The sequence below is a fragment of the Toxotes jaculatrix genome, chromosome 10 (assembly GCF_017976425.1).
Source record: "Toxotes jaculatrix isolate fToxJac2 chromosome 10, fToxJac2.pri, whole genome shotgun sequence".
NCBI lineage: Eukaryota > Metazoa > Chordata > Actinopteri > Toxotidae > Toxotes > Toxotes jaculatrix.
This window is the reverse complement of record NC_054403.1, coordinates 24471702-24543790: the sequence shown is the minus strand read 5'-3', so window position 1 is coordinate 24543790 and position 72089 is coordinate 24471702. Positions and strand designations below refer to the sequence as shown.

Below are 72089 nucleotides of genomic sequence, written 5' to 3'. Positions count from 1 at the left end.
ATCTGTAAGTGCAAGTAAATGTATAAGTAAGGCCTAGATGTACAGACCATCTCTGACAGTGCAACTGTCATTAAAGTAATAAAAATAAATGTGCTGAAAGCTAACCTAAAATCATCAAAGAGTATTTTAAATGGGTTTATTTATGAGGAAGATTCAGGTCAATATTTGCATTAGTTCCACCACAGGGATAATATTTCTGTTTTGCACCTGTGCACCTGAAAGAATGAAAGTATGTCACACTTGTCTTTACAAATAGACATGAGCTGTAGTTGAAGAATGATTTGTCCTTTCAAGCCATGCCAATATATGCGCTATTAAATACATGTCCTTTTGATCTGTGTCAAACTATGACATGAATTACAACCATGTACATTAGAACTACACAATGAGCTTAGCAGAAAGCTCAGCCACATTTCACCATGCACCACTACTATGTTGTACTGCATGGTGGAATCAATTACACAGTCATAATATGAATATTTCTTTCTGTTTTGTTACTTGAACTGTAAAATATCTAAAATGAAATATTTACCTCAACAGACCAATAAATACTTTAATAAATAAATTAGTTGACAATCTCAACTATAGATTTATCGTAAATGACTCTTAAATTGATTCGACCAGCCTGAAATCTTTGAGCAGCAGCAACAAAAGCCCATTTAGGTGAAACGTTCATCCGTTTCATCTTTTGATTTTTTTTTTTTTTTTTAATAATCGCACACTTGTGATCTCAGCTCTCAAGAACACCTGTTGATTTCTGTTACAAAGTCACACTTGTGCGTTCTGTTTCTGCACAGATCTTCTCATCATATTTGTGAAAATACTAACAACTTGTCAAAACACAGCTTTCAAGCTGCTGATGTACATGGGGCAGAAGTGTTAAGGCTAATTTTGAAACTGTGTTGCTCAGTTATGGTTTGATCCCATGCCATCTGGCGACAGCTTTGAGCAGAGGTTGGCACAGGTCCACAACTGTACTTCCATCGCACCGGTAATGCTCAATGGCTATTTATACAGTGCGAGCAAATGGCCGTAGCAGGTTTTGTAGCATGGCATTAACAAGCAGAGATTTCTGAACAAAGGAACCGATGGATATGCAGTGTTATGTGTCGAGGGCAATGGCAGCTCAGGGGGATGTTTGAGATGATTTCCCCATTGTTGAAAAGCATCCACTTCCTCACATTGGAGCAGGGGATGGTTTTCAAAGGTGGGGTTGCTCATGTTCCTCATTCCCCCCAGGGACTGGGCACAACTGGGACAGTCTGGGAGAGTCTGCACATCCCATCCCCCCTTGGCAGACTTCACCCCATTGTTGGCCCTCCTGGGGTTTGAACACAAGCCGGACCACCTTCGGTCCTCGTCACGCATTGTTCACCGCTGTACTGCAACAGACCCCGTTTTGCCATGGCTGCACTGGGACATCTGGTCTTACAGCGGCTGCCACCTGTTTCTGAGGAGGGATCGTTCACAAAACTGGGATCCATGATATGCCCATTTGTCGGCGGCATTAGTTGCAGCGCGTCATGTGATGTGACAGACTAAGCTCTGTACTCAGTACTATCTCAAATTTCCCATTAAAGATGAACAGAAAGGGTGAGCAAGGGGGAGAGGGGTGATTAGGTTTTTTCCATTTCATACAATATGGCCACACTGTACCAAGGTAGTGTCTGATACATGTGGAACAGTATCAGTGTTAGCTCAGTCCAGTTTTTTAATTATAATGCTGCAAATACCAAACTGATTCACTATAAACTGAATGAAAAACTGTGGTTTTCTCTGAGAGAAGGATAAATGAAAGGTGATTACCCCGTCTCCAGCAGAGTCAGAGGTCAGGATCAGGCAGAACAGCTATAATAGAGCTGAGATCCACTGTCTTGCTCAAGGACACCTGCTGTCAAGGAGACTTGACAGTAACTCTGTATATTTGAAAGACTGTTTCATTGTACCACAGTGGATAAACTCTTTGGTAATACCTATATTTTTTTGCTTTAACTGTGAAAGCAAAACAATAGTTCACTGATTTTACAATGAATTGAACAAATAACTTAGTCAAGATGAAACAATAAATCTAGATAATGTAATCGAGCTGAGAGTTCAACATTTCTGAGATAAGGAAATGAAGTCAAGAGCCTATTTTATCCATCTGGCAGGAAAAAGGTATAAAATCATAGACCACTTCTCTAAGATGCATATTTCAAACAGTCAGAGACTGTTCAAGAGCGCTGAAGACAATTTATAGATCAAACCTCCTGTGTGTTATTAATAGACTTAAAAATACAAGGACTATATATATAGAGAGAGCACTTAGCGAAAGTCATGGCCATTTGCTTTGAGAATTTGCTTCAAGAAACTGTGTCCAGATGTTCTCTTTAAGAACAGTTGTGGTGCTAATAAGATGCCAAGAGAAACAGGAGGATAGCACATGAAAAAAATAAGTAAGAAGGGAGATAAAGATGGAGATGGAGGAGAGCTGAGAATTGGGCCACATTCACATCATCTCATTAGAAACAAAACAACGAGATGATGCCTCAGTGTTACAACCTGGAGCCTGGAAGCCCAGAGTACACTTCTGCATCACTACAGCAAGGCAAGAAACTAAACCACTGCAAACACAAGATTTTCAGTGTTATTTAAGTTGATCAAATGCATGAAAAACAGGTTTTCTCTGAGAGAAGGATGGATGAATGCACAGTACTTACTGACACTTTCAGTGCTACAATGTGCAATTTATTTCTCTTCCTTTTCTTTGTTTTGACCCAAAATGTTAAAATTATGAAGTTAAAATTAAAAAATGTCATGTCAAAGATCAGAATATTATTTTAGACTCTCTTTTGACCAAGTTTGTCTCCAATGTCTGTTTATTTTTATATCATAAATCTGGCAGTAAAGTTAAAAGTGTAGTTTTTGTATATATATATTTTTTTTATTTCTATAAGTGTGTAGAGTAAATGGGATTTGTGGTAATGTAATATCTATTTTTGCATGTTTGTGTGAGCCTCATGAGCAACAGCAAAGTCAGTACACAAAAGGAAACGTGTGTGTTTATGTATTAGAACATGTGCACGTGTATGTCTCAGAGTAGCCAGGCAGTAGTAAGCTGGATGGGAATGGGGGGGGGGGGGGGGGGGGGCAGTAAAAGAAAACACATCCAACTTCCTCTCTGTAAGTAAAAGGCACACTCTGAGGTAGAACGACTGACTGAGTGGGTGTCTCCCGTCAGGGGGTAAAAACAACCAAGAGCAAGAGTTTCTTCACACTCGCCTTGTTAATTAGCCTCCCAATGGTGCTCGAAAAGTTTTCGCCTCACCTCGCTCAGCAGGGAGGGGGGGGGGGGGGAAATGTCTTTCAACTTCACAGCAAGGACTGAAACACAAAAGTTATTGCAGATCAGTCTCGTGCCAAGTCTTACACTATATGCTGTGTGTATACATATATTTGTGTGTGTGTGTGTGTGTGTGTGTATATACAGTATATATATCTAAGAAGCTATTGTGTTTCAGAAAGTAATGTTGTGTAATCAATTCTTAGCTGAAGTAGACATCACAAATTTAAGTCAAAATATTTTAATTTCCCACCTACTAAATTAAATTCCACTCAGGCAAAGGTACAGTTTGCATTCTAACCTTGATCCAGTTTTCCTCACTGTTCCCCCTTTGCGTACTGGGCCTTGTGAAAGTGCCCCAATATGTCTCCGACTTCTCCTGATCCCCTTCCCCTTGACTCTCCTCATTCTTTTTGGCAGAGCAGCTGCCTTGAGATTTAGATATCATCATTCAGGCAGGCAGATAGGACATCAAGACATTTCCTCTGGGGAGTCTGGAGAGCACGGAGAAGCAGAACGTGAGATGTGTTTGTTGGACACAATTTGATAAAGAGTCAGTGTGTCAGTGACAGCAAAATGCCTCCCAAGTGAATGCTCGTGCTGCACTCACTGGCTCCCCAGACTCTGGAATACAGTTTGGGAGTCTGACTCGCCCTCTGTGTTTTCTTAAAATCACTGGAGGACTTGGCCTGACATGGTCTGACGTAACAGAAAACTACAGAAAAGTGAAATCAAGCATTATCTTGTATAAATATAAAAACGTGGGAGGCTTGGAAGTTTCAATTTGAGCAAGTCTCCACTTTTTATTTTTATGATTATTTATTATGTTAAATGCATTTATCTTTGTTTGCTACTAAGCACGTTTGTAACTTTAGAATAATATATAACAATGCAAACAGAATAAGAAAGATAATATGTCCAAAAGCAAGGTCGTGTAATTTTTTTTTGTAGTGCTGTGTTTATACAGCATGTGTGTAAGAGAACATGTGTGTTTGATGACTGTGTTTGCACATGCATAAGGCTGCAATTACAGATGCATGTGTATGAATATTAGTTTGAATCAATTAAGGCAACAGCTATTGTGTGTTTGTGTTTCGTGCTCCTGTGAAGTCACTCAATACTAGTTTTAGTATGTTTTGTTTTTTTCATTTCTATTGGATCATCTCTCCCTTTAAATCAGACAGTTCACATTCATTTTTTCTGTACGTTCTCTATTGATCAAAGGCTTCTCTGGAACTTTATTGCATCTCTGCTTATTGCATTTCTTCATTTCATTGCTTTCCGTGACAACTTTTGGCCCAGCGTACAGTGGGACTGTTTCATGGAAGGGCTCATCAGATGAGAATCCAAATCAATTTGTCAGGTCGTGTTTGACCGACTCATTACTGGCGGTTTGATTAAAAAGCGGAGTGGGCTCAGGTGACTGACAAGGCAGCTGAAGCCATTATGCAGAGATTTGGGATCACATCCCAGCACTGGATGGCCAGTCCTGTCCAGAGGCCTCCTGAAGTCATCCATCATGAGGAATTTCATTTTGCTCCTTAATGTGGGCTACGTGTTGTTTTGGAAGCCGCAGAAATGATCAGAATTTGGCCGGACTGGACCGTGGACTGAGCGTGCTCAGTCATTGTTATCATCAACTATTATTGTCTTTCATTGATTTGGCAGGAAGAGAGTGACTGGCCATGTTTAAAATGGAGGCGTGTTCCCCAGAACAGTGCCAACACTGGGCAAGATCAAATACTCAAGCCTGTTTCCTTTGCCAAGGACGGCAATTAAAGCACATTCCACTCCAGACTCGATCCGGGTTTAAAATGTCTCCAATATTTCCTTTTAAACAATTGTGGAAACAGTTTGGATTATTAACATGTGTGTCCACTCAGTCCAGCCCACAGAAGAAATGGATTGTTCAGCTTTGATGAGTGCTCTAATAAATTATCATATTTGTCAAGAAACACATTCCTTTGAAAACTAGCATTATGTTTCATTTTTGTTCAAACTTCCACATGAAAAAAACTCTGTAGCACAGCCCAGTCTTTATACAGACTAAATTATATATTATGCTGATTTTAGTTTAGCTTTCCAATATTTCATTTGTGCTCATCGTGTCCTTAAAAGCTTTATAAAATTTACATTTACAGTTTATTCTTGATCCTGATGTTACCGAAACTAATCCACAACTGGACAATTGTTAAACTTTATTCACAAGCAAAATTTCATACTACACAGCGGTGCTGTAAACTCATTGTTGTAAAGGAGCCAACAGAGTCCCCTGCCCAAGATTATCCTCACTGTGAAACATTACCGAGAGACCCCCAGGATTAATATTTGCCCAAATGATTAATTACACTTACTGATGGTGACTTAGAAAAACAGATCTGTTCATTTCCAATGGGCCATCTCAATGAGCTTGACTGTAATGGTTACCATGCATGGAGACCGCCTCTGTCAACACCTTCTAAAAAACCCTCAGTATGAGTGTGTAAGATATCTGCAAGTCAGAGTAATCACAGGCACTGAATGAGTTAGAAACTGAGAGCTGAATAATCATTAACAGTAAAAGGGAACTTGAACACACTTCAGACCTGAATTTATTGTGAAACTGCAAAAAGAAATGTATTTTCCCTTTGTGACTTACAGTAGAAGGTTTTATTTGTTGCTGCTTTTGTGTTGTGGCCTAATTTCCTGATGAGGATCATTTACTATGTTTACTATTATTACTTTAAATTTTTTTTCCAGTAACATTTAACACACATTTGTAAAACTTTGTGTGGCCTCCTCTAGCATTGCATCGGTTCGGGACGCCCCCGTTGGCATAATGGTTAATGCGTGTGCCACACAACTGAAATGTCCATTGCTGGTGGAATTTTGCTGCATGTCATAACCTTCTCTCTCTCTCTCTCTCTCTCTGTCTCTCTCTCTCTCTCTCTCTCTCTCTCTCTCTCACTTTCTCTGTCTCTCTCTCTTTCCCCCCGTGTTGCCTGTCTTTATGCTGACAGTCAGAGAAGGGAAAAATCTGACAAAACATAATCTGAAAAAGAAAGAAAACACTGCATTCCACAGCTGCATTTCCATGATGTTCATGTTCACTGCAGCATTAAAATGTGGTCGTTATGACTTTATAGCCTTCCTCGCACTTCAGCTTTACTTTATGGCTTTAAGAGGCGTTTATTAAGATGACAAATGGATCATGGCCACAACCAGCTGTAATTATCACCATTACCATGTTTACATTTCTACCAGCATTCTGGGCTTTTCCTCAGATCTTCGTCATGGGCCCTTGACTATTTGATACCCAACATCATGCTGTGTTTATGATACCGCCAAAGCCTTTATTACTGTCTCGGCTATCGTAACAGTTGGGGGACTTGCTGGGGGCAGAAAATGGCAGGCAGGCCTTTTAGATGGGAGCACATATGCATGGTGATAGATGTAATCCTTCTCTCCCCCTCTTGCCCTCTGCTTGCTACCCTCACCCCCACCCCCACAGCCCTTAATAGCGACGGATCCCCCTTCAAGGCTGTGAACCCACACAGCGCTCCAGTCTGCCTTCATGCTTGTTGACTTCAGAAGGTTCTGATGTCATAATGAAGGGGGCTGGCACTTTGATATGGCTCCTCGGGAATTTCATGCTCCCTGTGTTTCGAACGGACTAAGACTCTCAGCTGGCAGGTACAGTAGAAATTGGAGTTTTATTGCCTTAGCCTGGGGGGATTACCAGCCACCCCTGAGGCAGGCATAGGGCAGCCAAGGCGGCGGCAGCATCAGGCCCCCTTCGCTCCCTTGAACCTTCAAGCCGCATTTCTCACGCCATCTAATCTGAAACCATGGCTCAAATCCTGCTAATCTCTTCCAAATACAAAGGGATCCAGGGTGGTATACCATTTACTCCTCTAGCGGCCTCTTCAAATAGTTAATTGATTCATTGGGCCATAGGGCTTTGACATATTATAGAACTGAGAAACAGTTCACTTTTTGTTCCACTTATATATGTGCTTCTTCTCTAGGCAACAATTTATTATTTTCTGATTATGAAATGTATCCTTCTGATGATAAAACAACATCCTTTGTATAACAGACAAACAATCAAACACAAGCAAAGGAGGAAATGAAACGAAAAGGATGTATGTTATTAAATGCAATAGCAGGCCAAAGCACAGTGGCAGATATGGTATCTGCACTTGCCAGAAACCATTTGCAAGATGTTGAGGCTTTGGAGGAAAACAGAGAGAAGCAGGGAGAGGATGAATATGTATTTGTTTTTAGTACGGAGACACATGTTCAGTGTCTGTCTCTCAGCATAGATCTTTATTACATCAAACGGGCTGTTCGCTGTCAGAACAATAGCAGGAACAAAGCCTAAGTTATTTCCTCCGATACCTTTAATGATGTAATGTATTTTGCCATCAGCTAGCGGGGAGTAGCAATCAGTCGGGATATATGGCATTCCTACATGATTCCTGGAGCAAATCGTCAGCGCACAGCCGCACTTGACAGGGGTACAAATTTATCATTTGCTTTACGATATCCCCCAAATCAGTTCAGAATGCCTTTAAAGGAGGCCGCAGGGAAGCAGTGCAAAGACACATGTGAGTCGTCTGTTCACTAGCGTGCTCCCCATGGAACATAAATTCTGGGCTTCCACAGCGGGACGGGGCTGAAGTGGGAGCGGACATACTTTACTAATAAAGAGTAGTTTTCCAGCTTTGCTAATGGCTTGAAGAGCAAAAGCTGGCTTTAGTTACAGTAAAATCTACAATGAATTATCAGGCATTTTCATAAAAATGAAACAACCTTTGTGTTTTCTTTTGATTTAACACAATGGTGGTTACAGCTTTCACTGTTCATGAAAACCTTTTTGTTTGCTGTTCTAAATATTTAGTGTCTGGTGAGTTAATCCAGGGAAAAATCCTCTGGTGCACAGGAAGTAAAACAATGATACTCACACTGCTGGAGAAAAGGGTTCACTGCGGGACACATACACTTGTATAACACCCATTGTACTTCAATACTTGTTTGTGAACAATCACGATAATAAGATCGACAACACAGACACCCACTTGGGAATCTGATCCAAATTTGTTTTTAATCCCTCTTTTATCAAACAGCTAATCAGTGCTGTGTAATGCTTATTTACCTCCTGCACAAAGCCTCAACCGCAGCTGACAAGGGACATTTGCATGCTTGCAGAGACAATTTTTGGAGGCAAAATGACAATATAGCTAAATGCATTTCTCATCTTCCAGGCAATAACCAGATTATCTGATGGATAGGCCTCCTGGGAAACCATTTCGATGCAGGCAATTACAAATTGTCTCTTCCCCGCACGCTGCTCAAACAACACACTGTCAGATGACAATTTCATTAGCTAAGATTAGAAGCGGATTGTAGAAATTACAGGGTATTATTACACTTTTCTGCCTGAAAGATCCAACGTGTAGTGTTTGATGAGCTTTGGCACATGTATCAAAAAACTGGGAGACTGGGAGAGAATCCTAAAAGAAAACGTTTTTGCCCAGAGACAGTTTTCTTTTGCACAATGAATGACATTTTGCAGCCATTACAATGTCCAGGAAAAAATTTAAGTCAACAACATACATAAAATAATAAGATACAAAGTAAGGAATTCAGTCAAGCATGACGACAATCCTTTCTGTGTCTTTCAATGGCTCTCTAAGCACCACTGAACCTCTGCTCTGTAATGTTAAAAAAAAGAATGGGTTTTGCAATCGGATTTTAAAGAATGCAATCAAAACATAATGTAGCTCATGCACAGAAATTTAACTCTACCATGCATATTTTGCTTTTTTGTGAGCTTGTGTAAGGATGTTTTTTTGTGCAGTAACACATCATGACGAAGACATTTCACATGTGATTACAATTTATGACTGCATTTTTGAATGGTTCCTATTAATCTGCTGCATCCATTTCTTTCTATCTTCCTCTCCAGTCTCTTATTCCTGTCACAGATAGAATGGTCGAGAATGAAATGTGACCAGAGGACTGCTGCAGTGTTTGATCTGCATGGCAAGGAAGAGCTAAGTAATTGATGAAAGCTTGATTGGAGTGATAACTAGCTTTGGCAGCCATCTGAGGAATCAACGTATCCTGCAGCGTTCTGCAGCAGTGATGAGCTTCTAAGAGAAGACTATGCTGATCTTAAAAGTGCAGAAGGATCTAACGAGCAAAAATAAAAACAGATCCCAAACAGATGCTCTGGTAGGAAGGCACACAACCACAGCTATTTTGAATTCATTATGTGCCCCCCCCCACCCCTTACTCAGAAATGTGTATTTCGCTTAGCTGTCATCAAGCACGGAGCTGCTGATAGGGGATTTGCAGTTCATTTAAGCAGCATGTTTACTCATCTCAAGCAACTCTGGAAAGGGTTTGTTGTCTCATGGCAACCCCTTCAGTGGGTCAACGTATTTGAAAAGCAATCATATTTTGATGTGGCCAGCTGCTTAGGATCTGAAACACTGACGTCTAAAATGAGGGGTTTTGGTTGAGGCGTAATTCATGGGTCCTTTTTGCGGGGAGTGGACAGAAAATGTCTTGAGCCTGAACCCAATAGCCTCTAATCAGTGAAAGAGCAATGCATCAAAAGTGCAAAAGAGCACATAAGACCTGCAGCGTGGTGAGGAGGGAAGGATGGAAAAAGAGTTACCTAGGCTTTGAATATCATACAAAGGGTTCGATTAGAAAGTTGATGAAACAGATTTCTTTAAATATACCGTAGATGTACATATGTTGCACAGAGGAAAAGTGGCGAAAATTATTTTGGGTTTGTTATTAAGACAGTAGCACATTTCAGACAGATGCTCGTACTTCAGTGCTTCTACAGTGGAATTCGAAATGAATGCACGAAAAACTGTTTCCTTCTGCAGGACACATTAGGCATGGCTGAACTGAGCTTAACATCCTCAATCAGGTTACCAATTTCACCTGTGTGTGAACAGACACACAATCCGTCTGTCAGGCAGTGCATATGTAAACCCTTATCTGCTCAAGGAAGGAAACTAAAATAAATCCTGACTGAACGTTTTTTTTATCATTTGTTTTAAAAATATTTTTAATATCAACTCAAGGATTTTATACATAGCCAATAACCCTGCTGGATGCCTTCATCAGATAAAAGACAGTGTGATGGATGCTTGAGGCCTTTATTTGTTACCAAACATTCAATACAGAAGATTATAGAGAGGAAGAAATGATCGATCAGCCAGCACACATAACTGGCTCCTGCAACTCCGTTTGTATTTGATTGATCCCTGGCCAAATATGAAGTGCCTGATTGTGAACCACAGAAACAACTGGCATTCATTAATATGGTGGAGAGCAAACTGTCCCTGGAAAGATAAATGAACAAGAGAGTGCTTTGCTTGGGACCAAGTGAAGCTTGAGCGTGAGATGCTTCTTTCAGCACAGGCTCTGGCTCTTTGCTGGGACACCTTGTTGGGAGTGCTCTCCGTCGAATGGATGCTGCCGCTGGAAGCTCAAGAAACAATGAGCAGCAGACCAGATGATGACTGAGTGTTTGTCTTTGATCTGCTAATGCAAGTTTGGTCTGTCTTTTGTCTGTAATGACAAATTAAGTTTAATTTAAAACCAAATCAAATTATTCAAACTGCTGGACAAACATAATCTTAATACTGAATAATTATAGAAAATCTGGATTGGGTTTAATGAGAATGTCTTTGTGCATCCAGGGCCAACATTTTTTTTTTCTTGTTATTCTGATTTATAGTACAGTTGTGAAACACTTTAGTTATCAAGTTCACAAAGATCTATTCTATGGGCTACAAACAAACAACAACAACACTCTTTTGTTATCTTTGCAAAGAAAAAAATGTGACATTAAGTCTAGTTTGAAAAATATCCTCTGCTCTTGAAGTATTTTATGTGTTTTTGTTTCTTGCTAACAATGTGAAAATGCCACCTCTGGTGTTATCATGAAATACTCCCATGAATGTGGTGTGGTTTTCATTTGTGCAGGTGCGCTGTCTTGGTTTGCACCAAGTTCTGGACAAATTCATTACAGAAAAAACATATTTCAGGTGGAGCTCAGCACATCCACATTCTGACTTTACTGCCAATTTACAGGCTTCCAAAAAGAGCTGGAAAGAATCCTAAAAGTTAGGAATGAAAGCGTGATGCTGCAGGGCTGGAAGTGGGAAACTCCAGCTGAGATGATCTTGGCAGGTGACTAACACCCTCCCTTTTCTTGTGTGCTTCTGTTCGGAAGCCCTTGAGCAAGGCATTTAACCTTGGCCTGCATGGGAAGAACTGGTATAGAACCAGGCCGCTTCCAGAGGGGAAAATATGGAAGTGAAGTAAGGCATTCCACAGAAACTACGAACGTCTGTGGCAAATTCGTCCGTGCATAAATAAAGGTTAAATAAATGTCTATGTGGGAAACGTTCAGCATAGTAACAAGCAGAGCTGGAAATTTGCTGATTCAACAATAATCTGCAAAGGTCTGAAGTGCAGACATGCCTGAGAGAGGTTAAGTGGCCCTTCAGTCTGTGTCGTTTAAAAAAGCTTTAATGGCGAGCCCACAATAACAACAGTAACACTGTCACAGACACTCACCTCTTTTACAGCACGCGCCTCAGCCCTGAGAAGGATTGATGTGTCACCATAGCAACACTGACCCTTAAAGTCTCATTGCAACTTGAGCTTAGGCCCAGATTTATGGGTGTTTTCAGCTTGTTACAGCAGATTTATCTTCACAATAAAAAAGAACAACAATCTGCAGAAATCATTAAGGGGAGTCTGTTGGAAACTCTGGGTTAAAGGCAAACGTGAGCCAGAAGCAGCTGAAAAATAATGTTGATATGATAAACTACAAACACTTGGAACTTAGGCAAAAAGGCTCTTGAAAAGTGCTTTTGTGTATGAATGACTGAATATCCTGCATTGTTTTACTGTTTTCAGAGAAAATTATGCCCAAGAGGAAAACAAAGTTTGGTCCAAATTAATGAGGTAAACTTCTGACAGCTTTTTTTTTTGTGAAATGTGTGCCTATTTTTCTACATTATAACATTGTGTTTGGACCTTTTTTTTGTGTGTGGGTTTACATGTGCCTTCTCTTAAAAATTTGGCTGTGTTAAATGAATTTGGTAACTGCACCTGATTCTGCAAATTTAAGTTCTTGGGAAAGCAATTTATAGTTTCTGCTTCCTTTTGGGAGGCGTGGGGGGGTTAGCGTCCTCATTTTCTTTCCCTGAATCACTCTTACATGTCTCTCATATGTGATGAGCCAAAGATATTCAAAACCCCAAGAAGTCCTCTGGCACCTCAAGATGTTATTCAAGACTTCTTCAGGAATTTGAATGGAAGTTGGCGAGGAATGGACTGTAGTCAGAGATGAAGTCATTAGCATAGCGCGCTGATAAAGACAGATGACACAAGGAAAGTGGTGACGAGGAGCTGGAAGGGTGGAAAACAGTCAGGAGCGGGACAGGCAGTGATGCCTGGACCGGTATTTTAAACAGGACATCTTCATTCCTTCCTGCCAACGAGAGTGATCCTCCTCCATTCGCTACGGTGGGAAGCTGCGTGACCCTGGAGGGGCAGTCCGGCTGACTGGCCCTTCTCCAGGGCAGCCAGCAGTGCATCCCTTAAGCAGGCTTGACCGACCTGCAGTCACACACTCTGCGGTCAAGCCCTGGGCAGAGGGATTTGAGATGTGACAGCATAATCAATTTCCATGATTCATGATCACCCCGAAAGGAGGGCGCGCTGAGCGACTGGGCAGCTGAAAGAAGAGAGCAGAAGGGGAATGCTGACAACAGAGTCCACAGCCATGTATAGAAGTGGAGACATTCGGCTTCTGGCTGTGCTACTGCAGTTTGTTAGATCTTCCAAAATACATAACAATACTGTGAAACTCTTATGCCACTTTTATGGGAAAATTCGCTTTTCTCTGAACGTCCTCCAGCGAAAAGTCAGATCTCAGGGTCAGATGCAGTACAGAAGAGCACCCTGGAGATAATAGTGATTCCCATCCAGATTCATGAACATTAAGATGTAAAGAACCAGCTGAACTTTGTTGTACTTGTGTCGCTTGAGCTAACCGCACAGAAGTTTTCTATTAAACACAACTCGACAAATATTGACAGAGCCACAAGAAGAGCAAACAGCAAATTCATCACCAAGAAGAAATGATGTGCTTCAGATACAAGGCTAAGAAAGTACGGCTTGCTTGTCGGATGTTACCGTTCTGATGCCTGTTTTCTGCAGCAGTGAATCTAAGAGGGAAAAAATCAACTCTTTACTTTCAAAAAAAGCTTAGCAACAGTTGTTTAATTTTCAGTTTGCTGGTCAGTTCCTTTATTTCACTCCTTTTAGTTGCTTGCTTTGGTGAAGATCTAAACAAAATTCACCTTATTTACACTGTTTTCTGCAAGTGCTTTACCTTGGTGCTTCTACGTTCATGTCTGTGCACAGTATTAAATTTATCTCAGCTCAAATTCATAAACAAATTTAGAAAAAGTTTTAGACATTTGCAATTTGTTAATTTTTGCATTTGAAGATATTTCTTTTCTTTTTTTTATATATATTTGCTTATTTTTTTAATCATATTATTATTTTTTTCTATATAATCATTCTATAAGTCATATAGATATGGGAGTATTCATTTGAATCACCATTTTACAAATTTTTAAACTAGTTCTGTGTGGCTTTTGATTCACTCTGGTGTGATCGAGTTGGAAAGGCTTTTATAATGATAAAAATGCTCACTCCATGAGTGTAAAAAAAAAATAAATTAAATAAAAGAGAAAAAAGAATAAAATGATCCCAGCCAGGCTTGGCATACACTCAGATCAGACCAGGTTTTTATTCCATGTGTGGTATAGGGCCAGACATCTGAGTAAAGGACATATTTGCTGTGAACCGTGTTATCCTTGTAAAACCCTGGGTTTATGTTTTTTGCCTTGGGAAACTGTTAGATTCTTGTCAGAAGAACTGAATTCTGGAAGAAGGGAGTAAAAGTCTGCTAAATCCTGATCCATCAATCCATCAAATCGCATAAGCAGGAAAAGCTTGAGATTTACAAATACTGCTCGTTAATTTTTCCTGACATTTTAACTGCAAGAGCTTTTTATTTATTTCTCACGCCGCTGTCGAAGCAACACGTTAGCCAAGTTAATCCAAGTTATTAATTTCATAAATGGTCATGATGTCATCAAACATGCCAGTTTTTTAGCTCTGAGCTGTTTTCCTGTTGCCTGCTGCAGTTCACTGATAACTCAAGGCCGACACCCGTTCATGTCTGGAGCCCATGTGAATGACTGTAACAGCTGAAAATCTGTGCAGATGTGAGACTTTGTCACTGTGGATAATGTCACAGACTCGTAAACGCCGTCTTGAGACGGAGAAATTGAATCTATAGTCACTCCCTTGCATTCTCGACGGGGTTCATCCTGTGACCTTTCCAACCCCAGGAAAAACCTCAGATATCAATATTAGGCTGGAAGGACGGGCTGAAAATAAAATAATGTCCTCATCACAACAGAACTCACTAAAAATATAAATTACATTTAATCCTTTGCCTTTTTTGAGTTCAGATGAAGTCATGATTAAAATTTTACATGCCAAGGCAGTCATTTTGCTGCAACTGTTGGGGTGACTCAGGGTGATTTCTAAACTTGCAATTCATTTAAAGAGCTTCATTACAACATTTCCTGGCACAGTTAAGCAAAAACACTTGGACACACTACGAAGAGCCAACCGCATATCTGGTTTCAGTTATCATTTTGATATTTGACACACTCCTTGATGTCAGCAGGCTGACCAAAAGGTACGATGGACTGTAACATAGCAAAAAGAAAGTCACAGAGTTCAACAGAATGCAATTTCTCAGATGCAAAAATGCTATCAACAGTTTCTAGTATGGGTGGAGTAAGAGAACCACAGTTTCTGTGTTAGACTGAAGTTACCAGTTTATTAGATACACCTGTGCTGACTAATTCAATCCACTGCAACAACAAATCCTCCACCCTTTAATTCAGTTTTTAGGCACGGTGTGGGAAAGTGATATTTGACCAGCCCCATTTAGATATATGAGGGGGACAGAAAATTAGAGACAACTTACAATATACTAAGCTACACAACTAAAATGCATCACACAACTGTGGTTTATGGAGCTTTACTAACAGTACTCTTACTGGTAATTTTTAGAAATGCAGAGCAAGTTTTCTAAACTATGTGTTTGCTGATTTTCAAGTTTAAAGTAGCCCAAGCCTTTAGCATGAGCTGTTAACATAGGCGCCTTACCTGTAAACTACAGATCACAAATGAATAAAAATAAAGTAAGTTTACTTGACTTGCATTTTAAACGACAGTAGAAAAGGCTGTTAAATTATAAATAATATTTGTATTTTTTATTTGACCTAATCATTCAGCCATGAGAACGAAGCCTATAAATTAATATTTGAAAATCCACCCTAATACTGTATTTATTCACATTAAAATAAAAGGCTACAAAAAAAAAAAAAAACAAAAACAAAAAAAAAAACTGAACAGTAAAAATAAAGTCGTAAATAAGAGGCTGGTTAGTCAGCTTCGTCTCATGTCGAACTCCCTCCTCGTTTGTTTGTCCAGCTCTCAAGGTCACGGTCCCTGCTGGCCCATTAGCAGACCATGCCTGCCTTGTGTGCTATACATGGAAAGGGTTGATGGTGGTGTGTGTGCATGGGGGAGGGGGGGGGGGGGGTTCGGTGGGGTAAAGAGGGGGGTTACAACTCAAGAGTTGATATGTCTGTCTCTCAAAGGCCAGCAGGAGATTGGCCTCTCTTGCCCAGACGGCCGCTGACCCCTGTGGAGACAGTCCCGCGTCAAGTTGCTGCCAGGTCCCTTTGAAAACACCTCGGCCTTGCTTGAGTGATTGGCCATATGGGCAACAGTGCCATCCAGGAACCCCCCGCTGTGCCAGGCATGGGGTGTGGGAGGCATGAGTGGGAAGCATGGCTGTCTCCCCCCAACTCCCATATTCCAATCATCTTGTCTGTAGTATCTCCACAGTATGTCCAGACACAACTACATGCTGTAATTTACTGTATACTAAGACGGGACTTCCCCTTCACATTACACACACACACATATTCAGTGCACTCACACATCACACTCAAGCATATATGTGAACATCGTCCCATACAAACATCCTCTTCTCATTTGCTGGTTTCCTGACAATTATGTTTTTGTTTTCATTTTAAAAAAGCATGATTAAAAATGTCAAATGACTGTGATAAATCTTGCTTGATGGATGCACATGTGCATTTGTGGTATATTTTCTTTACTTTGAACAAAGCTTATCCTAACTATGTTTATAGCATGCTAGCAATTACATTTTTGACAGTTTTAAAATGCATTACATCAGCATCTACTACATATTATCATATCTGCCTATGTTAAAAAAAACTGTAATTCCGCTGATTTTCATGTTTGTTCTTAAACCTGCGTCCCTGATGCTTTGCGACACAGCTTTGGCAAAGCTTGTCCTTGTCTGTCTTGGTTTATTTTGAAATTCAGTTGACACAATAAACACTTCCTTCTTTCACTTGGCTAAATGGATGACAACTTTGAAAAATTCCCATCCGTTCCAAAAAGCTCAGCCTGTCCAAACATTTCTGCCTATTAAAAGCATCAGCCTTGTACAAGAGGACACAACAGATCAGTGATTTTTTTTTTTTTTCACACTGTGAAACTCTCTCAACACGTGTAATATCAGCAAAAATGCTCCACCACCATCATCATCAAGCTAAAAATACATTCACCCAGTGTTAAGTTTGAGCTGATCTCATTATTTGTCTGTCTGGAACACAACAGGTGAATCTGTTCATTGTGGCAAATGAAGCACCTTTTCCTACTCCTATCTCACATGGTGTCTCAGTAATAACACATTATGGGATAATGAAAACATAATTAATGCTGTTGATCAATCAGGTAATTAAAGGCCGAAGCCTTACTGCCAGTGGCCTGGGCCCTTTGCTGCATGTCATCCCCTCTCTACCCTGCCTTTCCTGTACGTCTCCACTGCTGCTGTGAAGAACAAAATAAAATGAAAGCAGAAATGAAAAAAAAATAAAATAAAATAATGGAGCAAGACTACAAATAATGTGCTGTTACCACAGAGGCCCATGGAGTTTTCCGTGCGGTTCACACCACAGGTTTATGCTCTTCAAACATCAAAACCCCACACCTGCAGCACATCAAGCTGCATATCTATACAAATTGAAGCATCATGACTTTTAAAATATAAAACTCCAGGCGGGCCAAATGGCCTGGAGTTATCAAGAACAGCTGAAGAATGAAATATGTTAGCCCCCCCCCCCTTAATGGGATTTTTATTTATTTATTTATCTAGACCTGATAACAAGAGTCATAAAGCCATTTTGAGGCGACCCCTACCCCCACCCCCCTGCCACCCTGCCACCCTTCCTGCGCTGTCAGACGCCAGGTTCAAAACACTTACTGCTGCTGCTGCTTCTGCTAGAGCAGCATTGGAAATTGGAAACATTTCGCCAGAGTTGTAAATCACCTTGCCAGATATTTTCTTTGATTTCTTTTTTCCCCTCTTCCACCTCCTTCCCCGTATACACCACTCTGTTTCTTTTGCGCACGACTGTGCAAAGCCTCAAAGACTTATTTGGCAGCAGTAAAAAGACAGGGGTTAAAATGAGAAGAAGTAATTTCACGTTTACGGGTACAAATTTGCTCACATTTTGTTTCAGTTAAATGTTGCGGCCGCACACTTGTCTCAGTGAAAGGCAGGGGAATCCCCTTGGAATTTGCCGTTTCCAGTCCATATGCTTTGTTTCACATGGCTTTGCTTTTTTTATTAATTTACCAGGCCATCTGGTCTTGGCCTGAGTCACTCCCAGGTCAAACAGTACTTTCACTTAACATTAACAGGAAGGGGTTTTTTTTCTTTCTACTTAAGACATGGAGTGCAGAGAACATTTCAAAATATAAAATGGTGTGATAACAGATATGGGTAAGCTAATAATCCCATATGTTATCAAGTATCCAACTGGGATAAACCTAATTTTCAGTCTTTATTTATGATACAGAAACACATTTTTACCTACTATTCCAATAACGTGTGTCCCCCCTCATAAATCTAAATGAATGTTAACAAGTCTCTTTAGCCATTAAAAGGCTAAAAATTAAAGTACCAGTTACTTTATCTCACTATTGTGGTTTTACTCCACAAATCCCAGTCTGTCTTACATAAGCAAAATAATTTAAACCCTCCACCACAGCTGTATTTTTACTATTTTATACTAACTACCACACTATATTGTTGTTACCTGCTTTCAGGAATTGTTTGGCTCTCACTCTATACTATGAATGTCTGATTCTGACACTGTTTATTAAGAGGAAAGTGCTCTGGGAGAGAGGAAAAAAGTCCAGTGGGCCCCAAGATCACATGCAACCCTTGTTTGCTCAGCCAGCTGCACCCTTACGAAGGCAACAGTAACATGAAACACTTAACAGCAGCTTGACAAAGGTCATAAATGAAGTCAAGGTGTTAAACAGGTGGAGGAAAAGAAGAGAGTGGGAGGAATAAAACCGAGTGAAGGCAGGCACTGTGAAAAAGAGGGGATGAAGAGACGTTTCACCGGACAAACTTCGACCTCTCACTCCTAGCTAGACGGTGTTGTAATAAATTGCAGGTAGTTAAGGGTCTGGACACCTCTTGGCATCCACTTCAAAAGAATTCTGAGGTTCTGCCTGTTAGCTTCAGATTTGGCACGGAGGACCAGCAGGTTGTGATCCAGTTGCTGCTCAGTGCCTCCACATCTGGCTGGCAGCACCTTGGCTGAAATTGAGACTTTGTGTCTCCTGAAGTTTTCCCTGTGACATCTTTATGAACACTTGCTGTTACCCATCACAGCACCCACTGGCGTTCAGGCCGTATCTCTCGCAGTAAAACCAACAACTCACACCCCTGACCATTCCCTACTCACCCCTAGTTCCCAACTCTACAGCTCCAGTGATGGTGAAACCTTAATGCAAAACATTTGGTGTGCCTTCCGATTCCCAGTCTTGGCGAAAGGTGCTGCTAAGTAGAACCTTGCAAACTTGCTCAGTGTCCATCTTGAGAGAGTTGTGAGCAGCAGAGGCAGGAACCTGCGCACCTTGTCCACATTACTACAATGGAGGCCTTTTATGTTGCTCTCCGATCGATGAATCTATCTCGTCTACACTGATTTATTAGTTGGCCTGGAGGTGCCCCCCCCCAAGCCCCCAACCCCCTGAAGTTCCCCCCTTTCATTGTACAAGTCCAAAGGAGAATAAAATAAGAGAATGGTGTGTCGTTTTTTTGAAACCCTGACCTGTACACCCACCTCCACTGTCACCATCTCTCTGAAGCAGCCCTGGCATGGAAACAGTGCTTATTGTAGGCTCTGAACAGGTGCAGGGTGGAAACCGTGAGCCAGAGAAGGTACATAAATTACATGGCAGGCCAAATCACACAGCACTGTTGCTGTGTTAATCTGCCAAGAACTTTGAAGGCCAGGACAAGTGACTTCACCCTGGGAAGGAAAAAAAGTCTTCCTTTTGGAATGGACTGCCACCATTAAAAGGTTATGACTCTGAGTGCACTGGAAAGCGCAGGCATCACATTTTTTTCTTACAAATATGGGGGCTTGGTGTGTGATGTGTGCTGTCTTTAAAGGTTAAAAATAATATTAAAAGTTCATAAGATAAAAGCGTTAAAAAATATAAAAATGTAAAAGATGTATTTTCCTTTGGTTCATGGAAATTGTATCCGAGTGAGTGTTCTGTACTTTTCTTAGTTTTTGGAAACAGCGACAGAGTGAGCGCTCTTTCTGTCAATATTCCAATTCGCATCTTTGCCGCTTCGCTCCGTTCCGTTGCTTCAGTCAGTAAGTTTGGACAGTAACGCAGAGATGGGCTCGTAAAGTTGGTTAATGTGGTTGCACACACACATTGCACACGTTTCAGCCAGGGACCATCACAGCCTGTAAGTATTGTGCGTGTGTGTGTGTAGTTTTCAAAGTAGTATGTTTGTTGTGTTGTTAGCATTCTGTGTTAGCGGCTACGGTACGAACGAGCTAACTTGCGCATTATTTACTGGAGTTTGTTTGCTAGCCGCATTACATTCTGCGTAATGTCCTGTTGTTTAAGGTATTTCTGTATTTATGTAGTCACCGTATTTGTGCGTTTTGTAGTCGTGCAGATGGAGTCATGAAGTTTGATGACAGCCACAGAGGACTTCAGAAAGGATGCATGCATCAGAGCATCTGAAGTGGAGGTGGAGTATACACAGCAGTCACTCAGGACTGATTATCCATTGTGGAGAATGTTGTCACAGCTTTTGTTCGTTGTCTTCTTTTCTGTATTCAGTATAATTGGTTCTGGTTGGATTTTACCTCAAATCACATTCAGTTTAGCACTTTAATTTTTTATTGTTTTATATTTCTAGCGTTGTATCTTTGTTGTGGTACAGACCCAAGCAAGGTGGGCTGTGTGATTTATTTGATCCTTTTTATATTTATTTATTTTTAGTAGTTGTTGACTATCACTTTCATTTAGTTTTGGCAAACAATCAAAAGTAAACCATGTTGGCTTCAACTGATGCACAACATGCAAACCATTAAATTTATGTTCCTTGTTTTTACTGGTAGTTGGCAGGAAACTCAATAAATAAATAAAAAAAAAAGCTTTATAAGTAACATGTTTGTGCAAGTGATTAACAAAAATAAAAATGAAAATAAATGAGTGAGGATGAATTGCGATTTATTGTAAACCTGTGTATAACTGTAGTCCCATATGTTTCCAATAATATTGTGGTTTATGTCCTGTTACTATTTTGGGGTGAACAGTCGTGACTTTCCTGAGTCTTGTTGTCACAGTGAGGTTGCCAGGTGACTGGAGAAGTTGTTGTACATCATGAAGTTACACCATTAAACTGCTTTTTAAATAACAAATTGGCAGGAGGTTCGCCCCTGTTTTTATGCTGAACTAGTTGCCTCTTGGCTCCAGCTCAATACTTACCTCATGAAAAGTGGAATCAAGCTTCTAACCTCTCGGAAAGAGAGTGAATAATGTGCGAGCATGCAGTTCAGCTGGGATAGTGATAGTCAGCTAACCAACACTATTTATCTGGCAAGCTTCTACCTAAGCACAAGCTATTTCATGCACCAGTATGCCTCGTATAAAAACACCACAGAACCTGTTCATTTTGGAAAATGCAGTCAACTGTTCTCAGATTTTGTTTCCTAAACCCTGGAGAGGATATCCAGCGTGGCTGCTAGAGGCTACGCGTGTTGCCATTTGAAAGCCAGAACTTCCATCTTTTTTGTGGTCCCAACAGCAGACAGGAAGTGTCAGTAACATAAGGGGGTGGGGTGTTCTTGGCTGTGATGTGGCAGGATTGCCAGGGGGAGGCAACGTGTGACAGACAGGTTCATTGTGGAGCTATAGGAGCTGGGCCTTGCTGGGCTCCCAGTGGCATCCCTCACAGCGCTGTCCACGCGGCCTGTCACTGCAGGACAATGGACTAGGCCCCAGCACAAGACAGATCCTCTTCCAGCGGGCTGTGCAAGTCCTTGGGGCGTGGTGCCATCGCCGGGGGCACGGAGCATCTGATTGTCAAACACACAGCCGTGTTGATAGGCTGTCGAGGCCAGGAAGCTGCACACGTGCAGGCATACAGGAGGATTTACAAGCACACACACACACAGAGAAATGCATGTGTATATTAAGCTCACATTTGCACGCACACATGCAAATTCTCACATTTTATATTTGTCAAAGCAGAGAGAGAGAAGACTGCAGCCAAGAGGCAACAAAAGGAGAAAATGTATGTCAGAGGGAGAAAAAGGGGAAAAACAGAGAGAGACTAAATGCAGAGGGGCGGCCGGGGGCATTCCCTTTGGCTTTGACAGGAGAAATAAATCATTGCAATTATGGGCTGGCCCAAGTAAATGTGGACAGGTCACCCTTATCATTCCCAAGTTCAAGGTGTTTCCTGCTCATCTGAGCCAGGCAGGCCTTGTTGCCAACAGACCCATGGCCAATGACAGAGATCTAAATGTGCCCTGGATCCTTGTGAAACGCTTGGCACAAGCAGAGTGCTGCTTCTTCACATCCCAGCAGGCAATCTGACTTTGACTAGATATTGATATGACAGCAATGCTGAAGTATAGCAACGACATGAACATTTAGATGGCATTAGTGGTAGGTAATAGCTGCTACCAGCAGGGTTTGGTGAAATTAGGGGCTAAACATTCTACTTCAGATTCATTTGAGAAGCTGTTTTTTTTTTGCTGTATTTTCTGCTGTACTTCACTGGATGTTTAAGGCTTGCAGGGATGCTCTGGGAAAGGTAGGACTCAGTTAAATTCAGTAATCTAAACATTTGAGTATACTCTGAGATTGCAGATTGTGCATGCTCTTGTGTGCTTGAGAGAGAAAGTTAAAGAATTAAAGTGAGAGGAAGGGTGAGGGGAAAAATATGTGTAGAGTATGTACAGCATCAATGTGTGTCTCTGTGTGTGTATGTATTTAGGTGTGTTAATGAGTATGTGTGAATGTGGGTGGTGAGCTGGTGCCTTGCCAGTCCCTGTAACTACTTCAGCGGTCAACACAAACTGATATTTAAACAAACGACATTCTGCTCTAATCAAAAAAAAAAAAAAAAAAAATCTTTCTTTTGACTCCTCAGTGCCAGACTGGGTGTGCAACCTCAGAAACACCACTAACACACACAGCCATCTCTTTAATCCTTTGTTTCTTCACCTCTTTCTGTCTTTCTTTCACCACCACCATCTGACTATTTTGCTTTTATCCCTTTTCATTCTTGTTTTCCCCCCTTTTTTCTCTCTTGTGGGTGCGAGTAGGGGAGCGCAGGACAGGGGGAAATTGGTGTAATGAATTTAGGGCGCTCATGCTTGCTGAGGCGAGCCTCCCTTGGCTGCTCGTAGCCATTAATCTTCCGCACTCTGTCAGAGCAAAATGTGCCCACAATAGGCAAAGGGGGAGCTCAAATTGACTACCAATTACGCGCCTGTGAATAAAGGATATGGAGAGAGGAGGGGGGGCACAATATGGTTCAGCAGTAACGTTTATTTTAACCCTGCGAGCGTCGCAGGAGCGTAAAGGCCTGGAGATAGAGTGTCTGTGTGGAGGTGCGTGTGTTCAAGTGTGTGTGTGTGTGTGTGTGTGTGTGTCCGCTCAAGGGTGAAGACTCTTTCTGAGGTCCTTGCTCATTTATCTCAGGGCATATTGGTTCACACCACCATAGGGTGTGATAGGTGGCAGAGGCATTTCTGATATGATTCTATGAACATGTTATACGTGTGTTTATAACACGTATAATATTACAGTCTAATTCTGAGTTACTTACATTCTGGACTTAAGTACTTTATACAACCCCTGTCTACTTTTCTCATTAGGATTCTATCTACAAAATGATTCATCATTTCATCACACAATTGGTCAATCAACAGAAATTATTAGACAACCATTTTAACGACTGATAAATCATTTACGCTGTTTATCAAGCAAAACTACAGAACATTTGTAAACCTTAGAGTTCTGGACTTTTTCTAGACTAAATGATGATAATGGATATTCATTCATTCACAATGGAAAAAAGTCATCACTTGTAGCCCTAAAGCAGCTAATATTAGCTCCACATTGACATGAAGTGTGTTTACTCTATATTCATTAAGAAAATCTGTAGAATTAAAAAAATGTGGCTTTGATTTTACAGAGTACAATGTGTTAGACATGGCAATGCATTCCAGCTGGTACAGTGCTGCTAGCTTTTTGTGAACGACCTGAATGTTTCTTTCACCACTGCAAGACTAAACCTTAACAAACCTTGATAAAAGTTATTTTCATCATTTTACAGTGCCTGTTTACATTTAGCATAGTTGACACTTAAGTTTTTGTTCATAGTGACATGGTATTTATATACAAAAATGCCTTTTGTACAGGGGCTATGAAAATGTTTTTACAGTACAAAAGTATTGCTTAACACCTTTGGAACAAAGAGTGTAGGCTATAAAGACACCTAGAATAACACTGAGTCAAGCTGAACCAAAATACTGTAATGTGGGCATACTTGTTGAGGGAAATTCAGTTGTTATTATGATTGCAGCCCTGATGGTTGTGATTATTTGAGGGCCATGTTTATTGTATTACCCGCAAGAACATGACAAGAACTAATAAGTTCCTTAATCGTATCTGATTTCATTCAAGCCTAATTTTGCTATCGGAGACACGGGCCAGTTTGCTTGGAAACCAACTCCCTCTTAATAAGACCATTACACGAAGGGTGTGCTCAACATGTGGCTGAGAAAAAAAAACTTGACTGAACATTGGAAGATAAATCAAATGCTTTAATGAAGTTTGACTCTCAGGATTAGGGAATTAGGGCCAAGTTGCTCTGAAGTTATGCACAGTTTATAATTCCAAGAAAAACTTTCACAGCTAAAATAATACATTTCAAAGCTGCTCGCTGTTGGAGATTCAGTCTGCCGTGTTTTGTGAATTTCAACAGGACACTTTGTTGGTGTAAAAAAACATGGCTGGAATGAAGCTCAGTCTGCAAAGCATGCTTGGAATGTACTGTTTTCCATGCATATATACAGTTAGAATAAGATTATTAACATTGTGCAAGAAGCTGTTTCATGACATGTAGATCCAGTGGGGCCTACTGGCTTTTGTATTAGCTTAAGCGATTCTCCCTGAATTCATGTATAAAGTATTAATATTTACACTAATGTTGTATAAAAGCAGCACACATCTTGTTTTCTTAACATGTTTAAATTTTCTTTTTTTTTCATTTAAGATCACAAGGGGATTACAAAAATGGGATAAGTGCCAGTGGGGGAGTCCATTTCATCATTTGCATTTTTGTTGTTTGTCTTTTAACATAATATCAGTAAGTAAAATCCTTTTTCTCCTCTTAATTTCTCACTGATTGACGAGTGGAAAAGTGAGCAGTACTGTGACGTCTTCTTCCTTAGACTGTGTCTGTTAGTGTCATTTTGGTTTCTATAGGTGGTGCTGTTTCTTTAATCTGTTCACACGTGATGACCATCACTACTACTTCTGTTTGTTACAAACATTCCTAAAACATTAAATGCATCCAGATTTCCCTGTAAAGTTGTACCAGACTCTAAGTGAATGATAATTTAAGAGATTTCATTATCTAGCTAGGGACTTAATCACTGTTATCAATCAGCAATAGGCAGTAGCAACATTTTGCTTTACTTTTGGCAGATATACAGTAACAGGACTGTAACTTTCCCAATTTCTCACCAGAAACCTCCTGTACCTCTAAACTTCAGTGTATGTCTACATGGCAGCTTGTGTCCCGGCCTGTCACGGGGGGGGGGGCAGATGGACGATGTTGTTCTGGGTGGGATGAAAGAGGCGTGAAGGAGGCACAGTCAGCCAACTGCTCAGGGTCATGTAAGGGTTGTGCTCTCTGCTTGACAGAGAGAGAGAGGCAGGGTGACTTAAGACACCAACAACAGAATCTTAACAACCCCCCCAGCCCCCCCCCCCCCCCCCCCCCCCTCCCACACATCACACACACACAAGCACAGAGTCCCTAACACAAACATTATTAACAAAACAAACACACTGATTGACAAGACAAGTCTGGTGTCACTGAGAAAATTGTGTAACTGTTCTGAGGAGTTTTTCTTTCTATTGTCTGTTTAGCACAGCTCACTTCTCAGTCACGCTGCCTGATGTTCTGTGTCATCGTTCCTCTCGGATTGTGTACTACACGGGTAAAAAGGATCTTTTTTTTTTTTTTTTTTGTACCATCACAAAATGTCAATGCAAGAGGATGATGCTCGATACCAGTGAAGGAGGAGCTGGAGGATGTTATGTATGTTATGGAATTCTACATTTTCAGTCCAAACTCTTATTAAACTCTTAACACTCTTAACTCTTACTTGCTTGGTGATAGACTTTCCACAGTGACAGATGTTTTTGTTGGATGTCCGCAGAGAATGACTGATGTTAGGTTACACTTTACAGATCACTGTGAGGAAATTCATTCTCTGCATTTGACCCATACGAGGACATCTTTATCTGCAGTTCAATGAAGATGCTTACTCGATCAATTCGATCTGCATTTTCAACTCCACCCGCAACACATTCACTCACTTACACACCTGGCAGATGCTAATTGTGACCACAGCCTTCTACTTTTGGCTCAAGTTATAATCTTTCAGACTAATATTTTATCTGCCTGCTGAAACCTGTATTCCTGCGCTCTCGATGGGGAACACAATACGACGACTGCTGGGAGAAAGTCTCACCACTGTGTCGCTACGCCCTCTCACACTGACAGAGGGAGAGGGAGACATCAATCTTTCACTAATTCCTTCAAGTGTGAAAGGGTCCTTGTGGTGTCAGCCAAAGGGGAAAGATGGTCCTGGCCAGAGGTATTGAATGAAGGGAGGACAGAGAGGAGGATGGGAGGAGAAGGGCCTCCCCACCACAGAGACCCTTCCTTCTGGGTCCTCCACCTCAAGCCTGGGGCCGACACCCCCGGACGGCCGACCAGATGGCAGCGGCATTAGCCCAACAAAGGCTATCTAATTAGGGGTACAATAGAGAGAAAGAGGAGGGGAGGCGGTCTCCTGATAGATGGCACTCAAGGAGAAGAACAGCCAGGCAGGCCGCCCGAGACCAAAGCAAGTCAATAGCGTACCTACAGCCCCCCATGCCTACACACACACATACATACACACAGACCCTGAACACACACTCGCTTACGCCCCCCCTGGCAGTAATATAGGGGGCTATGACTTTATTACCCCTCATTAACACAAATTAGACCACTTGAGCCTCCCTGAATGGCGATGACAAATTGAATTAAGTGTTTGGAAACAAGTCAATCCCCACCCCTGGCCAGGCTGCGACCATATTGCATTAACATTCATTGAAGGGTTTGTGCGTGTGTGTGTGTGTATGTGTGAGGGGGGCTATATAAAAAAAAACTGTGCCATTATTTAGAGGTAGGTGGAGTTGTTAGAGGCTGTGAATGGTTAAATTCCTTTGGAAATGATATGGATCCTCCTGGCTGTGCTGAGTTAAGTCAAGCCAGTTAAAGGAGGAATAAAGCAGAAGGGAACAGATGGTTTGGTCTGAGGATTCAGCCATTAAACACTGGACATGTTTTATTTTGAGATTATCCACATTTATAAATATGACAAGTCCAAAAGATTTCTCAGCTTTAGGGACAGACATCTATACACAAGTGAGGATTATGTCATGAAAGGTTTTAACAAAATTCATTGCACTGGGTTTGATTTCACTTACACTATTATGTTTTTGTCCTTTTTAATATCACATAGATGAATGTGCAGCCAAAGGAAAATTCTCAAATATGTTTTCTCACAGGTATCAGATTTACCACTGATAATCAGGTTTTATTTCAGAACATAGATAAGAAAACACAACAAAATGTTAATGATTTCCAGACAGAAAATTTAAGCCAGTCTTGACTCAGAAATTTAACTAGAGTTTATTTATTTTAGTTTAAATATGATAAGACCTATATGTGGACCCATCTATGTCTGAAAGTGTGTAAATAGCAAGTAATAAATTCTAAGCAAGTGCTTGATGTTACTGCAGAGTTAAACATCTTTACAAATCTCACCTCACTGACAATATTAAAAAAATATTTGGTGGTTGAAGTTTCTGTTTATAGTTTCTGTTTAAACATGTGAGAGTATAAATGCCAAAAATTCAGCATTTGATTTGATTTGCCTGTAAAATATACTTTTATAAAGATTAAACTGTTTATATCAACTTATTTAAATTTGACTTGTCAGTTCTGTCTGGGATGTGATATTTAAATAAAGAGAAGAAAAGAAAACTAAAGAATTCTTAATGTTCAAGTTAAACTGCATAGTTATTGTTTCTGGAAAGTGCTCATATGATAATACTTATACTGCTGCACTGATAATCAGGCAGATAACTGCGTTTCTGTGTCTGTGTTATTTTTGTACTCTTTTCAGTGTCACAATCTGTCAGCACATGTCCCACTGTGATCGTCCCCTTTGTAATCATCACTTTTTTCCACCCTTGTCATACACAGAGATTTTGCTTCACTCTTGATGGTTGTATAAGACTGACACCTTGTGGCATCTCGTGAGATTACAGTTTGCCATGTTGCCTCACGATCCTGCGCTGAGAACTCAGGATGACTTCAAAACACAGAGAGGAATTGCAGGAAATGACTAACAAAATTGTGGTGATGAATTATTCAGTCATGCAGATGTGGGGTGTAGATTTATGGCTGGACTTAGTTGCATCTGTTTTAAGAACAAAGGAATCCAAATGTTCCTTTGTCAGTGGCATATTTACGGTAACAAGAAAGTTTCAGTATTTCACCCAGTGATTTTGTGTGTGGCTCTTTGCTTTCTGTTTTGACATGATTTTAAACTCAAGTACAGAATACACACACGCACAGTGCATAAACTCGCTCTCGCTCTCACACACACACACACTATGTTGTGAAGCAATTTGCCTGCGGCTTTCAGATGTCAGAATTTGGCTGGGAAACAAAAGAAAGCCTGATTTCCTTCCTTGAGTATATTTCAGACAGCTGTTATATTTCAAACAATCACTGGTGGTGGTTTTAATTAACAGCCACTCAGAGCACAATTGGACATGAGTCAGTTCAAACATGTTCTGACTTCACTTATCAGCTGAGGATGCTCCTTATTTTCTATCAACATTCACTTTAACATAGCATGAGCTAAGAGAGATTCTTTCTAGTTAGTCTGAAGGCAAAATGTGATCATAATACAATGATATGGCTGAATAAGCTCCAACAAAAGTTTAGTAAATATGATATTCAGAATTTAAAAAAAAATGAATGAGTGAATTAGTCCAATAGTTATGGTCACAAATGAATCTCCTTTTCACTGTCTTCTGAAAAGCTGTAAAGTATCTTTAATATTCAACCAAAGTTTTGGAACCTCACTCATGCATGCAACACATCAGCCCCTTCGTTCAGAAAACATTTTCTTCATTTTCAGTAACAAAAATCAAACACCAGATGGTGCTGGAGGTTACAGATACACCTTAACTCAGCATAACTGACAGCTGACACAGCACAGCCTTAGAGTGCATCCACAGTCCAGGGCGCTCGGAGGGGGTCTCGCCCAGGGAGTAATTCAATGTAGAACCGCCACTGGCCGATACCACGGCACCTGATACCACTTTACGGCAGCGTGACGTTCATCTGGGCGGCCAGGTGCTAACTGAGAGCAAGGAGGAGCAATGTCGGCGGTGTGGAGTATTTCAAAGTGGATGGTGGTGACAAAAGTAAAGCGGACTGCAAATTAAACTCTGCAAAGTTAGCCCCGTGTCCCGGTATCAGTTTAACTGTACAGTGGATTGACGAGGATTTTACTCCGCGAAGAGTCGTCCTGCGTGCACAACAATGTAGGAGTTAGCACACCAGCTAAGCTATCGCAGGTGTGTTTGATGACATGCTTCAGACATGGGGGGGGGGCAAGTTCTGTTCATGTTGTGCTACGTGAAAAACATGGTCAAAGCCATGAGTGATGCTGGACTCCCGAGCCTGGCCGTGTGTCGCACACACTCTCCAGCTGGCTGTTAATGAGGGACAGAGCAGCGTGGCTGATGCTGTGGCAGCCTGACGGAAAGAGAGTTGGACATTTTAAACATTCCGCCTTAGCCTACTCCCGCCTTGAAGACATTCAGGTGCAGCTCAACCAGCCAATGAAAGGACTCCAACAGGACGCGCAGACCCGCTGGAACAGCACGTACTACATCCTGCAGTCTCCCGTCGAGCAGAGGAGGGCTCTGGCCATTGGTAAGTAGTCTAATGTAGTTGTACATACTGTAATTGAACTGAAAAAATGTGGTATCGGTGCATCCCCAGTGAAAATATGCTGCAGCAGATGACTACATTCATTTTCTTGAGTCCTTTGGTGTGAAGTGTCTATAATTTATGTAACCTTCCTCGCTCTGAAGAAAAATGGTCTGTGTCACAAATGTGAAGCAAACTTTAGTGTAAAGGTTTGATTTCATCCTTCTTTGAGCTGCATATTCTCTGCACCCTGGTCAATGAGCACTGATCTTACCTACATTATAAACGTTGAGCTTTGACAACCAAAACTCTCAGAATCAGGAAAATAATTCACTGAGGCATTTGTGTTGGCCAAGACTATCAACGGGGTGAAAAGTAGGTAATTAATTTTATACACAATATAATATTAATAGCAGTTATCAGCCTGGTTTGTGTAGTTGTGCTGTCATTCTGAATCTGTCACTCTACTTTCTTTTATGGTAGATTGGCATTGCAGGCAGTCAGAAAGATTTAAAAGAGAAAGAATTCCAGAGCTGTAGAAATGGTCTGCTGCTTAGGTGGGTCTTCCTGTTTACTTTGCTTTGAACCTGTTTTCTCTCTTAAGTTGCATGAGTCATCCAGATTTAAAAAAAAAATGTGCATGACTTACATTGTGATGGCATATGTTTTTGTTTGTGGAAAAAAAGACGTTGAAACTTGGTGAAGTCTCTGTGTTGCTGTCTCATCTGTAGCAGAGTGAAAAGAATATTGGAGTACATTTTAAAAAATTCTTGCCAGCATTTAAGACTTATTTTTCGTATTTCCACAGCTACCAAGCCTCTTGAACACCTTCTTCTTCAGTATGCAGTTGTACAAAAGAATGTTTAGCTTTGCGTTTGACAATTTGAAGATATCCTTCAGACCTTGCTTCCCTACTTTATCAAGATACAATATTTATCTGTGTAATGTTCACCTCAAAACAAGCAAGCTGAGGAGGCTGTCTTCACAGATCAGGTACCTCCCCCAGCCTCCAGGCTGCACTGTTGCACCTTCTTCCTGCTCTCCAGTCCAAGGTATAGGGCTCTTGTTTGCCTGCAGACTGGCCCGGTATCCACCTGGAAGTGGTACAAAAGCACAGTTGTGCAGGAAGCTTCTGCAATTTCCTCCCTCTTGCGTCACAAACGCATTACTGTGCCTCTCACCCAAACCACAACCACATGGGACCCGGTGCAGTGCTGGAATTTTCCCACTGACAAAAACACATTAACTGTGCAGAGTTATACAGACTGACTGGATCAGTGGGCTGAGCTGTTGCTGTGATCCCTTCCATGAATGAGCCTCTTCTTAGCAGCACCTGTCGTATGTTTATAGGAACAAATGAAGTACAGTGTCTGACAAAATTTGTCCCTCTACTTTGTTACCTACAGTATTTTAGAAATGAATGTCCATTGAGTATTTTTTATTTTCAGAGATGTTCCTGACTTGTTCTTGGTATTGGAGTTGTTTGGCCTTTCATGTCTCAGGTCAGCAGTTTCAGCCTGTGATGCTTTGCCTAATTCTTCATTAAACATTAGAAAGTATCTTTTATCTATGTTCAAATTCAGAGACAGACACAGATCAAGATTACAGATTACACAAATGTATAAGAAATATACAGCAGCTTTTTCTCTTGGTCCTGAAAACTGACATGCGGATCCAAAAGTTTTTTAGTGATTCATAATATGGTCGTCTTTGGTTTCAAGTATCATAATACTTTGGTAGTGCTGACGTATTGTAGAGCTCCATTTCCAGACATTAGGGAACAGCAGTTTACAAAGAAATAAAGCTGCCATTACAGCAGGATAGAGTTCAGTTTACAGTTTGGTCACACCATAAGCTGGCTGCTATTGTTGCCCCCACCTACAAAGAAATAAATCTTGTGAGTCTCCCTGAAACCTATAGTAGTATTTTCATTGGTTTCAACCAGAAACAATCTCAAGTGAGCGGAAAAGACCACCCTCTGGCAGTTTTAATCCACTGCATTATTAAATAAGAGAAGATAGAAAACAGATCAATTTACCACTTGGACGGTGAGTAACATGATCACAAAAATAACCGTGGGCCATTTTTAATGAACATTTTGTCTACTGGAATTAAGAAGATATCAATGGAGACAAATTGTGGTGCATGAAATAGTCTGTATTCTTTCCCAAACTTTAGTGCGAACATTTGTCCTGCCAATGCTTAGAGCAAGAAGTATTCACAAGTGCAGTGTCTTATTGGTGTATTAATTGTTGCTTTGTGTTGTACTGGGTGGATTTTGATATGTGAGAAGCTTCAGTGGTACAGACTATCTCATGTATTGTCCAGTGTTTTCATTCGTTCTGTGTAATTAGATGGTGCTGAGGTTGAAGCTGGGTGGAGCAATGGACTTTTTTCACAGTGGATGTTTTGGCACAGGTGAAACTGATGACATGAAAAACAGCTGCATTCCGTTTAGGTGAGCTAGGTCCAGGATCCCTCTGTGGTACACGCTGGCTCACGGGCATGGCTTACTGGGACACTTGATGGAACTGACCCACCTTTAACAAAATATGTTTCACTTGTGCTTTTCCTGCTATGACAAGTCAAAATGTCTGACCTGAAAAAGATCTGTTCTGGGAAGTTACCAACCTCAATTTACTGTGCCTAAATTCCATAAGTAAGTTAGCACACAAAAGGTCAATATACAACATAATATATATGTTTATAAGGAAAGGAAATGGTGCAGCATGGTGTGCTGTCAAACATAAATCTGTTTATGCCAAACAGTGCAGAGGTCTAAAAAGCCAAAGTTACCAACTACATCCATGTGCAGCCTGCAAGACAACAAGTTACACTCACTACAAGATAAAAACACCTGCAAGGGTAAAATGGATTGTAGGGGCATTAAAGTAGTAAATCTCACCCATGTAATAGATCAAAACTTCAACCACAGATCAATGACATTATTAGAAGTAGAACTTTATAGTTGCAATTTAACTTTTTAAGAAATATGTAGTTTATGAATGGTTAAGTCATCTAGACAAATATTAGGCTGTACAATTTAACAGTGAGAGTTTAGTGAACATACATTCTTATGTTATGACAATCTCAGGTGCTAATTTGGCCTTTTTCACACTTTTTCACACAGTAATAATTTTATTGCTCAGGCCAAAACTGGATGACAGAGCTAAAGCGTTGAACTCAAGTTGAACTCACACCTTGTGCTCAGTTAGGTCAGTTTATATAACAGAAGTAACCCATCTCTTACACCTGGACCCTTTTTTTCAATGCCACAGCAAACCATCCCTTATCAGTCCTTCCAGTCATATCGTTATTATCAGTTTCTAAGTAATATTTACCGGCAGATGGACTTTTTTCGAAATTTTGTGCAGATAAGTGGCACCAAATCACCACTAGGCCATAATGTGAGGGCTGAAGATGGCATCCTCTTTACCTCGCTCTATGGAATGACTTTCATGCTTGGCTGCTGTCCAATTTTATCTCTAGGAGTTGCTAGGCGACAGGACCATCCTCATTGCAAGTGTATTCTGGGAAATGATGGGACCAATAAATGAATTCTCCGGATCTGTAACTTATTATGTGTTTCCAACATTGTTATCATATGGGTCAATGAAAAATGGATGCTATGTAAATAGGTTGTTTTAGTGTGACAGTACACAGTAGTATACCATGAGATAGCCCAAGGTAACAATGCATAAGGCTGATAGTATAGGAGGAAAAGGACAATTTTGCTCTTTAAGTTTTTAGACTGAGGTCACTCAAAGGTCCAGCAAAGAAAACCACGGACATAACTTTAAGACTGAAAAGTTAATTTTGCAAATTAGTGTACAGTAACCACTGCTGTTTAACCAGGGGACATTTCATGTAACAGCCATGATGTGGTGCTGTAGAAATTAATGAATCCTCCAAGTCGCATTAACTGCAAAGATTATCTGTTGCTGCAGAGCATTAGCTTAGTCTTTATCACCTGCTGGAGGGGATCCAGTTGGCTCGCTCTTGGTGATAACCACTCAGAGTCAGCACCTGACTGATAATGCTGCCCTTTAATTAAATCATTTTTTTTCTCCCTCATCTTTACTTTCTATTAAAAAATACTGGAGGTGTGATGAATGGCAGGGCATTTTCTTGTATTGCTCAGTCTGCCCATCAAGCTCTGCAGATATTTGTTGACAGATTATATATTTTATCAGAGTTGTATATTTATTTTAATGACTCAAAAGTCTGATACAACCTGACAGCCGTCTGAGAAAAATAGTTAGTGTTTGTAAAGAACGACTGCTTATACTGGTCTGTATATGTGAATGGTCATTCGTTTATTTGATTTTATTAGCTCATTTGACAGGGTTAGGGTTCAGTGATAGAAAATATTAAGGTGTCAGTGGCTGCATGTTGTGTATATGTAAAATGCATATACACAACATAAGAAATATATAATGAATTAGTGCAATACAAATCCACTGTGCATTGCATGTGACTCATGGTAAACATTATAACATTAACATCTGAACATGATGAACTGTTCAGAAAACATTCAATTGGCATTACAAACTTTCCAGTGGAACCTAATGAATTAGATTAGACTGAGGTCGCACAGTGACAGTGCTAAGCTTCCTTGGTGAACAAATGACGCACAGTTAAGCCTTCTCTGGTATCTGAATGCTAAATCCCACCAAAAGGAAAAGAGCACAGGAAAGGCCTAAGAAAAGAGCATTGTTCCTCTTTGAATTGTGTGAAATTGTGGTGCAGTCTCTGTTTCAGTCTGCTACTTTATTGATAAGGCGAGGGAAGACGGTTGTATCACCTGTTACATTAAGCATTCTGATTATCTCTGCTGATAAAGGCCTTTGTAGGATGTGTATGTAACACTGGAACAAGCTGAACGGCACCAGTTACACACAAAAGCACTGCTACAAGATGCAGTTTAAAAGCTGACCATGCAGGAAATGAGTGTCAACAAAGAGCATATTTTCAATAAGGATGCTATTAGTAAATATAATAAATAATTTAATCTTTTCTGTTGCGTCCTTTCAGCTGGATTCATCATCACGGCAGAAAGCTGTTGTGCACATAAGACAGCATTGTTTGGAAGACAGTGTCTGGAGGAAATTGAATTCCTGATTCTAGAAACTATTTAGAAATACCAAGAGGCACAGATATGAACAGGAAACAAGTCCCCTGCTGTCTTGTTTTATTTTCTGTTGACAGTCTAAGAATATGCCAATAGTATTGAATGAGCTGAGAATGTCCAGAGCCAGGCTGTGACTGAAGCCAGACAGACGAGAGTTCGTTTGAAATGCAGAGCAACCTTTTAATAAAACACACTCTGAAATATTACTAATACTCACTGAATAAATGTTAACATTACTTAATGTTGCTTTCGCTGCTCATATCCTCACCGGGATTTGCACCAGTGACTTGGAGGATTATTTCAACTGACAGTACATCTGCACCAGTGAAACAGCCACTGAGAAATAAGCTGATCATGCTGTGAAAGAAACTTAATAACCTGTCTGACTCACTTAAACGGCAACGAGTTTTGGTTTCAGATAAATCCTTTGTGAAATTTCAATTACACCATCAAAGCTGTAATCGGCCCTCAGAGGGACAGAGTTGTTATCGCAGAACCCTGCGAATGGTCAGCGCAGCCATGTTGACAGAGAGTTCAATAACACCATACTCGTCATTATGATTCCTTCCACACCAGTGGCTTTGAATAACACTGACTAAAAGAAGTGTCACAACAGAGGTTTGAATGTTTTTGTAATACCTTTTATCACCACATGGAGCGATAGTGTGTTGAAAATACATTAAAAGTCCAAAACCTTTTTGGGGGGCTTTTTCTACCAATTTAAAAATCATACTCGCACCAAATCACCAGTATGCCGTCTAATGTGAGGGCTAAAGATGGAATGTGGAATGACTTTCATGCTCAGCTGCTGTCCAATTTTATCACCAGGAGTTGCTAGGCAACAGGAGCATCCTCATTACAAGTGTATTCTGGGAAATGAAGGGACCATAAATGAACTCTGCAGATCCGTAACTTATTATCAGCCTTACAAGCTGGTGCCATGTGGGTCAGTGAAAGAGAAGGATGCTATGCAAATGGGCCATTAGGTCATTTAGCAGAGTCATTTCAGTATTTGCTTTGTCCTGCTTGGAGAACCAGACAGATTTGGTTTTAAAGTTTCAGGCAAGAAAAGAGGTTAAGTGGGTTGGTTTGCGAACTGAGTAGATGTTATATTGTATTTTGATACAGTTTTTTAGTCAGTTTCGTTAGAAAGCTACTAATTCAAAAACAAAACAACCTGGCAGCATATAGCCAACAGAGAGGATATGAGTAGAGCAACAATGAAGAGGGATGGACATCATCACAAGAATTTTGTGGCAACTGATAGGACCAATAATTGAATTCTCCAGATCTCAAATGACTGAAATGTCCAAATTCGTCCACTCTGAATGCTGCAGTGCAACTGCAAACAGCACTGAACGTGCTGAAAAAAGAAAAAGAGAGATTCATCCTAAACATTGACAGTTCCAGGGTAACTTCATCATGAATGGATTGACAGGTGCAGCCATGGATTAAACGCAGCCAATGTGTTTTCTCTGCAGTAAAACACTATCGAGCAATTCCATGAGGCCATCCCATCTATCACAGTGAAGGAGTACCTGAGCCCATCTGATAGGCCTATGTTGGTACATCTGACAAAAAAGCTTGAGGACCCACCAATTTGCTGTACGGTGACTACAGCAATTTAACCAAGAAACATTCTATGTAGCCACGGCGATGAGGAGCAGTGTGAATTAATGAATCCTCTAAATCACATTAACAGCAAAGACTAACTATGGCTGCAGAGCATTAGCAAAATTTTAATCACCTGCCAGAGGGGATCCAGTAGCCTCATTCTGGGCGATAGTTACTCAGAGTCAACACCTGACTGATAACGGTGCCCTTTAATTAAAACATTTCCCTCAATCATCTCCTGTTTTTGTACAAGACCGTACAGTTCACGGCACAACTTTGTTGCTTTACATCTTGCCTTAAAACAAAACTGTCGTTGTTCTGTCCATCATGCTCTGCAGGGAGATTTGTTGTGCACATAAATTGTACTGTATTCAGCTAAGACATATTATATGATCATGACAGATACATATCTAATAAATGGTGCAACTAACGAGATTATATGGGCCCTGTCTGCAGAGCAGCTAATGGAAGCTGTGGTGTAGAGGGAATAAGACCTGTTGGCTGACTGTGTTTGCCTGAAATGCTAGCCCGCCAGGCCTTTTCACCACTGTTCTCACAGAGATAAATCCCTGTTGCACTTAGTAGTCATCCATTTTTAATGCCACAGCCTCAGCTGGAGAGATGCATGAAGAAGGAGGAGGGGGAACAGGGAGGGAGGGAGGGAGGGAGGAACAGTGAAGGTGTGGATGACACCAGCCGGATGCTTCAGGCTAATGTATGTACAGTCTTCTTGATGTGTTTTTGTACTGTATTTGCAGCGTCAGCAGCAATTATGAATGTCTGAGGTTGTTTTGCTGGTGAGACGGACCCACAGACAGTAAAGCCATTCATGAACTCATCATGGCTTGGATCTATTTATTGTTTCCCTCATTTATGGGACATTTGCAACAAACCGAGCTGCTGCAGTAGGTTGTAAGCCCTCACAGCTGCACAACTGTGCAATGGCCTGACTTTTTCCAAAAAAACAAGAAGCAGCAGCAAAGCTTCCTGACTCTTTTGAGCCCCTTAATATGTCTGCAGCAGCCATTCCACAGATGGCAGGCGGAGAAGGCTGGGAGGGCCAGCTATTCAATCCACTTCAGTGCAAACATGATCTGTTTGAATGGCGAGGCATAAGCCAAGACATTCTTGTGTGGGCAGACCTCCCTAAACAGCCTTGAACAACCGTGGCACTGTGTTTGTCCTTCAGAGACAAATCTTTAAGATAGGAGAGCAGCAGATCGGTTCGAGTTTGTCCAAAAGCAAAGGTTAAAGGGAAAGTTTTTCTTTACTCAATGTGAAGCTGCAGTATGAGTATGAGGGTCCAACACTTGATCCACATACAGTCTGTGTTTTTAGTGAGGCAGTCAGTTAGCCAGCCAATTAGAGCAAGTAGAGTCATTGCTGTAAATGTGTTTTAACTCGACTTCCCTGCTTGATTTAATCAGTCAGTCTGCAAATCAGTCAGTAAAACTGTAATCTGAGACGCTTACACAACTTTTGTGTATAAAAGTATCCACTCGGTCGAACGTTGAGTAAACCAGCTGAAGAACACGACCACATAGCTCCAAATATTTGATAAGGTTTTATTTCTCTAGTGAATTCATATGTTGTTATTCTGCACAGCAGCATACAGGAAATTGTGGTAAAATATAAATAACAAAGTTCAACAGTGTTTTCTTTTTCTCTTATTCATTTAATCAAAAAACCTCTGTTAAAAGTGGCAAATTTTGTCAGCCTTTTTCAATATCCACTCTCTTGCACACTCTCAAGAATGTAACATTGAACAACTAAACTTTAAAAAGTATGGGTATAATCACTATTTACAGACAATCACCTTTTGGTGAGCAATGCTTATAGCTTCTTGGAAATTCACTTCCATAATGTTAAATGCAACAAAATGAAAATACAATTATGTTATACAAAGATCAAAAATACTATCAAAACCCTTATTATAAATGGCAGCACTATATCAATAAACTGCTGTTGACATTTTACATGTAAGTACAAAATCCTGTTGAGGTAGCGCCCTCTGAAGTCACTTGTAATGTTAAAATACTGAATAAACATCACTTTATATACAATACAGCAAATCTCTCTTCTTTCTTCAATGCAATTGTATTCCTTTGGTAAACAAAACTGTCAGAAATGTGCAGTCCTGCAAGTGACACTTTCAATCATACATTCACAACATGTTTGCATCTTTTTTCCTTTTTTTTTTTTTTTGGATTCTTCAAAAAGAAATTATGGGATAGCATTATGGTTTTTTTTTTCTTGTTTACTAACATTCATTTGCTCTTTTTCACCCCTCACTCAGAGTGAAAGGTAAATGGGACTCACTCCACTTTGTATTGCAGAGCAGACCTGCCCATGAGACTCTCCTGTGAATACAATGTCAGGGGCAAATTAAAAAAAAAAAAAAAAAGAAATGCCAGAGAGAAAGAGAGACCTGACAGAGAAAAGAAATCCAGTGTGTCGCCCTTATTTGGGAATGTAAACATAAAAAATGTAGGCTAGTATCTCTCATTTCTGCTTGTAAAGCCAGATAACTTTCTCATCACATAGGATTGGAAAAGAGGTTTGGCTTAGCAACAACTGATTATAAAGTCCCCCAGAGAATATGAGCCCTCAACAGAGGCCACATTGTCTTTTTTTTCTTCCTGCCTCACAGATTGAATGTCAACTTTTAAAGCAAGTTGGAAAATATGTTGTGGAGTTTTTAGGCAGGCAGATGGGATCAAAGGGTTCCTCCTCCAGTCAGACGCACACAAGTACTCATTAATGACACATTCTTGAGCTTCTTTAATGGCAAACATAACTTTGGTTTTCTAAGACGAGAAAGAAAATCGAAGCGAGCTTAGCTCACCGTACAAAAATACTCGGTAGAAATATGACATTCATCCCCTTTGCCAATGTCAGTGTGTTTCCCTACGTGACCAAAATATTTTTTTTTTTTAATTTATTCACACTTTGTGATTATTGATACATAGGTGTATTTATATGCACACGCTCAAATGACTACAAACTAGAAAGAAAAATAAATTCAATGTATAAAGCATAAAATTATTCTATGTGGATAAAGGAACTATAAAAATATAAGAGATCTTAGAGGAAAAAAAGATAAAATCAATATGTTTATGAAACTGGGATAAAGGCTAGAGCCGAAATCAAAACAGTCATCTGGAAATTGTTCAGTGCAATTCAATTTACTTTATAGTCTTGTCTGTTTAGAATATTTTCATCCTCTTACCACCCACTGCCCTCCCCCCCTTTAATGGTCGCTGGGATGGCTGGTCTTTTGACAGTGGACAGTATTTTATCGTGTGGGCATTGTCCCCGTTGGCACTGCAAAGGGGACAGGTATAAGCCCTCAGAATCGGGCACACAACCCTTCCGTCCGGAGTCTTCAGGACGTGGGAGCCGTACACCTCCTCTGGCGCTCCGTTATTTCGGCAGAAGACGCAGATTTTGGGCTCCTGCTTGTTCCTGGAAGCGGGCTTGCGCATCTTTCGCTCCATGCCGAACAGATCTAACCCTGTGAAGCTGCCACCAAAGCCCACCTCCCGCTCCGGCAGCTGGACGCTGAGCTGGTTTTGGAATGGGCTCAGTATCGAGAAACGCTCTTTCAAGTCCAGGATGGAGGCCGGCGGGGGGCTCCCGGACGGGCAGCAACAGTCCAGGTGCCCGCTCTCTCCAACGCCGCCCGAGATTACGCACGGACACGCCGGGGAATCGTCCAAGCCCAGGGTCGCTTTCAGGGACTCGGTGATGGAGTTGGGGTTCTGGGGCATGCTGAGCTTATTATTCTTCGTAACCAGCGTCGTCAGCCCGAGATAGTCGTTCCAGAAATTAAAAGTATAGTCATATGGGCTGCGCGCATTCAAATAGTTGTGGTTGAGAAAATCCATGGCCACTTCTGGTCGTTTGTTTGCCGTCAAAAGGTGAAACAGCCAGTGTAATCCGTAAAGTCTTTGTAGCCCGAGTACGTCTCCAAGAACGGTTCATGTACAGCGATGTGGTCTCCTGTGTTCCTGTTATGTTTGAGCGTCCTGCAAACAGGCTTTCTGGTTATAAGGACCAGGAGGGCGGGGCACTATCCCTTCAAAACCAAGTTTCTGATCAGGTTGAAAGCAGGCTCCCTTTCTTCAAAGCCACATTTAGACAGATTTGTTTTCTTGTGGGCAGAAGCTTTGTCGACATCAGTCATCATTCTGGGCGTTTTCACGAACAAAAAGTTGTTAATAGTTAATGATTTGGGCAAGTGCGCAGAGAAATAATTTGGCGCACAAAGCCTCACTGTAGTTAATTACATTAATTCAGCGTTAGTACCGATCAGTTAGAGGAGGATAGCTCGGCTCTTTGCTCCCCCGTGGTACAAAAACATTACAATTCCGCATGTTTCGTGAATTAATATCGTTAATCATTGCACCATCAACGCCAAATCGGGCGTTCACACACTTTAACCCTTTGTGTGCCAACAGCAGAGGCCCTTTGTTCCATTCATCAGACAGCCCCTTACTGTCCTGGGAGAAAGAATTTGTGCTGGAGCATCATATTATGTTAAAATTGAATCAATATGATGCGAATAAATTAACCAAACTCACGTTACAATACAGTTTTGTTACATTTTTTTCACAATTAAGTATTTTCTTCACCACAACGCATACAAACATAGGTCTAATACAGTGAAATAATAATGCCCTATGCAGATACACTGTTAGAAACACGCATTGCAAATGTGAAGCCCCTTTCTGCCATTACAAAATCTTGTTCAAAGATTTGTTCTGCAGAAGCTGTATAACCTGTGAAGAGTCAAAGGTCTGTTTACCTACATACCTACAGTATATTTTTATAGAAACAAACATTCAATCACATCAGAGTGTGTTAAGCTCATGTCAAGATATGGCATTTTTGTCAGTCCTGGCATAAAAACCTTGTGAAATCCAGACAAAACATCACATCCATCCACACAATCATGATGTAAACATAAAATGCAGAGAAGGTCTTCAACAGGGGGCAGCATAGTGCAATTACAGGTCAGTTCATTTGAACCAAGAGACCCCTGCCTTCCTTATTTCCTCCCTCGAATGAGTAAGTGTGCCAAGCAAAACCCACAGTAATGATGGCCACTGGCTGGAAGATGAAAGTCAGCTGTGATATTCCTCTTGCCAGATGTCATTAGGATATTCTGATTCCACTGAAACAATACTGGCCATTTGGAGAGAGGAGCACAATTCCAAACCGCATTGATTTGTTAGATGAAATTAGGACTCATAACTCACCCAAATAATACATAATATGCATCTGGATGAAGGTCCAATGAGGAATCTGTACAACTAATGTGAAGCCACATAACAAAAAAAAAAAAACATGTTAAGCATTATGTGTAAGGCCAGTTATTGTTCTTAAAGGGTCATTTGACACACCATTCACAGTCCTTCAACAGCCAGAGAAGGTTTTCTTCAGTACCCAAAAGCCTTTTACATGAAGAGTGTTATTTCTATTTGTGTTCTGTGCACATATCTGGAAAGCTCCTTGCATGTTGACTGATATGTATAATCTTCTGGTCCCAGGGTGCCTTGCACCATTTGTTTTCATTAAGAAGTACCTGTTATGTGTCTATAAATTTACAAGATATGTCTCTGCAATAATCCTGTCCATTAAATTACAGCACTGTGACTCTATCTGTAATATAAGAGATCTGTATTTTGATTTCTTGAGGTGAAACCCAGAGGGAATAAACAGTCCAGTCACTGCGAGCCTCTGATCCTATGATGAAGTAGGCAGCTCAGGAATGTGGATGCGGCCCTCTTGAAACAACGATAACACGAGTGACTGCTGTTCTAATTAAAACTTCCAGGGGGAGGCTGCACGAACTCACTGACTTGGAAGGTTCGCATCTATTTTTAAGGGATCTAATAAGAATGCACTACCTTAGGAGACAGTGTGATAAAAGCAGAACAAAAGCACAGTTCAATGAGCTCTGATGTTTTAGAGGCCATTTCTCTCTGTTCTGTGTGTTCAGCAAGTTAGTTTGAAATAGTATTGACTGCTCATTGGATTTTCACTCTGGAGCCCCCATTCAGCTGGTGCGAAATATGAATTTTATGATGAAGCATTAATAATGTATGTAATCGCCAATTCTTTTTTTGCAAGCCAGGGCAGATTGTGCGAGCAGATTCCTGTGTTGCTGCAGTGTAACTGAAATATTCATGGCCACATTATTCCTTAATTTTGTTGTGACTAAGAGGGATTAATACTCATCCATTAACTAAAGCTAATTCTGCGGCCGCCTCGAGGTTGCATGGGTATATTGGACAAGGAAGTGAGATTAGCAGTGGAATGATGCATAACATCAGCGGGGTGGCTATGGCTGTAAATCGATTTAGGAATCACACTGACTAAGTGATTGTTGTGTAAGTGTTTTTTTTTTGCTTGACAGGGGGAAAAACACAGATCATCATGAAAAGTGGTGGCTGGCTGAGGGAGACACTTTATTTTTAATGATCAGATCATATTTCCTGCATGGGCTCATTAGCAATATGAGACTCACATCTAAATTTTGCTGTTTTTGTGCTTTATGTATTATACAATGCAAATCAGCTCAGATGAGCCCTTTGCTGAAGTTTGGGGCATGATAATGCGTGATTTATACCATCTCACACAGCTAATCTTCCACTGATGGTTCATGCATTATGATTATGCTTAACAACACATTCTGTGCAGTGATCCAGTCATTGTATTTTGACAAACAGAACAAGATTTGCCACATTTAGAGTGAAAAGTCTGCTGAATTCATGTTTAACACAATAACTGAATGATTGATGTTATTGTGGAATGCACAAAGAACAGAAATTTGGTCCTTTTTTTCCTCCCTTATTGCATCTGCTCATGCTGATAGTAATAATTTAAATGTATAATTTGGGCATGTTTTTAATCATTCACATCAGACATGGTGTCTGTAACCTCTCAGGCTAAATCAGGGGCCGTGTTTTTCTGTGAAACATCCAAACGTGCTCTGTGGCTCTCTGGTTATCCTTCGTTTTCTGTTGCTTATTTTGGGAGGCAAAGTTTCAGCAGTGGCCTTGGAAAAATGAAGGCAAGGGGAAGGATTACACAAAGCACACACACAGGGAAGCTTTCTGCATATTCCTACACTGCTGCTAGAGGCAACTGCCACGGATAAATCATTACAATGCCTTGCTCAATGATACTTTAGAAGGGGATATTCCCTCCAACTCTATTTAAGCTGATAATCCAGACCCCAGCACCACCAAAGGGCTTCAGTAATACTCTCTTCATATAACAACCACCGCCTCCATCTCCATGTTTTCAGAGCAACATATTGATCAGTGAAACAATGCATAATGGGTTTGCAGGAATTGCTGAAAAATCCATTTTGCCATATCAATTGCTGTAATGAAGATGAATGCTGAATCAGTCAGTATGAAAACGGCTCATGTGCATTTGCACCCTGCATTTTTGTACCTTTTTTTTTTTTTTTTTTTAAATCACACCGCATTTTTTTTTTACTGCTACTTCTTTTTTGAGCCTCAGACCCAAAGATTACCATGTGTTTTCATTCGCAGCCATTAGAGCTCTGTTTGTGATTATGCAAATGAGAAAACATGCAGGAAATTTAATCAGAGCACAAATTTAATTTCACGTGAATGATTGCTCAAGGGTGGGGGCTTGATCGCATAATATTGAGCAACCAAATTATGTTTAATATTTGTTTTCGCAGTAGGCCTCCACTCGGACACGCCACAGCTTTATGGGCTTAAGGTTTGCCTTGGTTTGGAGGTTTGAAGTTAACAGTGCTGCATAAGGTTTGATTACCCTTTGTTCTCCCCAGAGATGCTGAATGGAAACTGCAGTTAATGGGAAGCATTTCCATATCAACAGCAAAGCACTGCAGCTTGTGTTTATGCATTTTTATTATTGTTGCATCCCCTGAACCAAATATCTAAGTGCTCAGTTTTCTTTTGTTCTCCAGCTGAACAGCAAGAAAACAGGCTCTTTATAATTGCATATAAACTCAGAGGATGCCATTGTGCTGTTGTGTGTGCCACTGTAGATAACTGGTGATTAAACTGAATGTTACTCCAGAAGAATGACAGAATTGAAACTAATAAAGCATGTCAGTCAATAAGGGGGGTGGGTCTGTTTATCAAGCTCAGAGATGTAGAACAAACAAATGTCATTGGGCTTCTGAAAGAGACCGGCTTGGTTTAGTCGTCCTCTGACCTGAAGTTTCAAGGTAGAGACAAGAGACTTGTTGTACGTCATTCATACCTGTCTCAGCAAACAATAACTGTCAGTGTGGAGCTCTGCAGCCCTGACTATTTTTTTGTTTACAGCCACTTACAAATTGACCTTGTTGTACCAATCCACATGCACATCTAGGTAGATGCAAATTAGGCTACAGATAAAGGTTTCCTGTCCTGCTGAAATATATATATATAATTTCTGAATGAGTGTAGGAAAGCACCTTCAGAGCAAATTTGTGCAAGTATCCCCTAGAGATCTGAAGTTAATATCACAACTTTTTAGCAAATAGAAGCTTGTGCCTTTCCTGGTGTGCACAGAGCACTAACATAATGTAGTTTTGTGGGGCAATGGTCTCAGGTGTACCGAGCCTTACGGAATAGTTCACCTCAAAATGTAGTCAGTCATGATCCCCTGCCCCCACACACACTAAATTCAACTGACATCCCACTTCCTACAAACATCATGAGTGGCCTCATTTATTCCCATCTCAGTCTTTTCCCCCAAAATTACTTTTTTTTTTTTTTTTGTAAATGGGCACCCACTGATTTTAGCCTTCATGAGGAGTACTTATCTTAGTTCTGAAGGGAGTTTACCAAAGTTAAAATAAATAACCATAATGTCATCGAGGTTATCTCTGCTTGCACTCCTGAGGCTTAGAAAATTTAATATAAAACCCGCTTTGAAAACTGAATGTGGGCTTTGATAGAAGTTGGTATTTGGGAAGGAGGGAGGAGTGTTAATAAAAGACATTATTGGAAATCTTGACCCATGAGGGACTAAAGTCAGGATCTCTAAAATGCTTTGATTACATGCTTTGAACAGATCACGAATCCCTCAGCTTTAATATTTAACAGTTATGAAGCAAGGGTTTTAAAAATTGCAGGGTTCTCCAGTATTTTCTGTACTGAGTAATCAGCAGCATGCTACTGTTGTGATGGATCCTCCTCCCAGAATATTATGCAAGGCAATGAGAAGAGGGGAAATTAAATTAAATAAGGTGGATCATGATACTTCATTAAAGAAAAGCAGATGACCTTTTCATTTGAGTCAGCTACTTCTTTAAAGACCTCCTTCACCATGAAAGATGACTTTGTTGCAGCTTCAATTACAAGAAGATACTCAACTGCATACGATGGCAGGGTCTTTTGCATTCCAGCTTTATTCTACCACAGAACAATGAGTTAATTGATAATGGCTTTAATTTTAGATTCTACGACACCTGAAGAGTCGAGCTGCACAATTTCAAGTGAGTCAAAGGTGAACAAACAAACCCAACCATGACAATCCCACTTAAAACTAACTAATGTGGTGCAAATTTGGCTGTCAGTGATTTACATGAATTTAAGGCTCTGAAATGAGTCAGTACTGAATCTGGAGTTCAAGAAACATGTATTGCACATGTAAAAAGGATGTTCTTGATGTCTATTGATAAGTTGAGGGCACGATCACATCTCCATACATGCAGTCTTCCTCCAGAGCAAGATTGTACTGGCTTCCACTTCCTCCTTTGTAGGCGCTTGTCACAATCCTGAGCCAGCCCCTCTCACCCTAGAGGAAGAAAAATCTCAAGGTCACTTGGACTCTAAATCAAGCACACCCACTGCAGTTCATTCCAACATCCAATTTTTAAAATGCCAAGTTTAAAAAGCTGCTGAGCCATGCAAAACTCAGACTTAAATGATGTGATGATTCACCCATGGTTCTCCCCAGGAGTTGCGCACAATCCAGTATTCAGTGCCATTTTCTACTCCCCAGCCTGCCACTGACACAATGTGGTTGATGAAGGGAGTCTCGACATACTCAGAGTACAGACCCCCAGTGTACGCATCAAGTTTCTCTGTGGCCATGATTCCACAGCTGAGGGAAGAAGGATTCAGTTAAAATGATGTGAACATGTGAATTTGTGGCAATTGCTGGTAGAGAATTTGAAGCAGTTATCCAGGCTCAGACTCAATACGGGAGGAAAATTGAAACTCAGAACAGTTCAAATGCCGCAGTCAAACAAATCCCTGCAAAACCGTTAATTTTTCTTTCAGCTTTAAAAACCTGATTGGCCCTCCAGTGTAGATTTCTGCCATCATGTTACTCCGTCCACTAATGGCTCCAAAGTCGCCCACCTTCCACAAAGTGTAGTTCCGCAAATTGTTGCACTTCCCAAAAGTTGTGCAAGTCCCACATGCATTGAATGGGTTGCATTCTGGAGGGCGAGGGGGGAGAAAAAAAAAAAAAAAAACGGAGTAAAAGTCTGCTCCCAGGCATGGACACATCATGAAACAGCACACTACTGTGAGTTCTTACTCTGGTCAATTGCCTGGTAGTTGTTGCAGGTCTCATCGGGGATGCCATATTTGTGGGCATACTCGAACACACCCCCATGGTCCCCTCCATGACAGGTGCCAGAATCAGCACAATCAACCACATGTTGGACCGACAGGTATGCAGATGGCCACACTCCCTTTCGCTTGATGTTAATGCGATCTACACAGGGCAGAGTAAAGTTCCACACAAAAGTTCTGCATAAACGCATACAGAAATATTTGTATTGGAAAATTTCAGGTCACGTGATTTGATATCACCTAAAATTCCTTATTTTGTTACAAGACCTATTTTTGCACTTTGAGTGCACTCAAATTACACTCGCACTTATTTTAAATGAAGGTGAATGCGAAGTAAAATCAATCCTTTTAACACAAACAGGAACAGAGGGAAAACCTAACCTGCCATTGCACTGGTGCTGCCATGAGCCCAGCAGGAGCCACAGTACTGAGGGATGTGCTGGTTCCGAGTTGCACTGACGTAGTTGATGCCATTTACGTTCCTCCAGTCCCAGGACTTTGGCAGCTGAATGAGGTTCAGGAGTTCGTGAGGACGAGCTGTGGTTCTGGGAGAGACAATGGTCTTGTGTCATTTTACAAGCCAGTGACATCATGTCAGTTTCCAAATGCACATCATACACCTCAGAAAAGTTACTATGGTGAGGCAGATGCAAAGTACATAGCCAGGGAACAGCACAGTGCTTTTGGCGAGCTTCATCACAAACAAGCAGTGGCTGAGGAATTTAGTCCAGCATGCACATCTCACCAAGTCTAAAATGAATCCCAACTAACTTCTGAATGAAGGATGTTAAATCAAGTTGGAAATGACACAACATGAAGTAACCGAGTCTCCAGGCAAACTTTAACTGAGCTGAAAAGTAAATGAAGCCAGGAACTTGAAACAAGAGGATTTTTTTTTGTCTTGATTTTAAGATTTAATTGTGCAAAGTGGAGCTTTGCAGGCAAAGCTCTCTGTGCAAGCCCCAGAATCTTTGCCGACAGCAGCAGACGTGACCAAACCTGAACTTTGACCATTGTAACCTAAAATGATTAGGGCCTGGGAAGGGCTGTAGAGTGCAAAAAAAAAAAAAAAAAAAAAAAAAAAAAATTATAAAATCAACATTTTATCTTGAATGGTTAAGAATCCACTTCAGAGTTGGATTATGATTGTCAGAACAATCATCCACAAAGTTTGAGATGTGTGCAAAAATAGCCTTGTCATACAGGGACGGCTCTTTGGTACTGTTTTTTTTTTTTTTTTTTTTTTTTTTTTTTACTCAATTAGGCTCCACTTTAGTTTCACTAGCTGCCTTGTAATAAATAGTTTAACAGAAGAGAAAATGTGGAAAGCTACAGAAATAACAGTCAACTCACTTCACCCCAAAGCTGGGTTTCCTGGGCACTGACTGGTAACAACTTGGCTTCTCACTAAAAAAGTGTCTTCCTGAAACAGCAAGCGTCATAAGCATGAAAATAAAAATGACTAGCTGAGCCATGTTGCATCACATAGCATCAAACAACAAGCTACAAGTCACTTTGGTTTGGCATTAATAACCTTGTAGAACTACTAATAGAGAGAGAACAAACACACTGTGCCAGGTGCAATCAATAAAGCCAATCAGGCTTCACTGGTCTCACCTGGGAGTCACTATCAGTGAGTGCAGGTTATAGAGGAGAAAATGGGTGAACACGTTCTGTTAGGTTCCATTTATTTGTAAAACACATGTTGGCTGCCTACCAAACCTGTAGCACAGTTTACTTTGCAAACATTAGATTGAGAGAAAGTAAAATTTGTCGGTTAAAATGATTCATGTTTTAAAGTTTTAAAGCTGTAAAAAACATTTGATAAATAAAAAAGGATAAAGGATGAGTTTCTACTCTGGACCTTTGGGACAAAGGCTCAATTTTCCTTGAATAAAAAGTAGCAGATAAAAAAAAATTCCACTGTACCTGATCCCTTTTACATTTTTACATTCTTAATATATTAATGTACTAAATATATTTTCTTGTATTTTCAATAGTGGGCATAACTGGAGTTTCCCTCTAAAGAACAATAAAGTGAAGTGAAGTGAGGTAAAGTGAAAACTCTTCAGTCACTGGTATATTTTAAGAAAGGAAAGTGGTTTCATTTGCCCAAATGCTTCATAGAATTTTCTTAGATTGCTGGTGTAATGTAATGCCAGCCAAAAGTGCAACAGATTGACTCCCATTTTGTATAATTTTGAGTATACTGGAGCAGCTGTGACTGAGGATTGAGATCAAATCAAATTTACCAGTTTAAATCTTTAGCAGTGTGAGTTGGAGAACATAAACACTTTTGGGTACTTTTTGGGTACAAATTTAAGTGTATATATTTGAAAAATATATTTTTTTCAAAGACTTTTAGTTTTTAAATTATATTGGTGCACTGATTTTGGACAGAAGCTCATCATTATGTTTCCTCATTCCCACACGTCACTGCGGCTCTTTGTTTATGCTCTAACAGCCTCTCCATGATCACAAAGACTTTATCAGGCTTCATTGTGAGACTGCAAACAGAGCATGGTACAAATTGACTGCCTGCCTGCCATCCTCTCCCATCTGCAGGAACAGAAAGTCATATTTAGAGCGCTGATTAAAATCTAATCCCTCCATGTGAGTCGGAGATGAAAGTCATTTTCGTGTAATGGAGACTATTAATATTTAGATATAGAAAGGAAACCAGATCTCAGATTTGCAATCAGCTGGAGGATGGTAAATGATATTTAAGGGTGCCAGTGAGCTGGAAACCAAAGGCTGCAATGCAAATAAGTTTGACTCGTCTTCAGTTAACATTTTTCTTTCTTCTCACACAAAAATTTCTCATTCTCTGTTTTTTTTTCAATGTTATATCGAGAGCCTCTCAGTTTTTGTGAAATTAGACTTCCCCAGCATTTACTGCCAGGATGACACTAAACTCTTATACACAGTATGGCCAAAATTATGCAGACGCGCCTGTTTAGAGGTTTTTGTGGTTTTCATGTTAGGCCGCTTAGAAAATCATATCGTTTGAATTTGTAATTAAAATTTATACAATAGTTTACTTCCAAACTTTGTGGCAACGGTTTGGGCATGGCCCTTTTCTGTTTCGACATGACAAAACCCCCATGCACAAAGCCCGTTCCAAAAGGAAATGGCTTTCTGAGTTTGGTGTGGAAGAAATTGACTGGCTTGCACAGAGCCCCTGACCCCAGCCCCATTCAGCACCTCTGGGATGAACTGAAATGCAGACTGTGAGCCAGACCCTATCACTGAACATCACCAGTGTTGGATCGCACTAATGCTCTTGTGGCTGAATGGGAGCAAATTCCTACAACAAAAAATCCTGTGGAAAGGCTAAAACCAGACAAGTGGAGGCTGTTAGCAGCAGATTATTTCCAATGGTTTTGGAATGAGATTTTCAGCGATCACACATTAGTGAAATGTTCACTTGTCCAAGGACTTTAAACTATGTAGAATGTCTTTCTTCCTATTTATGACCATTGCATGAGATCGGAAAGTCTGAAACTCCCATTTAGATGATTTTCATGCATTAGATTTCAATTGAAGGTTTGTACATGCTCCTTTAAAGAAATAATCCAACAGTTTGGTAAACTAAGCTGAAACAAAGCTCACTGTTTCTTGGCTCCTGCTTCATACTGAACATATGGCTGAGATATGAGTGTTGGATGAATGGGATATGAGAGTCGTTTAACTCTCATCAAGAAAATTAATGTGTATTTGCAAATGTGTATTTGCCAGCTCCTATACCAGAGTTTGTATTTACAAGGTTTATATCTGACAGGATGTGATGGAAAATATATTCAGATTTGGCTAAGATGGTGTCTGACAGTATGGTTTGACATAGACTGAAGGATCTCAGCTCCTTTGACACACAGTTTGTTTTTTCAGTTGTTAACTTTAACACAATCTTCAGGGTGTGAATAACCTTAGGAACTTTCTTAATGCTGCAGATGGTATTTTTTTTATTTCTGCTTTTGCTTGTGAATGGTTTTCTTGCCTTGAATCAGAAAGTGCTCCACGTGCATACACATAAAAAACACGTCAGATCCAACTTAATCGATGACTCATTCCCTGACATGATGGCTTGTTACGGGGGCATCAGTGCGATATCTCCATGATTAGCATCGTTAGCTGCCTTCATGAGCGTGTCCCATTCCTCATTAACGTCAACAACATCATTAGCATGCTCGCAAGCCAGGTGATTGATCTGTGTATAAGTGAGCATGTTGTGTGTTGTGTGTGTGATGAACATGTAACTGTTCCTAAGTATGTCCGTGTGTGCATGTGGAGTTGATAATATCCGTGTTCACTGATCCGTGTGAAACTCAGAGGTCAGATGAGTTTCTCTGGCATTTCCTCAGGAAGATTCCTCGCCCCCACATGTTCTCTGTTCACCTGTCAGCTGTCATGAAGAGGTGAAAATCGGATAACTGGACAGTTCACTTAAAGGAGAAGCCAAAGGCAGGCTTATACAGGCAGCTCAAGTCAGATTTATTGATACTGCATTGACAGAGAAGAGTAACGTGTGCAGCCCATTGTTCAAGGCCAGATTTGACACAAAAACATGTCTGCTATCCTTTGTTATAGTAGCTTATTTTTATCATTATAACACACACTTACAAGTCATTGTTTGTTACCTCATGCTGTAACTTTACCCCAGATGTCCATGGATAAGGCTGCATTATGTTTACGCTGCACCACAGCTGTGTCACATTCTTCACTGCAGTTAAAATGTCCTCTAAAAGCTGCTGCATTATCAGTATGGTCCGGCTGTTTTGCCTTTGTTTTTAAAGACATATTTACACACTATTCATGATCAGTGCAATGGCAGATACTTTGCTACTGTACAGCTTATGTGTATTAGCAAATGTAACCAAGGTCAGTGAATGAATTTTATAACTCCCAGTTTCAGAGCTTTAACATACAACATGTACTTTATGTCACTGTATGTCAACTTTCCAATATAGTGTCAACTTGCTGACCACAACCTACAGGGGATCTAACTGAGCCGGGACTGAAATGAAAGCAAAGTTAAAGAGCATACTACAGAGTGTGTGCAACTACTTGATTTTTCAAGTAGAAACCAAGAACAAAATCTGAGATCATTTCGGTTGCCTCAGTGAATTTTAACCTTCTTCAAGGTGACATTGTCTTGAAAAAGACGTATAGTTTAATTGAAAAATTCCCTTTTACTGTCTAGTTAATGTAGAAACAGGGGAACTTATTTTATTAATATTTCACATAAAGTAAGGTTTTAAGATCCTGCACTACACTGAATGACTCTGTCATCATTTGCAGTGTAGATCTCTTGGCGTCTCAAAAGCAGCCACATTTTCCGGTCGAGGAGTTTTCAAAGGCTCCGTACCGAGCTCCTGCCTCACCAGTGAAACCACCTGTCCACCATGACCAAATCCCTCAGCCTCAAAGTTCACTGTCGGGGGTTTCGTCACCCAGCGAGCCATTTCACATTCGATTGGCTCAACTGATGATAACAAAGCTGCAGCGATGACAGACTTGTTAAGTACATTTCAGTCATAAATGGTTTTTTATAGAGCATTAGAATATGATCAGAGGACTTAAACCTGAGGAATGGCGGTCTCAGAGGTATCCCAGTGATCTTTACCAGTCATGTCATAAAGCCGATAATGTTGACAGCCCCTGTGGTTCATGAGAAGTGCAAGGGATAAGAGAGGTTAAACAGATAGGAAGATGGAGGAAATATTGTTAAATTATATACATCCATCTGGGAAGATAAATGTTAAGTAAATCTTCACAAAGATGCTACCTAAAATATTTGGATGATTCCTGCTGCACATTTTTTCTTAGAAACAGCTACCAAATTCTAACAGCCACTGTCTGGCTGCCATCAACTGTGACACTTCTTGAAGAGACATAACAACTGCCAAACAGATTCAGACGATAGGTGCAGACATTTACTCCAAGTGTTCTTGCAAAGTCTGTGGGCAGGCCACTCCTATGTGGTGCTATAGCAGGTAAACAAAATTTAAATGACCTCAAGTCACCAGTTGTGGGTCTGAACATAGTCCTGAACAGAGTTTCCGTTTTTAAAGTCACCTATCTATGTGTATTTTGAGCCATTAGGAGCCAGCTCATATATCTGTCTGTGTATATGGAGGTATGATGGTTGAGTTCTTCAGCAGTGTACAGTATGTCCCTGATTAATTGGTAAAAAAAAAATGCCAACCAGTGTCTTAGAGAGAAATCCTGGACTGGAGGTGCTTCTTTGAAATTATATTCCCTCTTGAATTGATAATTCTTGACATCCTCATATCTTTGAGCTGTTGTGCTGATGCTGTTGTGTTTCTACTCTGCACTTCCTGGAGAGAACTTATCCATCAAGCAGTCAGAGCAGCACTGTGATGTCTTGCAGTGGATTTCTGTTAATGATGTTTGAGATTCTGTCTGTGGTGCTTTTTTCTGTTCGTGCTATCTCCCTCATTGTTGTTCTGTTTATTAGTCGCTCAGCAGCACCTCAGGGCTCGCTGTGTTTATTGATTGGGTGATTGGTTTGTTTATGTTTAAACATTTTTTTTTTCCACGCACGCCGCTCAGGGAAATCACAGTGTGCACTGTTCAGCTGTACAGAACTCTGCAGAAGGAAAATACGATGTGCGCTCATGCACCAGGTGGAGATGTCAAAATCAATGTAGTTTAATTCTCTCCAACCATTCACCCCCTACCCCCATCATTTCCACTCCATCACCTAAAGAAGTGCTAGCATTTTAGCCACCGCAAGTAATGTAAAATGCATCACACAAGGCACCACTTCTGGTTTGCCTGATTTTTTTTCAGGGAAATGTCTATGAGAAACTGAATGCTGCAAACAGAAAGTCTAAAGGCTTTTATAAACCAAACGAGGCTCTATTGTTGGATTCATCTGTGACGCAGAGCAAGAAAGTTGTGTTCTTTTACGCTGCAGCTACATTTTCTTTCCTTGAGTATCATCTGTCAAATGCTACTTAAGCTCGTGGAGCAGACCATCCTCTGGAACATTTACTGTTTATTTGGTTGTGCAGTGCTGCAGAACTGAGCCCAGTTGGGAACAAAAGGTCACCTGACACACATGAAGCCTGTGTTTTTGTGTATTGGAGCTCTAGCATGTCCACCTCTCTGTGCTTTTATCCCCCCAGCACTCTCTTTCAGGTCCTTGGATACTGAAAACACATCCCTGGAGCACATGTTATGAGTTTGCTTAGCTCTCCTGTCTATAGGCTTATCTTTCCCTGAGTTTCCTCTTTTTTTCATTGGGCTGGTATTTCGCTAGTTGTGCCACCAGCCCCCCCCCCCCCTCCCCCGCTTTTTTTTCTGTGATGTGATTTTTGTTAAACAAGTCTTTCAAAGTCAAGAAAAAGAATCTGAAAACGGTATGGTATGCCTCAATGGCTAATTCCCACTAATCCCTTGACTGAACTGCCCCCTCCTATGGAGTCAGTGTATGGTGGTGCATGCACAGATTCTGCACCGTAAGGTCACATTTGTTTGGCTGGCTAGATCACCACCACAGAGGACTAATCCTGCAGAATTAGTCCATTCAGCCACCACCTCTTGACCAGGAGGCTCTGGCCATTAAAGTGGTTACAAAAGGAATGCCTGAGTCCTTTACAAAGGATTTTTTTTTTCTCCACAAGGTAAAGGTAATCCACAGAGTGAGTTACAGTTCCTACAACTCAGTTTGAAGCCCCGTGTGGCAGATTTCATTCTGCACATTGATTGTGCTTATTAAACATTTAGAGAGCCTAATTGGAGCATGTGCAGCCTACATCCGCAGCACTGTGATAATGAGCTTTTCCCAAAATGGTGCCGCTGAGCAAGCTTTGATTTTATTTTGTAAATCAGAATTATGCTTAGCTACAGTAGTGGTAAGCTTGTGTTCTTTGATCAAGATCAACAGTGAAATTACAAAAGGTAGTTCGACAGCTTTAAACACACAATGGGGATGTATCCAAAACCCAAAGCCTTTGGGCACCAGGACATATCCTTTCTTTCTTTTCCATGATAAATGTTATCAAGATGCCACATTAGATTAGTTCTCTTTTTCAAATTGAGACCCAGTTCAAGCAAGAACTATTTCCCCCTGTTGAGTGGTCTTGACAGAAGCAATTTCCCAGTTCTAATCGAAAGATTTCTTCATTGGTACAATCTACTAAATACCAGACCGGGTTCACAGCAGCACCAGATGTGTCCCAGTGTTCCCAGAAACACTCAAGCTTATTTGTGTTTGGAGACTTGCAGGGAAGCATGGAGAGTACGTGCTGAATTTTAAGTTTAATTTTAAATTAACGACTGAGTGTAATGCATTCATGCTGAACATTGCTCTGTTGCTTTAGACTGGATTACTTGAAGCCTTTACTGCAAAATTATTATCACAAAAAATTATATCTAGAATGAATGGCAAGTAAAGCTTGACAATTCTGAATGAAGTTAATACTGAACAGAAAAAACACACTCTACATATTAGTTCCTTACGATGTACTAATACTATTAAATGTTAACTTAATATATGGTTTAGGTAGTTAGTACAAGACACTGATCTTGTGCAAGCAATTTTGGTTGATTTGGTCAAGCAATGTTGGCATTTTTACATGTACTTTATTTTTTATTTCAGATAAGAGTACAAAACATGGCTGTAACAATCCATATATTTTAAATGGTATATTTTTTGTCATTGTAGGCAACAGACCTTTTTTTCCAGGTCACACATTGTGACTCGCCATAGCAGCAGGGGCACAGGTGAAACAAATTTCTTTAACAATGGCTCAGTATGGCTAAGTGACCCAGTAAGCCATGCCAGTGAGCCAGAATGCAAAATACACTGGAACTGGCTCAACTAAATGGAATGCAGTTGATAATGCAGGTGTTAATGTTATCAAATACCAAATACACCTGTGTTTTTCCTGCTATGACAAGCCAGAATTTGGGCTATGAAAAAGGTCCGCTGGGTCACAGTTTAAAGATTTAAAAACCTGGGTAGAAGCCCAGAAGATATATATATATATATCTCCTTACATCACAATAGACCAAAGTGTATTGAACTAACAAATGCACAAAACTGTGCAGTGTTTTTGAGGATAGGAGAGAACCCTGCACACAGAAAAAAAATCTGCATCCCTGCTTTACACTGTAAAAAAGAAAAAGTTTCAAATAAAATTTTGAGTTTGCTATTTTTATTTCTTTAATTTAGGCATTGTGTTTTTCTAAATTAGTTTATATATATATCAGGAGCTAAAGTAACATATTATTTTACTAGTTAGAATTTTTACTTTCTTTAGTGTACTCTCAGCTCAAAGTAACTCAGGTCTGTGTGCTGTGCCCAGTTTCAGGTTATAAATGAGAATTTGCTTCATGATTTGTACAGTCTCTTTTTGTGATGAATCACAGATGGAGATTCAGGGCTCCCTCACTTCTGTTGAAACAGAAAACTAGGATTCATTTGTTGGCACAATTTCAGTTTTTACTTTAAATGCTGATAATTTAAGTGTCTGAGGCCTAACAGCCTCTAATTGTTATTTATGCAAAATAAATAAGTTTCAGTTTTTACAGTGTGGTAACCATTGTGCATCTTCTTTGGCTCATCCATTATTTCTGCTTGGAACGAAAAGGCAGGTGGTCAGCTGCTAATGTGCCTCAGCTTTGGACCACCATTCATCTCAGCCCCACTCCTTCTCTACACAGTGATCAAAAGCAACTTGGCTGCTAAATATACAAGCTCATGCATATGCATGACATGGCTAAACAGTCTCTGCTGACATCCATTAGCTGTACAGTCACACTGAGGAGGCCTATTTGGAGAATTTGCATGTGGACATTAGCAGATTAATCACGAGTGACAGTCGAGGGAAAGCTGTGGTCAGAAACCACACGGGAGCCAAGATGGACTCTGACCTACATGTACCTGGTAGATTGTTGGCCTGGTTACTTTATGAGATTCAAATGATTAAAATGGCCCAGTTTCCTTCTGGCTATGTGACGTGAACTAAAAGAAAGAAAAAAAAAAAAAGAAAAGAAAAGGAAAGTCTTTTTTCAAAAAAAGCAAACAGCATTTTTAGATTGTGAAGTGTGAAAGAAGCTGAGAAAGATACCTCTTTATGTCCCTGTGATTCGAGGTTGTCTCTCTCTGCAGGCAGTGTTTTACGGATATCAATATTTTACGTTACAAGACGAGGTTTTCTGCCACAGAGTTTTCTTCGTACCGCGCTGTTTTCAGAAAACAGAACTGCGATCAATAAGAAATGTACAAAAATAAATCCTTGTGATTGATTACATCAGCGCAGAAACTAAAAGCTCAAAGGCTGCATTGACCATGCTGTAGGTGTTATTTTGAGCTCAATTTACTATTGAGCCAGGATCATCGACTGTGACCGGATTTTTCATTCATTAAACATTGGAAAAATCTGAACTGAAGTTTCTGTTGCACTAAACTAATATTTGACCCGAGTAACTACGCCAGTACAGTTTGAACACACATCAGCCAGGCTGCCCAGCTAACTCATATATCTTTCTAAAAGTCAATTTTCAACCGTCTTTATGCACATTTTTAATTTGTGAGTGGAAATGTGAGAAGCTTTTGACTGGCACTGCTTTAATTACATCACCTCCTTGTGTCCTCATCTGCTGCAATGGTTTAATGCACCCGGCTGAAGAGCTGGAGCCACCAGCTGTTTATCTCAATGCACTAACTTCTAATATTCGTGTGACAGTAGAGCATAAAAATGTGTGTTAATTCCCATTTTATTTTAACCATGGAACCTGGAAACTCGGTTACAATTTGTACTTAATTTGGATGAAAACTTTTTTTTTAATGACAATATTGTATTTTCTCAGTTAACAGCAACAGCTCCAGGCCTCATAATAGTAGTTTTCTTTTCTTTTATCTCTTCCTGTTGCACTGAGCATTAGGCTAATGTTACATACCCCATTCAGGATCATTTCTGCTTTCGAGAAGTGTTTTTTTATGACTGATATTTCATTCCCTACTAATGGCTGCTACAAATACAATCCTCACCTGGTTCCACTCTCATTACACAAAAATATCTGAATGTCTCAAGGGGAACAACCTGAAATATTGATTTGTAAAAGGGAATTTTAAACAGAGGTTTACACGTGAATGTTGGGCACCAGCAGGAGTATGTACACAAGTGCAAGCACTCAGTCTGGCTACATAAATACAGATTGTTGATTATGTGTGCCACTCTGTGAGCAGCACATGCTACATCATTCATATCTAGGCTATGGCTGTCATGGAAAATAATTTGTCAGTGCCTATTTACAGTACAGATGGACTGTGGCTTCAGCATCCAATTTACCTGTTGCTGTGAGAGTCCCCAAGTGAGCAAGGCTAAAATTAGAAACAGCATATCACCCAACACCACGGGTATCAATCACACATCTGTCACAGACAGAGAGAGAGAGAGAGAGAGAGAGAGAGAGAGAGAGAGAGAGAGAGAGAGAGAGAGGAAAAACAGACTGAGAAGAGAGAGAGTGACTTGGAGAGCAGTGAGGGTTGTGCAGCTCCTCTTAATGTCGAGCCCTGAGGCCAGATACAGGATACTGATACTGCACTGTGTAGGGTAGCACCTCCAAGGCTGTATAAGGAACATGAAGCAGGAGAGTGGGGCCGGCTTGTATGATCATTTTAATTTGAAGATGAGGCCAATCATGGCATTTCATTAAAAACTGCCTGTCACTGTGCACTGATTAGTGCAGATTGAATTACTGGTTGTCTTTATCCAGAATTAATTTTTCTTCTAAATTCAATATATTTCCACACTGGCATGTCAGAGCATATCTAACTGCTGTTATCATCCAATTTTCCCCTTTTTCTACTTAAGTAGCTTTAAGGTTATTAAAACCATCTTATTCCACACTGTCTGACAGATTCACATATACATGCATATTCTGCATCAATTTGTTACAGCTCTTTAGTGAAGATATTTTAGGATGTTTACTCTGAGTGAAATATTCAAACCCTGTATTTTTATGGCTGCACAATTAAATCATATTTTAGATGTCGTTTGCATCATTTTACACACATTTCCCTGAACTTCAGTCTGAAAAACTTCTTGCGTTGCTTTGTTCACACGAATTTGACCACAGTCATGTAGCGTTTATTTGTCCCAAACAACACTGTGCAGACGACAGCTGTAGCCTGCTAGCACACTGACTTGTGCACACTGGCTTTTGTGGAGCGTGAAAGCTCAAACTGACCTCAAAACATAACAGTAACTCAAGTTCTCTCTCTTCATTCTTCTCCTCCACTTTCTCACCTTTTGCCTTTTTGTCTCTCACACTTTTGGGATTTAAAATTTGTGGCATAATAGTGGCCAGATTTGAAGATATTAAAATTGGCACAGTCTATGAAGATGATCTATGTAGATATAAATATCTACAATGGAATGAGCTGCTCATATTATGTTCTCTATGCATTCAGCTGACCTTTTCATGTAACTAAAGGCAAACCCAGAGAAATGTTACTGATCAAGACACAGGAACACACTGTGGCTGTAATACACTGGTAAGCCTATTATTTATAGAAATAATAGCTCCTTCATGTGCCAGCAAGAACAGAAGCACAGGATGAAACCCACAGCGTGCTGACTTCTGGGCTGAAAAGTCAAAGATGTATCAGCTCAGTCAAACAAAAGACCTTTATTTCCCTTGTGGTATTTGAACCGCACAGGCATAAACACTGGAAAATGCATACTAGACAAGTAAAAACACATGAAAAATATTCAGAAACGAAGCTGTTTTGGTTTGAATTTTCCCTGGAAAAAAGGGCATTTCATTTCAGCTTGCCTGGGGTTAGTGATTAGGAAAACACCCTGACAATGTATGAAATGCAGGTGTGTTTCTTTGACACAAGTAATCCTGGTTTTTATTGGTTTTGCACTCCCCCTCAAAGGCCCATGGCCACTTGAAATTCTTTACTGCAAAAACTCTGCAGCTTCAGAAGCCTCTTTAGCAGGGAGAAGGAGGAGCCGGGCCTCCATTTAGCCTGATTTCCTGTCTTTAAAAAGGATGAATGACCAGCTTTAGGCCATTGAGAGTGCCTTCACCTATAGCACTCTGTTTGATCTCAGCATCATGGCCGCAAACAGGTTGAAAGAGAGAGAGCCCTTAATGTCAAGGCCATTCTTAATGAGTCTCAGTGGACAGGACCAACCACAGGCCCCCGAGAAAATGTAATCCCCTGCTTTAGCACAATGACTTCCTGTATGTCCCCATGTCTGCTTTTATTCCTCATCCGTTCACATTACAGTCATTTGGTCGGGGAAATACTGAATGATTTGAATGACATTTCATTTTAATCTCACTTTTATATAAATTTAGGGTTCTGGAATTCATTTTGCCGTAATCGGGTTAATGTTTATTAACAATAGCTAATCTTAATAACCTTATTGTTTTTGTTGTTATTGTTATAGCTGGTGTCAATTCATCTTCTGGTGTTAATGCTGCTTTCTCCCGGAGCTTTGATGGGATTTAAGGCGGTATCAAAGCTTTATCGGTTTATAGTCCGCCACTGCAATTTGACTGACAAAAGGCGCAGCGATAAGCAGAGCATAAATTGAAGTGACTTTGGATCGACTCCATATATACACTGCATGGAAAATCACAGAAAATTTGTGCAATTTAACTAATCACGTTTCCACCGTTGCAATTTGCATATGTTAATAAAGCAATTCCAAGGCGGGGAAGTAGAGAGAGAGGGAATTAATTTGAAATCTCGAGGCTTGTGCACAGCAGCAAACTACAGATTTTGAAAGCTGAGTGTTAATGAGAGGCACAACAAGCGACATCTACTCCAGGCTCGCTGTTTAGCTGTGGCTCGGCTTTGTGTGTGAGTCTCTCCTGAAATCTTCCACTGTGCTAGGTAGCCCCCTTTGTGTCACCGTATTCCCTCGGCTCTGTTCCACCCCTTTGTTTGCTTTGGTGCAGTTTCCGTGGCGACTGAGCCCAGGGCCCCCAATCAGAGGCCCATACCACTGACAGGCTGGTGAGGGGGTGGGGGGCAGTGTTTTGGGTGGAGGCAGGGAAAGAGAGCACACTTAGTCTGACACACACTTAATAAACAGACGTTAACATACACACATGCATGAACACAGGCACTCACCCACATATTCACCATCCCATTTTTGTCCACATGCACACACACACACACACCTACAGGCAATCAATTATCAATGGTAATTGCTCGCTCTCGACTCAACCACCATAAATTTACCAGTATTGGATGCGTCAATGACAATATGCCCTTGTGATAACACTGTGAGCTGTTTTTGCACCCTAACGTAGCATGTGACAGCTCAGAAATTCTTCTTCCCCCATGCTCCTCCGTCCCTCCCTCCATCACACGACACCACCTTCAGTTCAGGTTAAGTCTTTGTCTACCTGTGGTCCTCCTTTTTGTTTATTTCCCCCTTCTTTCCCCCCCTCCAAAAAATTATCATAGGAATTCAGAGGGCTTACACTTTGAAATGTTAACTACCACCTGCCATTGCTACGGGCCCTCCAAACCTCAGAAGTTCTCACCAAGACAGGTTTACTCTTTGCAAATGCTTGATGTAACCTGTTGTTATTCAAGAGCTAGAGGGGGAAAACCCTCTAATACCATTTAATCACCAATGTTGTCCAGCTAAAATGCTCTCAGTTTTTGGTTTTTTTTTCTGCAGGAGTAAATTTTGACTCTGGTCTTCAAAGGGATCTTGAAAGTTGATCGTGTTGTGCAACATTACTCCATTATCCTTCCCACCCTCCCCCCTCCTCTCCCCCTCTCCATAACCTGGAATCTGGGAAAGGTGCTCATATTGCGCCCTGCTGATTGACTTGCAGCCGTGTTGTCACGTCTCCTAACCTTTTGTCAAGCTTTAATCATCTGTTGCTGGCTCTCCACCTCCCCCCTCCTCACCAGCTGCTGAAGCCAAGAAACTGCTGTAGGTGCAGCTTGCTGGAGAGGCTGCTATTTATTTCAATGAAGCTTTTGAAAGCATGTGTGAGGTTTATTGTGTTTATATGTGTGTGTGTATGGCTCCATATGCACTGGTGGGCTGTGTGTTGGGGTGTCTTTGTCCACAGCCTGCTAGCATGCTCTTAATGTTGTGCAGCAGGTGACTGGAATACTGATTGCCTCGGGGTCTCTCTGCAGCACCAACACTTCCTTTTCTCTCTGCAGCTCAGATGAAATGTGAATTTTATTGCAGAATAAGATCAAAAGGGAAGATTTTCACTCAAATTTCTTTCAGTCTTAACTGAGAATAAATTCGGGGACTCACCCTTTTATTTTTTTGTTATTCTCTCTAAGTCAAAATGGAAATTAAATCTTTAGGAATACGTTTGAAAATGTCTACTTATGCAAAAATAACGTCCTCAAAGGCAACAGCAGTGGCATGCCCCTTTAAGAGAATATTTTGGCCGTGTCTTTCTCAGCATGAAGCGCAGATCGATCTCAGTGAGGTTCCAGCCGTTTTCATCACACTCTGATTGGTGACTCAAATCAAATAAAAGGACTGAATGTAAAAATAATATATGAGCACAGGGGAAGAATCATGAGTGATGAATCAGGGCACTTCTAATAAGCCCATGAGATCCCTTTGCACCATTGGTTTGCATATTAACAGACATTTTGACACTTCTGTGTGAAACTTTTCTACAGGATAAAACTGTAATTTGGTATGATGACCATGAGCTTTTTTATCTCACCTTTTTCCAGACGTGATTACTTTTTAGATTGGGCAAAGTTAACTCAGGGAAATTGGACTAACTGGACGAGGAAAAACTATCATGTACAATATGAGCTTTCCAGGCGGAGACAGAAGTTTGGAATAGTCTAGTTTTACATTCATATGTTCTGAAAACCTTTATGTTTTTTAAACTGAATTGGCACCCAGTCGCTAACACAATAAAGACAAGACCATTTGATTAGAAACAAATTGTGGGTTTGGTTAAACACTGAAAAAGTTAACACTAACTTCAAGACTGGAGTGACTTTTTCAATATTAAATAAAAAGAAGAATCTTTTCCTAACTTTAAACAAATTGAGTTGTCTTGTATGTAACCATACAATCATTAATGATGCCTCAGTAACATTTGTAGTGAAGAGTTTGCGAGTATGATCAATATAAAAATCTCATTGTTATGATGATAAACAAAAAATGTAATGTAACCTAGCAGATACAATTTTACAAAACTGATTTGGTTCTGCACATTGGGTGTCTATGAAGATAATTTTAGCAGACAGAGTAGCTTTTATAATCAAAGGTTTTACAACTTTAATCATGACCTATATTTTACTTTCATGTAAGGGACTTTTTATCTGCCAAAGGTGGAAAAATTACTGATAATCATCTGTGATTTGATTGAAATTTGAAAGTGAACTCACTGCATCAGTCAGTCGCTCCACAGCATCAGCTCAGGTCACAGCCGTCATAACAAACATGCCCCATTCGATTTGTTTCCCTCACAGTTTTGTTTTGTGTCTCCTGTCTGAAAGGAGAACGCCATGCGAGCAAAACAAACTGCGTGTTCCAGTTGTTGTCACTCTTTTCTTATTTTAAAGGATAAAAGACAAACTTATGTTAATTCAAAACATAACTTCTGATTATTCACAGTATTTATTCAGTTCCTGTTTTCAATTCCATCACGTCCTGCATTCAGTGGGGTTATCTAAATGCTAATGTCTCAATGTATCAAACTGAACGCACAGTCGGCTCCACAAACAGAGAACCTCCTTTGTTATCACAGAGGTGGTGGTGAGGGGGGATAAAAGAAGTGAGAGTTGTATTGAAGGGTTTAGAGCATAAAACAGATGTCTCCCACAATCCCATGTTCCATTTCCTGAATGTACACCGGAATTGGCACAAAGGACATGTCATTTAGATTTCTGATAGGCTAAGTCTGGTCCTTGCACTCCTGCACAACATGTTGAAATGTTCAATTTGTGTCATGAGCCCTCCAGTATCCCCATGCTGCTGTGGATCAGACATCAGAGATAGGACAGCAGTAATGTGTGGTATAGAGTGTGTGTGCGTGTGTGTGTGTGTGTGTGTGTGTGTGTGTGTGTGTGTGTGTGTGTGTGTGTGTGTGTGTGTGTGTGTGAGAGAGGGAGGGAGAGCGACTGTTTGTGTGTTGGGGGGGTTGGTTTGAGGGGGTGCAACTGAGTTAAAAGGTGTTCAGGTTTATTGGTCATTTTCTGTATTGCACAAAAAATGTTCATTACCTTTATTTTCCTTTTCCCTTTTCCTTTTATGGACACACCTTTCCTTTCCTTTCCTTTCCTTTCCTTTCCTTTCCTTTCCTTTCCTTTGTGGCTCAGACTGAGGATGGTCACACCTTTTATTATTATCTATTTCTTTCTTCCTCCCTCCTTTTCCATCCGTTCCTTTCCTTCTACCTTCCTTTTTCTCATCTGCATCCTTCTCTTCTTTCTGTCCTTTTCCTTCCCTTTGTTTCCTTCCTTTCATCCAAAAACAGTTACACTAAATACAGTCCCTTCCTCCTACTCCTACTACTTTCCTTTCCTTTTCCGCCATTCCCTTCTTATGCTGAGAATGGTCAGCCATGGTCTAACCTGGATACAGATAAATTTCCTATCTTTATTTTTTTTTTAAATCTATCACGAGCATCTTGCCTTTCCTCTCCTGCATTCCTGTTTTCCTTTTCTTTCCTTCTTGGCTCAGTTTGAGAATGGCCACACCTGTAAAATCACCAGAATACAAAAACAATAAACATGAACTTTTCCTCTCCCTTCCTTTCCTTAAAGTCATTATTTCACCTGGGTCCAGATAAACTCTTGCCTTTCCTACATCCCTCTCTTCTTTCCTCTCCTTCCCTGCCCTTCCTTTCTCTCATGGCTCTGGGTATCTGAGGATGGTCAGGCCTGGAAATCACCTGGCTACAGATAAATACCCCTGAGGAATTTGTGGTGCTTCTGAAGTCAGCAAGGCAAGCGAGTGAAAGCCCTGCTCTGTGCCCTCCCACCCACCCTGGGTTGTATAACACTTCTCTAATGGAATCTGACCTTCACTGCATTCCAGATTTTGTTGAGTGTTAGCAACAGCAGCAATGGAGCCTCTGACTTACTTTCCCTGACTTATTACAATCAAACTACCTTCGTTTTTGGTAGAACGTGACAATTCATGCCCCCCAAAAAATGTGTGAGCGAAAAAATGTTATTATTTTTTTTCAAACTACATTTAAACTTGTTGAAAGTGTGTCTCTATGACAAGCAAGGGAGGTCACGAATGTGTACTCAACATGCAGACATGATGGTGTCTATGCTGTTTGTATGTGTGACTAAAGAATGCCTATTGGTTGTTGTCCATCAGCCTTACTGGAGCCATGTAATGATGATTTTAATTGTTATCTGTTTGGATGAATTCAGTTGGAAAGAAAACATAATAACCTTGAAATAAGTCACACAAGGTTTTGTAATGCCTGGAAGCACAGGCTGTTAGAGGTGCTGACCATGTAGCTGTACACCTCCAAGTATCCTGCTGTTTGGTGCATATTTAATGTAAAGCCTGGCAGACAGTCTCTATATTGCAGGTCCTCAGGTCTACAGCTGAAAAGAGCTGATTGCACTTCAATCATACTGTTTTGCCAGAATTCATTAAATGTGGTTAATTTCGGTGCTGTTTATTAACTGCAGGGACCGGACGTGTCAAGTTAGCTCGCGGCTGCAATTTTTTATCCTCAGGTTTTTAAAGGCGATTTGCAGCCTGTGCAGTGCAGTTTGTCAGAAAACCTCAAATCTACACACAGGTGATAAATTAACCCAAGTGCACAAACACGGCAAATGCAGATGGTTCTGTACAGGGCACGAGTAATCTCCACCCACACTGAAACCACCTACAGGCAGATTCTGGACAGACGAGTTGGTGCAGCCGCATCAGCCGACAACAAAACTGCCCAACACTCAGCCCCGCAAAAAATAATGTGATTTCACGGTTTCATTGTCAGCAACAAAACAAATGTTGCACACAGCAATCACAAACTGTAAACAGTGTGTGAGTCTACGGACTGGTTGTGTAATATTGCACTATAGAAGGTGATTGCACACGTCTTTTGGCCAACCGAGCACATTGACACTCTGACCTGTGAGTCTGCCGCAGATTGCTCTGACGTTATATAGACGTATACTTGATTTCATCCTTGGTGCAGACTTCAATTGAAGTCAGTGGGAGACTTAGCAAATGATTGCAGCACTCTCCATCATCATCATCATCATCATCATCATCGTTGTCGTCGTCGTCGTCAAAACACCAAATGAAGAAATATCATGTAGGAGAATGGCGTTTGGTGCTCCAGCTCAGTTCAGAGGCTTGGACAGTCTATCACACAGAGCATTCCTGAGGTTTGTGGTTGAACAACACTCATCACCCACTTGTACATGAAACCTTTACGTATGATGAGCTGTTGCTGAGGATGTGTTGCACTATGTCCTGCTTTGGTCCCAGCTTTGACTTTTGTGCAGGATATCTAGATGTCTGATGTTATGATAAGGGGCGATTGCTCTAAAAGTTGGACCACTGATTATGTATTTTGAAGGACATTTAAGGGCATATCTGGGATAATTTTCCCTAAACAGTGATCTAGTGTGTGCAATATGTAGAGAGTGGGGCAATGCAACAAAGTCTTCACCTGTTTAAATCACAGGATTTATATTATGAGATACCGTTCTCATACTAAGAGCTGTTTCTTTTTATAAAAGGAGTTACCTGCAAAATCTTTTCATCATTTGGCAGATTATAGTGGTTTGTGGTGTGGGTCTGAGATGCAAAGGTATTGTTTTACCACTTTTTCCATAATTCCCCAGTGTGATCGCTGCAGCTCCACCAGCCATGAGACAGCACAATATGATCACAACACACTGATACAATACTCCATTGATGCATGCCTCTCACACTGCTGAAGCTGCAAGTTTAACTGGGAAAAGAATCCCTGCAGTGGGGGCATATTTTATCCCCCAGAATGTTTAAGTCATGAGACAGATCTTCAGTTCAGACAAGTTGTGCAGGCGTCTTTTTCTCTTTGTGTCTCTCTCTGACTCTCTCTTGTATCCCTCTTCCTTTTTTCCCTCACTACACATTCTTTCTGTGCCTCCTCTCGCTCCCTCCTCCACATATCATCCGAAGGAATCAAAACAATCCATAAACAATTCGATTTAAAAGCGTGGCGGAACATTAACAGAAATATAACTCCAGTTGTACAAGCACTGAGAGAGAGATTCATGGGAAAAGGCAGCAGTTAGCCAGCCACAGCATCTTAGCCAAATGCATATTTAGTGAGGTTCCGTATTAGGAACATTTCTCAGCTGCTCAAGCAGAAATAATCTCATTGGCTGATTTACCTCAGTGGCTGGACTGAGAGAGGTTTTTGTATGAATAAGTAGTTTTAGATTGCAGCTCTGTGGAAAAGGCAAGATGTAATAGAAGGAGAAGGCAATATTATGACATGTAGCACATGTAGGAATTGTTTGTAATTGTAGTTTTGATTTTACATATTAATGGCAGAGACCGGTTAAAAAAATGAAAAAGAACCTTTCCCAGAGTAACGACAGATCTGTGTGGATTTACAACACAATGCAACAACTGACTTTAACACTGGAGACTTGTTTGTTTCCTGTTTACCAATCCAATGGAAAAGTTGTTTTGTTAAAACCATGACCATCATCTTTCATAACCTTAAGCACCTGTTTGTTATTGATGATGAAGTTCCTCCAACCTTAACAGAGCACTAGTTTTTACCTGAACTGAAAAGTAAGTTGAGTTGTAACAGGACTTCCTTTCAGTGAGAATCTTAAGGCTGCTCATTCAGCTCGGATGACCTTCCAAGGTGTAGTATGTTAAGTTATGATAAGCTAGGTGGTTAGCTTCCAAACCCATGAACACACTGGTTATGTGTGACTGAAAACGAGTGGTCATTGCTATTTTCATTTCTTATATCACTTTAGCACTTAAATGTTCTGTACTCTTTACAATCCCCATCCCCAGAGTTCGGTTGTCTACTGGTCTTAATTTAGTCATAAACACATATTCCTCTCGCTATTATAAGTATATATATATAAGTATATAACTTGTAAATAATATTATCAACCTCTCCGAGATTTAACTGCAATAATCGGCTACATAATCCAGCTCTTCATGCAGTTTGAAATATATATCTTTTTAAATTCTACAGATAGTACCTGGTCACCTCTTTTCTATCTGTACCACACGCTATGCATCCTCCCGAAGCAGAGGTACCTCTGCTGCTTAATGGAGCAGAGAGAGGCACCCATGAATAAAACACAGCCAGGCGGAAGGAATTGCACTTGCTGGAAGGTGTTCACACGGATCGTGCACAGGAATGTGACACAAAATGATGAATCGGAAGCTCCAGATCGAGGCTTTTTCAAAGCTCTCGCATTTACTGTAGTGCAGAAACTCTTCCGCCCACAATATTCAGTGGGAGGAAGAGTTTCTTTATTACAGAGAATGAGGAGAAAAAGACATTACAGGTGGTTTTTGTTTTCCTGTTAGCCTGCGAGAATGTGATGGACATCTTGATCCATCCCACGGTTCAATGTGCAAAGTTAGTTTTGGAGAAACAACACGCATGCCTAAACACAGTAGTTTCCAGTTTCACGCCTTAATTTAAGTGCTAACACTAAACTGGTGTTTCAGCACATCACCAGCTTAGTCCAACAACCATTTCATTTGCAAGAACAGTGGTTTTTCACTGGTGTTCTTTTCTTCTCCTAAACTTAATGTTAAGGTTTATAATATCAGTTTACAAAGAGTTTATATTAGACTGAGTCGTATGTCTTCGTAGTGCACGTAGATGCACAGTAAAATGTTGCTATATCTACTTACTGGATTGGCACAAATGGCAGAGATTCATGGTTCCCAGAGGATGGATTGTAATGACAGTAGTGATGCCCAGACTTTTCCTCTAGTGCCACAGGCAGGGTGATATTTGTGGTTCAGATTGAAATGTCTCGACAACTGTTGTACAAATTACCATGCATTTTGGTGAGGCAAGGCAAAACAGGTTTATTTGTACTGCGGTTTTCAACAACAGCACAATTATGTGCAAAATGTATAAACAGACAAAAAGACCTAAGACATAAAAAGGTGCAGACATCATGGTCTATTCAAGCCTCACAGAACCACTAGAGTGGTTATGGATTCAACCCTTATTCTTGTTCAGTTTATATTAATCATTGAATGGGGTTAGTTGTGCAAAGATATTTCCATTTGCCATTTACGACTCCACTGGTTATAACGTAGAAATGAAAGACAGGCTGGCAACAGCAGGTTATCCTTTGAGATTTTATCTCTCCTGTTTCTTGTTGTTCTGGTCTTAGGTGGCCAGCGATCCACCTCTTACCCTTGGACAATTGCTGAGTCCATGGATATTTAATTAGAGCTCATTAAAAGCCTGTCATGAAAGAAATGTGGCTCCTTGCCACTGCCTCTTAGATACAGGGAGTCTATTTGGCTAAAGTCTACGACAGGTCTTCATTTCTCTGCTTAATCCACCACGTCTAGAAGACCACTGACAGTTCCTCTTTGTTTGGGCCTCATTCAGGTTTGGATTGAAACCCAGGAAGGAGGGAAGGAGGAGGGGAGGGGGAGGGGAGGGCCTTTATGAGAAACGTGGGGACGCAACAATACCACTGCTATTCCTGGACCCGATTGTTTGCTTTTCTGAAGTGTCTGCTGGATAAGGAGGCGGTCAGCTTTTTTGACATAAAAGGGATGATTCTTGAGTTCAGCAGACACAGACAGCGATTTAGCCTCCATGTTGGATTGCTGGCCTTCATCTCCTGTCTGCAGAGAGAAGTAGACAATGGAGCAATCACCAGGCAAAGTGACACAGGAATCGGTGTTGAGATCCACAGTGATGACATATATCATTTGATTAGTATTATTGTTGACCACAGCTGCTTATCACATAGAGCACACTAGTTCACATTAGAGTGGTTTCTCACATGCACTGCGGCTGGATGTGAGAATGCAAATATCAGAATCAGCTGGACCGGGCATTAAATGGACGCTGCTGGCGCTGTAGTACAAAATTGTACAAATTAATAGAAGACGATGGAAAAAAATTACACAAAGACATCCATGAAAACCGGAGAGACAAGATTTGTCCACCATCTTTGTTCTGCTGTAAACAAAACACTGCAGTCTCCACAGCGTTCTTTTTGCATCATGTCCTGCCTCCTGCACACTCGACCCAGGTGCCACCCCTCACGTTTAACAAAACAGAGTATTTCCAGTAGGTGAGAATGTGTCTGACACCAGCAGTCTCCTGTTAGGTGCAACATGTGTGGAAGGGCAACCCCGGACAATGTCTGGACCTGATTCTAGTGACACTGTCTGTAGTTCATATCAGAAAACAAAGAAAGACGGTCAACAGTGCAGAGTATTTTTAACCCCCCCCCCCCCCCATGTTATTTCACAGCCCTTGCCACCCAAAACCCCTCTTCGTGCTCAACAGGCCATGACAGTGCTCACAGAGCCAATCCGAGCGTGACACTATTGTAGCTGAATGTGTCCGGATGAGTTTTTCCTGGGATGTGTGCTGAGCTCAAATGGTTTGTGTGTCAGTGGCACAGGAATCAGGCTCTTCCTGGAAACAGGATCGTGACAGGGCCCAGAGGTCGATGTCAGGGGGAAAAAATAGGATTAGACTTATTCCCACACCTCCAGTGATCGATCAGATGGATCGACACAGTACCTGCTGTGTTGTTGGTGGTGGGGAAGGTAATGTTTTTATTTGTTTTTGAATGGCATACAGGTTCACACTCATTGAGGGATGGATGCAGTTTTCAATGACTCAAAACTTGTAGAAAATTAAATTATTTGACATGTTTTGACTTTCAAAGAACTAGATGTGACATCTTAGATTTTGTGTGTATAAGGCATCTCATGGCTAATTTTATTTTTGCTTTTTTTCATGTCTAGTTTTAGGACTTACTCAAATTGCTCTCGATATTTATCCTTAAGCTCTTTTGCAATCACCTGCACCAAATTACATTCAGTAACTGCTAGGGATGGGGCCGATCCGATCCAGTATCGGTAGGTGACTCCCTGCCGGCTGCTCTGCTAGCCGGCTGCAAACTGTGGAATGGATTTCCTGAACGGAGGCGCGTCTCAATGTGACGCGGAGTAATGAGACACGCCGCCGTTCAGGAAATCCATCCCACAGTTTGCAGCCAGCTAGCAGGCGAGCTTTGAGCAGCACCGTGGCTAACCAACTTTTCAGCGCAACATGTCGCTGTGTGGAAATATGTGCTGAGTGGAAGGGTTTTTGAGTCATGACTGAGCTTCCGCCCCTCGGGATATTTGAGATTTGAAAAACCTTGATTTGTTTCTGCTAAAAGAGCCAGTATACTTAATTTGTGTGGATCAGATCAGTTTTCAGACTTTCTTTTCTGACCTTATACTTACCTCAAGTTGCCTTTTGGGACATTCATACATAACATAATAACAAACTAGAGAAGATTTATTACAGCATAATAATATTAAAGCAAACAGATCTCTAGGAATCCCTGGAATAGTATCGGATTGAAAT

General features: G+C 40.7%; 2 protein-coding genes and 1 long non-coding RNA gene across 3 annotated transcripts in view; all 3 read right to left on the bottom strand.

Annotated features, from left to right (window-relative positions):
- Positions 1-39012: 39012 nt before the first annotated feature.
- Positions 39013-40959, bottom strand: nanos1 (nanos homolog 1). The gene has a single exon (XM_041048567.1). The coding sequence runs from the start codon at positions 40812-40814 to the stop codon at positions 40134-40136; it is 681 nt and encodes a 226-aa protein (XP_040904501.1). The 5' UTR covers positions 40815-40959; the 3' UTR covers positions 39013-40133.
- Positions 40960-46504: 5545 nt separating this feature from the next.
- LOC121188705 (cathepsin Z-like) lies at positions 46505-48988 on the bottom strand. Its single transcript, XM_041048565.1, has 6 exons — positions 48867-48988; positions 47895-48058; positions 47476-47655; positions 47224-47374; positions 46872-47034; positions 46505-46725 (listed from the first exon to the last, which is right to left on the bottom strand). The coding sequence occupies exons 1-6, from the start codon at positions 48986-48988 to the stop codon at positions 46600-46602; spliced, it is 906 nt and encodes a 301-aa protein (XP_040904499.1). The 3' UTR covers positions 46505-46599.
- Positions 48989-69655: 20667 nt separating this feature from the next.
- The window catches only part of LOC121188708, an 11617-nt gene continuing 9183 nt past the window's right edge, over positions 69656-72089 (bottom strand). The window contains exon 3 of the long non-coding RNA XR_005894731.1: positions 69656-70339. This is a non-coding gene — a long non-coding RNA (uncharacterized LOC121188708). The remainder of the gene's footprint in view (positions 70340-72089) is intronic.

Bases quoted from the DNA above. Each gene is read 5' to 3' on its own strand.
- nanos1 (XM_041048567.1), bottom strand. From the start codon at position 40,814: ATGGATTTTCTCAACCACAACTATTTGAATGCGCGCAGCCCATATGAC.
- LOC121188705 (XM_041048565.1), bottom strand. From the start codon at position 48,988: ATGGCTCAGCTAGTCATTTTTATTTTCATGCTTATGACGCTTGCTGTT. The intron at 48,059-48,866 runs GTGAGTTGACTG...TGTCTCTCCCAG, and splicing joins AAACCCAGCTTTGGGGTGAA to AACCACAGCTCGTCCTCACG. The intron at 47,656-47,894 runs GTTAGGTTTTCC...TGCCCTGTGTAG, and splicing joins CAGCACCAGTGCAATGGCAG to ATCGCATTAACATCAAGCGA.